This window comes from Montipora foliosa, chromosome 2 (genome assembly GCF_036669935.1).
Source record: "Montipora foliosa isolate CH-2021 chromosome 2, ASM3666993v2, whole genome shotgun sequence".
In the NCBI taxonomy this organism is placed as follows: Eukaryota; Metazoa; Cnidaria; class Anthozoa; order Scleractinia; family Acroporidae; genus Montipora; species Montipora foliosa.
In genome coordinates, this window is record NC_090870.1 from 8,426,948 (window position 1) to 8,499,036 (window position 72,089).

The 72,089-nt window shown below is 40.6% G+C and overlaps 3 protein-coding genes and 2 non-coding genes across 5 annotated transcripts in view; 1 reads left to right on the forward strand and 4 right to left on the reverse strand.

Moving 5' to 3' along the window:
- Positions 1 to 14,187: 14,187 nt before the first annotated feature.
- On the forward strand, positions 14,188 to 15,387 carry LOC137991141 (pyroglutamylated RF-amide peptide receptor-like). Its single transcript, XM_068836257.1, has one exon. It carries the CDS (start codon positions 14,188 to 14,190, stop codon positions 15,385 to 15,387), a length of 1,200 nt encoding a protein of 399 aa, XP_068692358.1.
- Positions 15,388 to 19,161: 3,774 nt separating this feature from the next.
- On the reverse strand, positions 19,162 to 51,456 carry LOC137992325 (uncharacterized). The gene is made up of 15 exons (XM_068837605.1): positions 50,742 to 51,456; positions 50,146 to 50,562; positions 47,816 to 48,004; positions 43,323 to 43,611; positions 42,484 to 42,602; positions 38,444 to 39,267; positions 35,272 to 36,038; positions 33,352 to 33,484; positions 31,370 to 31,485; positions 28,606 to 28,804; positions 27,727 to 27,971; positions 25,488 to 25,630; positions 25,227 to 25,345; positions 22,790 to 22,911; positions 19,162 to 21,281 (listed from the first exon to the last, which is right to left on the reverse strand). Exons 1-15 carry the CDS (start codon positions 51,172 to 51,174, stop codon positions 20,885 to 20,887), a joined length of 4,512 nt encoding a protein of 1,503 aa, XP_068693706.1. The 5' UTR covers positions 51,175 to 51,456; the 3' UTR covers positions 19,162 to 20,884.
- An 8,065-nt stretch (positions 51,457 to 59,521) lies between these two features.
- On the reverse strand, positions 59,522 to 59,605 carry Trnal-cag (transfer RNA leucine (anticodon CAG)). The gene has a single exon. It is a non-coding gene; the product is annotated as a tRNA-Leu (tRNA).
- Positions 59,606 to 66,636: 7,031 nt separating this feature from the next.
- Trnal-cag (transfer RNA leucine (anticodon CAG)) lies at positions 66,637 to 66,720 on the reverse strand. Its single transcript has one exon. It is a non-coding gene; the product is annotated as a tRNA-Leu (tRNA).
- Positions 66,721 to 69,361: 2,641 nt separating this feature from the next.
- The window catches only part of LOC137989133 (uncharacterized), an 8,114-nt gene continuing 5,386 nt past the window's right edge, over positions 69,362 to 72,089 (reverse strand). Inside the window, exon 5 of the mRNA XM_068835004.1 lies at positions 69,362 to 71,040. Coding sequence (XP_068691105.1) covers positions 70,733 to 71,040 — 308 coding nt within the window. The 3' untranslated portion in view covers positions 69,362 to 70,732. The remainder of the gene's footprint in view (positions 71,041 to 72,089) is intronic.

Here is a 72,089-nt window from a genome sequence, read left to right on the forward strand (position 1 = left end):
GCTGATAAACATTATTTAAGTCTAAGAACTCGTTTGGAAACAGCAAACAGTGGACCTAGTCTCAAAAACTTTGCTTTCATATCAGTGTTATGTTAAATTCTTTCTCTTGGTTTCGTCATCCATTTTGAATACCGCTGTAAACTAGTTCCCAGACTTCTGTTCCCCGTTCCCCGTTCCCCGTTCCCCGTTCCTCCTTTCAATATTTTCGTAGTTTTCCCGTTTTCCTATTTTTAACATTACTCTTGAAAAACTCTCTATAACATGTGAAGTTTTATTTGGAGGTACGGAGACGGGCTGCCTGATAAGACTCAAACATGGTAACTGAATTTGTCATTTTCTTTGTTCTCCTGTCTTTGTTCCTTCTGAGATATTTTCGAGGCACATATACTCTTGTTCAGAGGATTTGGCTGAATCTTACTAGACGTCATCCACATGCAGGGGATGGAAACGGCATTGTCGGTATGTAGCGTTAAGTCTAATGTGATAGAATTAGTTATAAAATTAATGGAGTGGATTGATTGCAGACATGAAAACCAAAAAAGTATTAACTTTTGGAGCTTTTTGGCACTTACGTGGCTTGTTTCAAAAATATAACTCTTTGACCGCAGTATGTGACTCGTACGGTTTTACAGACAAATGTGAGGCAAACTCGGTTCAATTAAAATAATGCTTTCCGTGAGTTTAACTTTAAAAAGCTTTAAATCTGTGAAATGTAGAGCTAAATATAATCCTGAAAAATTGGTTTAACAACTGCAACAGCACCACTATATAGATGCTAATTATTTTCTGACAATCTGTGATCTGTGACCTGGAAGTGTAATGTTTACATTTTGCGCCGCAGTATACACGCGAGTTGCCGCGCGTGGACTGTCATTGCGTTAGACGTCATTCAAACAAACAGCCATGGACAACAATCCTCTCCCCGTACGGTGAATCAACTGGCTTCAAGTGATCTTATCGGCGTAATTGCAAGTTAAAAAAACTAAATATTTTGAGCAAGAGCTGAAACAACGCAGATTTGATTTAGTTATGTACTATATTTCCGACCTTCGTCAGGCACAACATAATGAGAGTTTGCACTGGATCGCTTCTTGGCACATATATATACAACTACATGTAGGAGTAATCATCAATTATGAAGTGCGTTCGTTGGGACGACGAACAAATTACGACTTAATGTGTTCATACCCCACATAAACAGATAGCTGTAAGATAATCTAACGCATTTATAACGGAACACTATAGTAACCAATACTTTTGGTTGCAGCATTTAAATTTACCGGCCATTCGTCAAGTTGAAGTTGATGAGTGTGGTCACTAGTTGATCATACGAAACAGAGCTGTAGCAATAAAACGATGAATAAATTCTGAAGTCCTCAACTGGTTTGAATAGTAATCGCTCCTGAAGAGCTGAGCGCTGCGCTCTTTGAGAATCCGTTTGCCGCAAATTTGTATAGTTCCTTTAAACAAGAATGAATTTTCAAGTGAAGGACTTCGGCTGTTTAACCAAGAATATCCCGCCGGCAAGCAGAAACACGTTCCTGCAAATGCTAATTGACACTGAATTGAGAAAACTGAATCGCTAATAGACCTTTTAATTTCACGGTTTCTGACGCCATCTTGGTTGGGGGGCATACAGTGAATGTATGGGATTCTGGCCGAATTCAAACCTCTTATAACTCCGCTGCAAAAAGGCTAGGCAGATTTCAAAAGTTTTGAAATATTTTTAGTGATATTATTAATGTCATTTACTCAACAGAAAGTCATTGCACAAGGCACAACGTTTGAAAATTGGATATTAGAAATCTTCTCATGTCGTTTCAAATTTCCCGGGAATTTGCATAATTTTGTTTACAAGGGTTTACATGAAATTTACAAATGTAGTTTAAGGTCGTTTAGGCCCGGTTCAGACGCTGTACTTCCCTGCTAGCAGAGATCTCTCTTCGTCTTTGATCCAACCGCCGTCCACAACCTTGGACGCCACTCCTCATGATATGTTTGCTGATTGTTACTTGAGCCCGCTATGTCCCGCGCATTACTTTACAGTATTTCCGCAGTTGTTAAGTGAGCCCACACAACGTGAAGTACCACGTGAGGATTCGGTCGCTAAGTAACCACCGCGCATACTCAGCACAAGGAGTTATGGTAGAGGTCTCTTTTCCCGTACTCGTCAGCCCAGCGAAAGCGAAAAGAAAAAAGACCTCTGCTTACAGGGAAACGCAGTGCTTGATATGAGCCGAATCGAATTCATTGAATTAAGTTCATGTGAAGTGCGGCGTCTGAATGAATTCAGAACGACCGGTCTAATTCGGCTTAGCGAGGAATTACGGCTGTGGAGCGGCTTTGATCCAGACGCCGTACTTCAAATGAGCCGAATCAAATGCAGAAATTATTACAACTGTACAATTTTCTTAAGCCATGGTATGTTTCTGTGAATTATTTCGGCGCAATTAAGTGCGGCGTTTGAATCAATTCAGACGGGATTAACTAATTTGGGTCGGTCTAAATTCGAATTTGATTCGGCTCATGTGAAGTAAAGCGTCTAAACCGGGCCTTATAAAGCTTGATTCTGATCGTCATAATTCACGAAAATAATCTCAATAGAAGAGCTTTTTGAGAGGTATTCTCGCTATCCACAATCGTCTGACCTTAAAGATTTTAAAATGGTTCAAGTCGGCAAAATTCCCATACATTCACTGTAATTTAAGCTGTGTTTGCCCCCAACCAATATGGCGTCAGAAAGCGTGAAAATGTCTATTCAGTGTATGCTTTGAAAGGCTTAAACATCCAGGGCACGGATATCAGTTAATTCTGCTAAACAAACATATCGCTTCAAATCAAAGTGTTCACCATCTCACATCAACGAACTGCATGAATGACTTTGAGGACTGTATGCTGGACATGATACGAGATATCGAATTTTCAACCCATCAGCAACCTAACAACCTCAAAAAAAAAAAAAAAAACAAAGAAACAAAGAAACAAAAAAAAACTGGCAAATGAGATTCGACAAGACAAACACGTCTTCGTCAAAACACACAAATTAAACAACAAACCACTACAAGACCGAGCCAAAGGACTACTTGACCCTTGCACAAAGAGCCTGCAAACAGACAAATCAGAACTGATGTACCGAATATTATGCTCTTCGACAAATAAATCACCCAAACGCTAGCACCAGACGACAGAATCAAGGTTTGACCCGACCAGCAGAGGAAATCAGAGATTGGCATTATCAGCAAGAAGATCTTGGACAACATGAACATGAAGTCACACAAAGCACAAAAGTAAACCTCTGGACGAGTACATCAAACACCGTTGAAAGGTTTACATGTAGAAGCATAGAGAAGAAAAGGAAAGGAACTCTGTTTAAGTTTCTAGTCCCTCTTGCGCTGGAGCACTAATTGGGGACACTGTTAACAGAAATCAATTAACGCAAATCAAGTCAAATATTGGTTTTTGAGGACAGGGGAAAACCGCAGTACCCGGAGAAATACTCTCGGTACAGGGTAGAGAACCAACAAACTCGACCCACATATGACGCCGAGTCTGGGAATCGAGCCTGGGCCACATTGGTAAGAGAGAGATAGAAAAAACAAAACAAGAGATAAGCAATGCATTCAAATACAACGGCCTTAAAATCAGATTAGAAGAAACCAGAAACCGTAACTTTTGATCTCGCAAGTGGAGCCTTTATACTACAAACCCTTCATGAAACCCAACAACAAATTACTGTACGTCTACCGACAGAGCAACCAACCTCCATCACTCTTAAAGAACATTCTAGAGACTACCCAGCATCTCATCAAACCAGAAAGTTTTCGACGAAGCAACGCACCCTCCTTACTAAAAAGCACTTGGGGAAAGCGGATATAACCACAGGCTCACAAACAAACGCAACTGCCGCAATTAAGATAACCCTTACACCAAATCCAAACCCGCTACTTGCATTGTAGCTCGAGTTTCAACATTGTTTATAGTCACAAAAAACCACCTCCACCATCCACTGCGTCTTCACTTGCTTATGCAAAATGTAGGGGGATAAATTGTGGCCTATATACCTGAGATATTGCACTGGGAATTTAAAATTTAAAGTGAAGAAATTTCTTATGGGTAAATCATGATTTCACTGTACTGAATTAGTGTATTTTATTATTTTATTTAATTTTTGTATAATAAGTATCTCAATTGTATTTATATGTATTTGGTGGTCTGCTTTTACATGGGGTCTGGGACTCTTTTGTAGACTCTCCTTACGGCATTTTTTAAATCTCTTTTTATTATAGTACCTGTGTATACGTATTCCTGCCATTAAATTGCAATAAAATAAAAACAACAAACTCAACCCACGACGAGTGTGGGAATCGAACCCGGGCCACACAGGTGGACTGCGGGTGCTCTCACCACTACGCCAGCCCTGCACTCCGGAGGCGGAAAGATATTGGGAGATCAGACAATCGTTTTTTCTTGTGTTCATCAAGGGGTCATCGAGCAAACCAGTTCTCATCTGACAGGACTGAAGTGTAGGAACATCATCAAGCACTTTGTGAGACCAGTCCAATCCAAACAAGGTCAGAAACACCTGTCATTATGTCGAATGTTGAGCCCAGTGTATCTACAGCAAGAGTTGAATCTCCTCAAAATGGTCGGGGCCGAGCTTCTTAAAGGAACCATCAGAATTGTGGCCACCGACCACCGACCAACCATACGAATTGTGTGACGCCGACCACGTACGTTGAGGAGCTGATCAAGCATGCACCAATCATAACTCACTGGATAGCCCGGCTCTGCATCAGCAGCTCAAACCCATTTTGAGAATGTAGAAAGCACAGTGGACATCGAGCGGCACGGTTCAAGGTTATAACGTTGCTACGTGAAACCGGTTACGTTTTGAAGTTCATTCGTTTATTAAGGTGAGTAACTCGATGATGGAGGGTGAGAATCTGAAAGCAAAGGACTTGAAATTCGCAGACATTACATGGAACAAAATGTTCAAGCTCGTTCATTTGCTACAGAGCATCAGCCGCTAGTACGTGGTTGTGAAAGAAATCGACGCGTTAAGCAATTAAACCTGTTCATTGATGGAAGGCCGGGATCATTCGCTGTACGTTTGGGCCAGACAATGTGGACATCACTCAACAAAGCAAGAATCCTGTATTGCTGCCAGTCTGACATAGATACACGGAATTGTTGATCAGAGATAGTCATGAGCGCGTTTTCCACAATGGTGTTAGAGATACATTGAATTCATTTTGAGAAAGACACTGGGTGTTACGAGGAACAGAGACTGTCAAAAGCGCCGTCAGGAAATGTACCATAGGTAGCCGTTTACGTACATTCCTGTTGTTTATTAAAGAGAAAAGTTGTTCTGGAAGTGCAAATGAGATATTTGTCATTATGGCCCTCTAGTAATGAACTTTACCCTATCCTGTTAATACGGCCAATTTTTTTTAGGCCCGTTGATGACCGTATTAATAGGGTTTCACTGCATTTACAACCCATCAACTAGTCAACAAGAAGAGGCCAATTGGTGTTTTTTTCACTTAGGCGTCCACACGTGCCATTCATTTTGAGCTGAGTGAAAGTTTGACTGTGGCATCGTTCTTGCTAACATGATTTCTAAGATTTGCTGCCGTAGAGGACTTCCGTCGAAGTTGTTGACTGACAGCGCCAAAACTTTTAGGTCTGTCTGTGTTGCCAAATTAAGAAGATCATTCGTTGTACTGAAGTTCACCAGTGTTTGACGAACAAACAAGCCAAATGGGGATTCATCATTGAGGAGAGCCCTACAGTCAGGTGGGTTCTGAGAAAGGATGGTGAGAAGTGTAAAAGGGTGTTTCAAGAGGTCTATCGGCCACTCCTCCTTAAAATTTCAGGAGTTACGTACCAAAGTGGTGGAAAATGAAGTAACGCTTAACAATCGACCATTGTATTTGATGATGAGAGTGCAGTCTCTTACCAGGTTCAGTCTACCTAAAGGTTTCACTAATCAGTGGCATAAGGATTGCCTTCTGAGATTGCGTGAAACCCGCAGAATGAAGCATAAGAACCAACAGACAGTATACGAAACCATTGGAGACCTGTTGGTGGAAGCTATCAAACGTAAAAGACTCGGAATTGCTGAAGACTAGGAACAATGTTGTGAGAGCAGCAAGAATTCAAGTTCTCATATAACCCTGGGTCACAAGGGAGACCAGTCATCTTGAGACGTGCGAGTCATGAAGCATCTTATACCTCTGGAAGTTGGATGTTCTGAGGGATAATTGTAATCAGTGAACATTGTCACTAATGTTGTTCTCAGCCATCACAGTAACTACTTTTTCCCGAACCTGAGTTGCGTTACCGGTATACGGTTAAGTTATCAAGTAAAGGCTGCTGTGACATTGTCTTTTTTTATGTAAACATATTTCTCACTGTTTTCCCCAAAAGCACCTAGGCTTGACTAGGGGGATTACAATAATACAAAAATTTAATATTGTTTTTTTATATAGGCTAACATACACAAACACAAATTAATTTTTGTAACCACAAATTTATTTGTGAAAAAAAATAATCAAACACTTGCCAACGAGAAGCCATTAGTATTAATTATAAAATATTGGAATTCCCAAAAAAAAAAACACAATTAACAATGATAATTTACAGACTTAACAGCATACAATAAGTAATTAAGTTGCCTTGAATCGCTGCTCGATGACTATGTTTCGCCTGTTACCTGTTACCTATCTTCTGCGTGGCGCATAGGGCCTTTACAGAGGTCTCCCACTGTTCTCTGTCCGCTGCAATCATCCTCGTTTCCTCCCGTGGTCTCCACCCTGCCTCTTTACGTTCCTTTTCAACGGTTCGTCGCCATGTTGTCTTCGGCCTTCTCCTCTTTCTCTTCCCCTCCGGGGCCCAGCTCATTGCAATGTTAGAATCATTATTACGGTCTTGCCTCAAGATGTGACCAATGATATATTCCATCTACGATACTTCACTTCCTCTCTCAGTGGTTTTGTACTCGCTCTTTCCAACAGCTCTTTAGTACTGACATGATCTTCCCATTTAATGCGTAGGATCGTTCGTAAGCACTTATTGTGGAATACATCCAGGGCCGTAGCCAGAAAAAAAATATGACTGAGGCAATGTCCATGGTTAAATTATCTTCGGTAGTATTTTAAGTGTTTACGATGAGTAAATATATTAAAGAGTTGTCTGGAATCACGCTTTGTTTTAAAATTTCACGAAAAAATGACCAAGGCAAGTGCCTCGGTTTGCCTCATAATGCATGGCTACGACCCTGACATCTATAGCTTTGTCATGTCCTTTGTTCATGTTCCACGTCTCGCATCCATATAACAATACCGGCACCACCAGTGTCTTATACAGTCTCAACTTTGTCTTCCTTGAGATGCTATTGGAACGCCACATGTTCTTCAATCTGATGAATGCACCTCTTGCTTTGGATCGTCTGTTCTTCAGGTCTTTCATACCACCTCCTTCCTTACACACTTTTGCTCCTAAGTATGTGAACTCATCAGCTGATCCTCCATATCTATTTCATTGATTACAATCTTGTCTTGGTTTTTTGCGTTAATCCTCGTCGTTTTCGTCTTTTTTGTACTGACCTTGAGCCCCACTCGTCTGGCCTCTTCCTCCAGCCTTGTAGGTAGAGGAAGTTAGAGCTGTGTCATCTGCAAAGTCCAAATCATCAAGTTTGGATGTAAACCTCCATCTTATACCATTCTCACCATTTCCAACTGTTCATCTCGTTGCCCAATCCAGTATAATCCATTGTTTTTCCAAGTATGGAATATTGTAGCAGCAGGGGTAAAGAGGACGTTACGTTGAGCGGCATACCTTGGGCAAGACAGGAAAAACTTCAACAAAGGCTCAAAAAAATGTTTCACGGATTCAATGTCAAAACCACGTTCACAAAGAGGAGACGCACAACAATTTTTTAAATAAATAACCCTTAAGAAACCCCAAAACGAGTGTGATCAATCGATGCACGCCTTGAACAAGAAAAATCAAAAAGCATATTATAAGTTGGGGAAAAAAGAGTAAACCGAACTTTATCCTTAAAAGTAGGAAGAGATCGGAGTTCCGAACACCATCTTAAGAGTTCCAACCAGCTATTGCAGAAGGAAAAAAAGACTTTTGGAATTTAGAAATTCTACAAGGAAATTGTGTTAACTTTTTTCCTTGATCTAAGACGAAAATGTGTATGCTCACTAAAACATTAAGGCAGCAGTTCAAGATTTTTGGTTATTTTATAAAACCGACCGTCTGCTTAGCTTATGCAATTGTCTCCTGGTACGAAACTTATCTATAGATTTTCTCTAGAGTGTTTCCTGTTCAGAGATTCAATAGTTTTTCTTTTTAGAAATTGTGTATTTTGTTATTAGTTCAATCACCACCTTTTAGTTTGATTTTCTTTCATCAAGATTGAATTAGACTAATTCACTCTTGCTTTCATGCAATCGAACTCCTCCGGTAGTGTCACTTGATATTGTACTCATAAGTAACATCTTAACTTTGTACAAAATAAAACGTTGTCGTTGGTCCTAACACAAGTAAGGCCACGGTTCAATTTACTACCAAGTTTAGTCCAGCTTTTACCATGACTGCAAAGCAGCCGTGTCTTTTCGTTGGTTGTCTCGTCAAGCGAGGGGTGAAAACGAAGAGTGAAACTGGGTATAGTTGGTAGACTAACTATGAACTGAGGAATGAGGCTCTCGTGCGAGGTGCGCAAGAATACGTGTCTTGAAGAAACGAAAATAAAAAAAAACGTATTGTTTTTCAGTGTAGGCCATCATGGACTCATTCAATGTTGATCCTGACTTACTTAACCTTGGTAAAACTTCTTTTTATTATTTCAGATGGAATACCAGACGCACTTTGAATGGATTTTAGTTACAGAATTCTCGTACAGTTCTGAAAGTGGATTGATACTTTTGCCGAACCCCACGCGGAACCCAGCCCTTTATCACAAACTCCCAAACCTTAATTAAGATGGAAACCGACCAAGGACTACCTTTTTTCACATTCGTCAGGATTTATGGCATCATTTTGTTGACTTGAAATGGTTACAGTAAGAAACATTTAGAAGATTTGTTGTTTAAAATGAACCGAACAATATACAGAACGGAATGATGCAATCAGTGATGTCTTCTTCTTTCATAATAGCTTCCCAAGATTACTGCTGAGATACTGTACATACTAAGCGAAGGACAGCCGCACTTTATGGCACGTAGTATCCGCGACACAACATTCGAGAGTTGGAGAACAACCACGCCTACAAAGCCCATTTGTTTAGACAATCATAGAGCAGTTTGAATTTCATCGCATAAGAAAAATGTATAAATTATACTTAAGCTTATAACTAATTAAAAAGTTTAATAATTCTGTAACTTTTGTAACTGGATTAAATGTTTCCATCTATTACTTCATTCTGAGTTTTCCGTTGACCTAATCGACGTCAGCAAAACAAGCCGTCATTGTCTAAGCCTATTAAATTATTGTTCCTTGGTCAAACTTAGTTAATGTCGCAAACTGCATCGCAGTTTGGTTTCTTTTTGAGCTTTTGTTGTGATGTCATCGAAGTGCTATTTAAACCATTGCAGCTCACGGTAACTTTCTCATTATTTACACGGTTTTCTAGATTTCTTGACAAGCTTAAATTTGAAAAAGGTTTGTAAGGATCATATATATCCAATTTCTAGAAATAAAAATTATTGCCGGAATCAGACTTATAATTCTGACTGCGGAACCCCGTTAATACGGTCATCAAATGGCCTAAAAAATTTGGTCGTAATTGTTCATTTTGTAATTCGTTCAATCAGAACTTTTTAGTTTCATTTTCTTTCATCAAAGGTTAGTAAGGACTATGTATAATTCTGAGTATGCATTTAAGAGTGACTTTAAATCTTGTTTTCTTGACCCTATACCGTCTGCAGTTTTAAAAGTGTGTTGTGGACTGTTTCTTCCTGTTTACTGCCCGTAACCAATCACATGATGAATCATTATTTGCACGAGAGATTGCCGAATCTGCGCTGGTCTAAGTTCAAAATCCGTTATGATGCTTTTATTATAATGTTCTGTTGCCTTCGGCATAGTCATCGTTCAATGCTGATGTCAAGACTTCCGAAAACATTTGGTAAAGTTATCGCATGGATCCAATCTTATATTTATATACCATATTATTTTGCTCACTTAAGGGTTGATTGGCGCATCTCAGTTATGCTTTAAGGTGACTGTGCGATACAGGTATGAGCTATGATGGCAGTCGTTATTTGACTTTGTAATTGCATGATGCAGTTCTAGTCAAAGACCCACATTTCACCCTTGGTCACCATAGAGTCTTCAGTAGCTCAGTGGTTAGAGCATCCGACTAGATCACGGAGGGTCGTGGGTTCAAATCCTATCCGGAACTCCGATTTTTCCGAGTTTCTAATGGATGCAATTTCACAACATATATGTATAAATAGTTAATTTTGTCATCTGAGTGTCAATTAGCTACATGATGGGATGCTACTAGTAGGGGGTTAATACTCAGGTCGCGCCTTTTACACGTGTTTTACGATTTCCGACGATAGAGCGATTTCCCATCACGTTTGAGCTAAACGGTGAACGTAAGCCTTGGGAATAGCGTTTTAAAAAATGTACCACAGTTTGGCATTTCTCACTTGCCGATTGTACAGTGGCAGTGCATCGGAGAGACTTCTTGAAAAAGAGAGAAAAGTTAGACTCAGAGAATTATCATGCTTTTATAAAAAGTATCAGCGCCTGCTCTTGGCCGTTCACCGTCAAGAAGTCCCAAGGCTTAGGCCGCGAACCAACCGCTTGGCTTAGGGATCAAACTGGCTCCGGCCGGACCAACACTTAGGGTCTTTAAATAACTGAGGAGAAAGTGCTGCCTTTGTAATGACATCTGCAAATGATTAGACTCTCTAGTACCTAGACTCCCGGATCAGGAAAATAAACATTTGGCCTCGTCGCAAATGTTCATAACCCTATGGGACGCAAAAGAATCCCGATACTCTATATAATTACAATCCATTACCTTTAGGGTTACAAGTCTAAGGCATTACAATCCGATAATTTGTGAGTTACATCTCTCGATCCCTTGTTCATGTTCAATCCAATAATTTGGGCCTTGCATTTCTCCCTCCTTACATTCTATCAATTTGTCGCAAGAATCCATCCATGGTCTCTTGACGGTCTGTGGGTTACAAGTTTTTTGGAAGGATTTTTAAAGGAAAAAAATGGAATTTGCGGATACATACCCCCAAACAACTTAAACATCAATGAAAATCATAAGAAAGTGGCTCATTACTCCACGTGACCACGATAACGACGGACCGGACCTCCGACGTCCAATTTTAGATGTGGTCTGCTACAGGCATCTCACGTAACAAGTACTCTCACCGCTGTGCGAACACTATTGTTGACTTCATCAGTAATTAAAAGGGTTTCTTTCTTGTTACATTGCAAATGCCATCTTCCAATCTAACTCAAGTGCAAACCACTTGCCTTAAAAAAATCTGGGACAAAGGAATGACTACCACGGCCACAAAGAGAAGATCACAATAGTAATGGAGGCCACAGGCTTAAGCGAAAAAATGACTTATTTAAAGAATGACAATTTGCCTTCACTATTTCCAAGTTCTTTTTTCAAAGGCGTCTTATCCATTTTTGCGTATGCCAGTTACTTGTTGCAAGAGACCATGAATTGATATTCTCTTGCTTGTTGTCATGTTATTTATAAATTTAGTAATTAGGGGGCTACAACGTGGCGAAGCGCTGACCAAAAGAATCGCGGTCTTTCCACTGAGACGAGAAGATGCCAGCGGTCAGCGGCTCTCCACAATCAGACAGCTCTTGAAAATTTTATACCGAGTCAAATTTCCCACTTGGATCAAGAAATACCTTAATGAAACTGGTCGAAGACTGGCGGACACATTCAGAGAGCATTAACCTTGCAACACATACCAAAAGTCCATCACCCGAGAGTAAGATTTACCTAAGTTGGCCTTGTCTCCATCAGCGTCCGAAAAGTGTCTATATTTAAACCAAGTTTTGCGTCAAAGTAGATAAAATCAGCTAACTCAATGTTGTATCCAATTCAAACTCTTTGGGAATAAAACCGTCTGTTCCAGGTGTTTCCATATCATTCGAATGTGAATGCTACATTTTAATGCAAATACAATAAACAAAGAATCTTAACTCCAGGAGATTTGAATAAAAATTATTAGACTTGAGCCTGCAGGAACATTTTTTTTTGCTTAAACCTACATGCAAAAGAGGTTTAAGGGTCAATTCGATACAAAATGACCCCTTAGCCTCGTTTATGCGGCAAAACCGCTGATAACTCCGATGAGGGCTATTGGGTACAACATCGAGTTAGCCGATTTGGTATATTGTTTACTTTCCTGCGAAACTTGGTTTAATTAGAAATATACACTTATCTGACGCTGATGGGGACAAACCTGACGCCAGATTCTTACTCTTGGGTAATGGACTCTTGTGTAAACATAGATCTCCCTGTTGGCCGCCTTTTTTATCACACCCCTGAGGACATTTTAGCCTCTGTCTTCCGGTCTTAATTGAGGCCAAGCAGATTTTCAAACACCGAACTCTATACCCAATTTCAAATTCAAAGTCAGCGCACACCGTTACTTATTTTGCTTCGTTTTCATTTGAACGTTACGAAGTGCGTGTTCTTTTAATCGCCTTTTAAAACGATGAAATAGAGGAGCACCCTTAAAACTCCTGGTTTGCTTTTTAAAAGTGTTTTTCAACAAGATCTTAGCGGTATTCTTCCTTCTTTTCCCTCAGTTTTCACAAGGTGTCAATCAATCCTTATGGCAGCCAAATGCACAAAAATCTAATGCCTTGTTTCGCAATCGCCACAATTTTCGGTAGTAAAGAACCTAATTACATTTCTATTTTAGCTTTTTGGCACAAACATGGCGTCGATGACATAACACAAGAGTCAGGATACGGTTTTTACTTTCATTTAATTTCAGTGTTGGGGATGTCGCTCACTAATTACTCTTCCTTACAATTTGGAGATTTAATAGCGAGTAAAGTGCGCCATTGTCATTATCACTTAGCTTATCTGTTGAGTAAGGTGTGGTATTCTCAAGCAGCACTTCTTGCATATATGATCCACAGAAATCATACAACAAAAGGGGATCATGTGAATCAGATGGGTTTCTAGTCTGCATTTTTGTGTCCCAAACATTGAATTGTAGAATAATTTAACTCCATATACTAATAAAAGAAAGTCTAGTCATTGAATTGTTCAAGGAGTCAACTTCCCTTTCTTAATCCCAACTGTATTTGAAGTTCTGTCACGATTTTGTTGGCCTTTATATCTAATATTATCAGAAAGGTTATCTCAAACACATTAAAATAAATATCAGTAGTTCACAAATGGAAATATTATTCGTTAGTAAGACAATTAGATGCCAAACCAGCCAATCACTGAATGATCAGGCAAAAGTGGCGATACCTTTGTCAGCTCCTCGAGGCCATCTGTTCCATCTGCTAAAGCACTCTTAATGCAAACAGGCCGGAAACCACATAACTAATCCGATCGCAGACAAAATAGCAAGAGCTGTATTTCTTCGAGAAATCAGGGTTAGGAAGTTCATTCTTCGCCGAAACATCAACGTAAAATATATTAACCATGAACAAAGGGAAATGAAAGCCGGTGGATTAACTCGACACCTTTGGCGAAGGATAACATATATACAAGTACATACATCAACTTTAGTAAATCACAATGGGCGATATAACTATTAAAGCTAGAATTTGAAAAAGCTAGTCACAATCCAAACTTATTTCATACATTTTTCAATTCTAATAATAAGATACTAAAAATATATAAAGTCTTGGTTTTTACTGAAAACTTGTGGTTGTCGAGGCGGATGTCACATGGGATGCCCACAAGTTGTGCGCATTCCAGTCGCAATTTCCTTACTGATAAAAGAGAAATAGGTGTCACTGATGATATTCAGAATATCTGTATTTGCCTGAAAGCGTGTCGAGGTTCAGTCTTTCCATTGATTCGTTAACTGGAAAATTCAGGCTTTTGAAGTCATCTTCCGTAAAACATTTAGCTTCGTGCATCGTAACGGATAGGACATAAAAGTCGTGTTCATTCACAGCTAAGGCCTACACCGATTACGCAACCACTCAATGGCAAGTCCTCTTCATTCACCAAGGAATTTGCCCGTCACTGCCTCGTTCATTGCCACGAGAAATTATCCCAGTCAAGAACCCAATATTGGAAAAGCACTCGCCAGTTTTTCTGTGATCGCCTTCACGCTGTTGGGAAATATGATTATCATTATTTTCTACATCAGAAACTACAAAATGAGAACGGTGACGAACAGTTTGGTTGTCAACCACTGCCTCACAGACACACTACTTGCCTTGTCAGATATTGCACGGTTTGATTTCACGCACTCTTTTCGCGTGGAGGGGAGTGCTATATTTTGCTCAATGTATGCGTTTTTCGACAGCTCCTTCCTCGTGGCTTCATTTTTAAGCATGTCTTGCTTAGCGCTGGACAGACACATGGACCTCCTGCGGCATACTCGTTTTAGGAGAATAACCAAACGTAGCGTAGCTGTTCTTGTAAGTTTTGTTTGGCTGCAGTCCTTACTCGCAGCTGCTCCGTGGTTTAACTTTACAAAGTCTGGTGAAATGAAAAACTGCAGTTCATCACTTGGACAGTTCCCATTGCTCCTCGAGGCAGGATCCTCAATCAAAGCTCTTTCCATTCTGGTAAAAGTAACTTGTGTTATTCTTCCCTCCGTCGGCATCTTTTACGTTTCGTTCCGTATTTTTAGCTCGAGAAGGCAAGGACGGAGAGTAGACGTGCAACAGCAGCCAAAGATTCGACGCCGTCACTTTTCAACGAAGCATTTTGCGAGCAGGAAGTCCTCACCAGCTGAACTGACAGCGGTGATCTTGCTTGGAACGTATATTGTTTGTACAGCGCCATTTCTGGTCGCCGTTACTTGTACCATATTCAGTCCAGAGAGCCCTGCCTTTGCCCCAGAAGTCATATTCACTATCTATCTCGTGTTTCGCCTAAAAGGTTTTCTATTTCCAATCATCTACATCACAAGAAACCGAATTACTTTTCATTCCGTTAAGAAGCTCGCCTGCTTCAAGTTTTGCGGTCCAATGTCGACAGTAGCCTACTTTGTGGGCGACCTTCCAGGGAAAATCTTGCAAAGAAATTACAACCGACAAGAAAGGAGACCTCATTTCAACAGAGGGCAAGACAATGTGCTACAGCTGAAAATTTTCTCAAGGACTGTTAGAGTATCAACAAATGATCTTACGGATCTTGCGAAAACGAAAGAAAATCCTCACGAAACTCAGTAACGAAACAGCGATATAAATGCAAAACCGCTATCCGAGAGCATGGCTCAACTTGCTGTGCAGTGCGCAGATTGCAAAGAAAAACATTTGCTGAGTTTAAAGCAATTTGCAGTGAATTCAAAGCTAATTTACTAGCACTTTAAGTTCACTGTATTTCAGTGTTTTTTTTTTTGTATGTTACAATATCTTGGCCAATATCCAGTTACAAATTCGGTAGTCTGAAGTCCACAATCCACATTCCGTGACACAACAATAGGGTTCAGTGCGATCGTGGATATTTGTTTACATTTAAAACTGTTGTTAACGGCATTGATTCCAATCAAAACCAGAAAATAGATATTTTGGAAGTCTATGCGATGATATTTAAAAATATTTATATTTAACACTTTTTCTTAACAATACTGGGAGAATTATTGCGTGAAACGAAAACACAAAAACTCGTTTCTGGTCACGTCTTTTCGACATGAATCTGTCACGTGGTTTAGTGGTCATGGCGATTGCCTCTGATGGAGTGATACGGAGTTCGAATCCCACTTGAACTGCCTTCTACGCGAGAGAGAGAAATCATACGCATGCGCAGCCAGAGCGCGACCCGAAAAGAAAATTATAATCATCAAAAAGTCACAAGAACTAAATTTGTGAAAATCTGGAATTTGCTGAAATTGTCTGAGAGCTTATTACTAACAAATTTCCAAGTTAAATTTTGCTGAGATCATCGCAGTTATGAACGCTACTTAAGCAGTAACGAAAGGCGAACCTGAATTTCCTTTTCGTCACTACACTAAAGTAGCGTTCATAACTGCGAAGATCTCAAAACTTCCCGCAGTCCAAATGTCTTTAAATACATTGTTCCTTAAAAAATGTCCCTTGCCAAAAACAAGCTTTTTAGTGCACACAATCACGAGGTGCGCGATCGACAATTGCGCTTATGACGTGTCAAAACCGAGATGCGCATGCACGTATGACGTAATTCAAGATGGCACTGGAAAAACAGAAGAACGAAAGTTTACTAAAGCTCATCCTTTGCACAGCATACCAAAGATTAGAAATTGCGTTCGACGTTAGGAGAACGCAACGAGATATAGTACGTAATAATGAACTTCATCTAGTTCAAGTGTCTAGTCTTCCAGCCATGGGGCACTGTAAATTGAAATAAACTCAGGTTAACGCAAATCAAATCAAATGTTGGTTTTTGACAAGATGGGAAAACCGTAGTACCCGGAGAAAAAAAACCTCTCAGGGCAGAATAGTGAACCAACAACAAACTCAACCCACTCATGACGCCGAGTCTGGGAATCGAATCCGGGCCACATTGGTAGCAAGCGAGTGCTCTCACCACTGCGCAGTCCCTGTTTCTTTATGAACTGCTTATCAAACATCATATCAACGTACCTGGCAGCATAACTTATTCTTGGTTTTCACATGACGTCACGGTCGCCATGTTGGAGCCCCTAAAAAAAGAAACGGCGGCCATGTTGGAGCCCCGGCGAAATCTATATTATTAAGCAAGCGTTTTCTTTTGTTTTCGTTGAAGAACATGGCTGTTGATCACGTGAGTGAAAACCAACAATAAGCCCGGTGGTTTCTTGGGGTCTCCTCGCCACAATTATTGTAACATACATCCCTTTTTTAGATTAATGACTTTATCATCACTATTGATTGTCCTTGGAACACTATTAATTTTGTGCCAAATAAACATTCATTCAATAACAAAAATTCAAGGGTTCAGCAGGTCTTACAACACCGACAAGAGGGAAAGGCGGCACAGGGCGAGACTGGAAACCAAAATCGAGAAATTATGTTTCAGGGTTTGCAGTTTAGCAAGTGATCGGTGGATTGGAACAAAGCTTAACAGAACGTAGGTCACGAGGACATAATTGGGCGTTGTTCAGCAAACTTGGATTTACATTGCACTGCTAGATAATCAGAATTATTAAATTTTCAACCTCGGTTAATGGATTTCTCGTGCTCCGATTGGTTTCCTCAATCTCGGGTTACCAGCTCATATACCTTAGTTTGACCTTATATGGCAATTGATTGTGTTAAGCATTGCTAAGCCGGAAAGCGAAATTTCTCTCTGAATACAGAGAAAAAGAAAAACTTTTTGTGGAAAGTTTGGATCAATCCCGACGTTTAGAAGTACGCGAAAAGGCAAGAAATGTTTTTGTGATGAGCCTGCGTTTGTCTCACCACATCACATCTTCATCAAGTTCTTTCGATTTCCCTCGGATTTTTTCCCTTTTTTCGCTCGTATTTCTTACTTCCAAACTTTGGAGTTTAAGGAATTTAATTAAACAATTATTCTTGTTGAATATGAGACTGTTTATAGCCAACTCGGCACTACGCGCCTTGTTGGCTATTTACCATCTCATATCCATTATTGGTTCTCTACTCTGCTCCGAGAAGTTCTCCTCCGCGTACTTCGGTTTTCACCATCTCCTCAAAAACCAACCAACGAAATGATTTGAGTTGATTTGATTTCTGTACAGCGGTGTCCCCAATTAGTATCCCAGCAATAAATACAGTTGACAGTTAAATAAATTTCGTTAGTATATACTAAAACAGTGGATAGCGTTGAAGGCGCGCTCTGATTGGTTGCTTAAACTCCGAATATCCTTTGTTATTATTCAACACATTGTGACGATGTCCAAATATGGTCATAGCGCGCTCAATATTCGTCGTGCGTACCCGACAGATATCCTGCGATATACGTAAGATTGTGTGTCGCCAAGAAAAAAGAGTAGTTTTTCCGGCTTTTTTTCCAACAAACGTAGAAAATTGTGCTTTGTCGTCAATGTGTGGAATAATAAAACAATTATCTTGCTCAATCTTGCGGAATATTGCCTGATTTTAGCCAACTCGGCCTACGGCCTCGTCGGCTAAGTATCAGGCGATATTCCGCGCGATTCCGGAGGATAGTAGTTAACTATTTACCTCCGAGAAACTCGCACTGGAATTGCGCCCGAAAATATTGTCATCGTTGCAGGCATAAATGGGTTAACATCATCTTTTTGTGCTACGTTATCTAACTGTTTTAGTATATATTTACTAAAACAACTATTCACCTCAGTGTCGGTGGCTAGTGGTGGATATTTTGCGCGGTAAATATCCACTTCGGTCCAGAGTTGATTATTGCGCGAGTTGCTGTGTGGAATTTGCGCGACCAGGTTTTGAAAATACTTAATAACCATGACCTTTATTTAACGTGGTCAAATGTACTTAGCTATACTGAGCTACTTGCAGACATACCCCAAAAATAAAAGGAAAACATCTTTGAAATCAAATCCTTAAAATTCTTGTACAGTTGGCGGGCCGAATTTGGACAGAAAGAGCGGGTTTAGTAAGCGCTTTACAAAAGAAATTTTTAAATTACTCTTTAAAAAACTGATGTTTCTCTTGCTTTAAAGGATTGACGAAATGCACCAGGCCTTCTTTGTCCGTCCTCTCCGGCGTGGAAAACTTCCAAAAGACGTTGTAACACAGGCGCTGGCCATTTTTAGGTGCGTGGGTGACTGGATTGTGAGGGAAAGACTTTTTTTTTTTAATTTCAAAAGATTGAGCGTCGTCCCCTAAATTGTGCATCTATTTCAAGTATAGGTAGCCAATCAAACAATATGCGTTACCCTTCTTAAGTGGGCCGGCTACCAGTGCGAACGAAACAGAAGGCGGTCTGTGAGGAACTGATTCGAAGTATAAAAACAAGACGGGCAACTGCGCACGCGCAGAGAACAATTTGGTGATGTAATATTCTATTCCACTACCAAGACGATGCTTTTTCTAAACGCTTTGTTTAGATTTTTCGACGCGAGAAAATTTAATGTTACAACATTTTATGATTCTTTATTTGCTCGCGCGATTGCGAACATGTTTCCTCAATTTTCACAAATGCAATTGCTAAAAGACTATCGAGCCAGATTTCATCTGGCGAATCAAGTGAAAACTGTCACATGTGCAATTTTGTTTTCGTGGTTTTCGTGTACAGAAGGGACTGGTAATAAAATGGGGTGAACGGTTATCGGTTGCATTGATTTTAGAGCAAATTGGCTTGTGCGAAAAACTTCAACGAATAAGCGTAGCACAAAAAATTGTCACCTCCAGGGCTCTGATAAAACGCAGGGCAAATTGTCAGGCTTCGGCAAGGAAGAAAGTCGCCCGTTCCGACTCTTGGATTAATTATTTTTAGATGAAAAATAGAAACGGAAGAATCTTTCACGAATCCACAGAGGCGTTAGGCGCTCTGGAAAACATGAATTTCAAAACGTCGTTTTGTTTGAGGCGCTATGCCAAATCTCTCTTCTCTTGGACACTTCGAGGTTGCGCGGGTGCGTTGTTGAATTACATTGTGAGACTGTTTTGGGGGACTCATTTTCATCATTGCGTGCGCGGAGCAATAAATGAAGTAGCAAAACAGGAATATACCAAGAGCTGAGCTTTCTAAATCACCAGAGTATTGTACAATGGCAAGAGAAAACTCTTGACAATGGCAATTTTAAAACGATGGCTGGCTTGCCAAGGTGCAAAATTGTCCGAAAAACGAAAGGTCAGTGACATCGTGGTACATGCGCTGCTCTGACAACGAAAGTTATGAAGATTTAACCCGAAATTAATTGTCATCGTAATAGAATATACGACATACACAGTTGCTCGGGTCAAAACAGTCCCATAATGCAATTCAATAAGACTCTGGACCCTGGACCCTGTCGCTCGCGACGTCTATAACGTCTATGAGTTCGTGACGTGCGCCGGGCGTCAACCGAACTGACTTTAGATTTAAAAGATCATAAAGAACCAACATTTGCGAAACTCACAAATCCCTCCCAACGCCCCTACTTGACCCTCTTGTGTCTTCATATTTTCTTTTTACGACTATCATTCGATGATGCCTTGATTGTTTGAGGTGTTTTTAAATCTCAGAGAAAACGTCCAACACTTGTCCAAAAAGAACCCAACTAAACCATTAAACTAACGTAGACTTAAGGCCCATTTAAACGCTTTCAACATTTGCTTCAACTTGCATTTCAACATTGTTTAAAGGGTAAAAAATGTTGAAAACTTGTTGAAAGCGTGTTGAGTCAAATGTAAACTGACTTAAACTTTCATTCAACATGGATTCCCCTCTATCAACTATGATGGATTCAACATTTCGTTTGTTATGGAAAATGTTGGATGGAGGTGAAGCCATTAGAACAGTTCGTTCAACAATCGCAGAACACACTTGTGCTCACATCTGGCCGTAAATCTGGACAGGAGAGTCTGGTTTCTTGTTACTAGTTCCTCGTAATCAAAGTGTTGGCTCAATATTGTTGGCGCGATGTTGAAACCAATTGAACGGCCTCCACACAACTTTTGTTTTTGCTTCAAGATCTGCCCAACATCCGTTCAACTTTGTTCAATGCAAGTTAAAGCAAAAAATTGAAACCGTTTAAAATGGGCCTTTAAGAACGTTTGTAGCAGCTGGTCAATAATTAATGGCATCTTCAGTTTTCCACTCCATCCAGTACTAAAAGTACTCGGTTTCATCTAGAAACACGGGCAACAATCCTTGAGCGAACAATGTGGGCAAAATTGAACCACGAGGGAACAGTAATTCGCGTTCGAATGACGAACTCAGCTTCTCGTCATTTAAAACGCGATCCAGCAGCGTTTTAAGAAGAGGCTGCTCTGCCACCAATTCCTCTGTTAAGCTCTTAAAGGTGGCTCCGCTCGCGTCCGAGATAGTGAACGCTCTCTTGGCGACGACTAACACTTCTTGAAGTCGTGTGTTCATTAGCTTGCTTTGGGCAAATTCGGAGACAAAAGATGACGGACTCAGTGGGCGTCCGTATTTAAGTCTAACATCTTTGACCAAAGTCGACAATTTGGGACCAAGGAGAAGTTTTGAGAACGCATCCAAGTTCCTGGAATAAACCGACAGGGCGGAAAATTAAATAACTGCCAACAAGAGAGGATGACAGATAAATCGAAAACAATGAGTGGATTTGAGAAAGTAGAGAATAGTTTTTTTTCCAATCTATTTTAAGGTTCGCACCATGCTGTGAAAGTTATTTTGGTCTCGTTGGTCGCGCAGCCAATGATAATCAATCATGTATCTTCCATAAAAAGTCGCGCATGCATCATGACCACAGGCTAAATTTAGATTGTAGGGGGACGTGGGTTCAAATACCGCTCAGGGCAATTCTTCATGTTTTTCATTCGACATAATTAATCAGTTGATTTACAGGATGGGTTTCATTTCTTCATTCTACGGTCTATATAAATAAGCCTGCATCATTAACTTGATCCCTCTGATTAGCTGATGCCTAAGTTGGTGTTTGCCTGTGAATCGTTAGTCGATCCTTAGGTTTAAAGCTATGAAGGGGTTTAGGCTTTCCCATCTCACCCGTGATAGAATCCCGGGATACTCACGTTAGGCCAATTCACTATCTCGATAGCTGCGTTGCCAGCGTGGTTGTCCTGATAGTGTAGTGGTCATTACACCCTACCGGTGTTCAGGGGGACGTGGGTTCAAATCCCGCTCAGGGCAATTCTTCATGTTTTTCATTCGACATAATTAATCAGTTGATTTACAGGATGGGTTTCATTTCTTCATTCTACGGTATATATATATATATATATATACCTAATGTGGGAAGAGTCAATGCGCAAGGGTGGCGTCTCTTCCAAATACACGCTCGTTCATTCTTGTCATTTTTTCGCCAACCGTATCTGCGCAACATGATGAACGGTTTGAAGAGATCACTTAAATAACTTTCGAATGTTTCCGTTAGGTGTTGAAAAGCCCGCAATCATTCAGCATCGTTCCGCCAAAAATGGCCGTATTTGTTCCAAAAGAGGTCTATACGCAACGTTTAACTGTTGAGAGCGTCCTATCTGAGACGACAGCTACGGCATCAACACAACCACAAATCAAGAAGGTCATTGGTTAAAAAAAGGAAAAATACTTGTGCTGCACGTGCGGCACGAATTTCCGTGCATTTCTCTGCCGTGCTCCTTAAAGTAACAACGTGAAATCATCAAATTTTACGTTTTGACGACAAAGCGAGCAAAAAACAATGAACCATTAATTTCTAATTTTACTTAAAAATTGTTCGCCCCCATCCAGTTACAGGATAGGTCGCCCGTATTGTACACGGTGAACAAGACGGAATAGTCGCGAAATATTAGCGATAGTGCTAAGTTATATTTTGGAGTGACGCTATTGTTGACGTTGCCGTTGTCTTTGCTTGAACTTTAGACGTTTCCGCATTCTCTTGACGTTTCCTGCGTCGGCGTCATTTCCGGCATTTAATACCAGACGTATAAAAAGTACTCTAGTATAAATACGGCCAATATTAATGGTAGTGTCGTAAGAGATAAGCGTTGAAAACACAGACAAGATGAAATGAAAATAAGTATTTTGACTTACTTCTGCAGTAGAAGCTTCACTGGAGGGTAACTCTGACAGGCTTGATTTATCTGAGTGTTTTGTTTTTTCTGTCTTGAGGTGGGGCTACCACGCGGTGTGTCGGTAGATAGTTCCTCTCCTAACTAAAAAAAAAATAATAAAACTACTAGTTAGCCCGTTAGGCATCATTATAGCCACGAACTTGACTTACGGGGGTGCTTTTTAGACGCAAATCTCTCTCTTACAAGCTACTAGGGGGTTTAAGATACGAACGGCTACATCAAAGACATCGCCACAAAGAACGATTATTGGTTTAAAGACGCGGCTACACGAGCGATTTTTGTCGCGTCGCCTGCGCGCCAGGGAGATAACACTTAAGACAAATGTTGGCGACAAGTTGAAGGCCGCGCGAATCGCATACTTCAAGAGATCTGGGCACTATAAACATACACTCCTCCTTTAATTTCATTGGCTAGATACTCTTTACTCGCGTTGCAAGCGCGGACAAAAAGTTGCCGGGTGGCCATACTGGCAACTATCTCTGCGATTTTGTCGCGAAAGTTTCAACTCTGGCGACTTTTTTCTTGCGATTTTTTCACCTGTCGCGTCGCCAGTTCAAGGGTGGCTACACGTGTGATTTTCATCTCGCGCTGGCGACGCGACAAAGTTTGAAAAAAATCTTATCACTAGTGCCAGCAAAAAATCGCTCATGTAGCCGTGACTTAAAGACGAAAAATCGCCGTGCTGCACGTGTGGCAAGCATTTTAGTACATTTCGAGCTGTACTTCCCGGAATAAAAAAACAGAAACAAAAAATTATAAACGAGAAATAACCAAATTTGAGGTTTTCGACGACAACGCGAACATCCATAAGTGAATCTTTCATCCTCTATTTGTATTTTAAAATTTCTCGCGTCAGTAGAGCGTATTCTTCGCGCACATCGTTTCAGGTCAACAAGATGTAATAATCACAAGATTCCAACGATAGCGCGAAGTTACAGTTTGAAGTGACGTTTTCGTTGCCGTAGCCTCCGTCGTTTCTGAAACTCTCTAATATCACTTGCATGCAGGCACATTTTTAGCCAAAATAAAATAGATGAACACGTTAGAGAACGTGTCAAGCCTTTTCAAAAAAAAAAAAAAAAGGAAACGAATAAGTTGCTAGTGAAAGATTCGCTAGTGTTTGTTCACGTTGCTGTGAAAACCATTCATTTTGTAACTTTTTCTCTAAAATGTATGCCATTCGTTGAACTTTCATTCCAAAAGAATCTGGCAATTCAAAGACGACCCTTGATTCGAAAAGGTTTCCGAGTTTTAAGATTTCCAGCTGCTCCGAAATGCCATTAAAAAGAAAAGTTCTTGCTGATTGCCTTAGAGGGTTAGTTCGAAAAACTGAAGTGCTTAAGGCTCCTCAACTTGGCGCGCAACATTGTTTCGTTGCAAGTTTGGGTCGATGTTTCTCGTTTTTCACCTTGCATGATCAACTTGCCGCGCAACAAAAACATTTGTTACGGGTTGAAAAAAGTTGTTGCGAAAAGTAGAGCACGAGTCTACTTTGAGCAACAAATTTTGGCTTTGTTGCTCGTTTTTCATCTAGCTCACAACTTGTCACGCAACAAATGTGCTCGTGTACTAGCAAATCAACCAATCAGCGCCCTGCATTTCTTTAACCCGCAACAAATGTTTTTGTTGCGGGTCAAGTTGATCATGCAATGTGAAAAACGCGAAACATCGACCAAAACTTGCAACGAAACAATGTTGCGCGACAAGTTGAGGGATTTTGTATCTCGTATTTCGCCGCTTTTACGGAGCTAATGATGGGGAGTAGCAATCCTCGAATTCACCACTGGTGTCTGTTGCCAAACACACGAAAGAATGGGTTATTGCCCCAGCAGTTTCCTACTCGGGTTTTCGCCTCTGGAAAGAAACTGTTCTCTAGAGTAACATCAAGTGGTCTGAAATGGGAGCACAAAACGTACAACCTAAAGAGGTCAACTTGAGAACTTTCAAAACATCACGAGTGGCCATAAATCACGAAATGCGTGAGTAAGTTCATACGACTTTTTAAAATGTAGTATATACTGAAACCGTGAGATAATGTAGCAGAAAAACGTTATTTTAACTCATTTATTCCTGAAACGATTACAACATTTTCGGGCGCAAATTCCGCTCGAGTTGCTCGGAGATGAATAGCAAAGGATATTCGGGGTTTGGTTATTTACCGTCTCATATCCAACGCGCGATCATGGAATAATTGTTAATTATTCATTAAGCCATTGTTCCGTGATGTTTGTAGCTCACCAAGAAAATTGCGTTTCTTAGTTTATTGCTGGTCTTCTTTGAGTCTCTTCCAGATAGACAGCTTAAAAGCTTAAAATACCCTTGGCTGCTCCTGTGCAGGCGGTTTGAACAACAACATGGGGATCTCCTAATTAAAGGCTCATTCATGCGTAACATACCTCTTGCAGCACGTGGAATAACCACATTGGATTGTCAACACAGTTGATCAAGGATAAAACGAACTTGTGCAAGTAACAACTGTCTTGTGATACCTTGGAACAAGAGCTCTCGGAATCAGCTGCGAATAATACGGAAAAAAAATGTAAAGGAGGTCGCCGTTATGAAAGTGGTCTATACAGTAAGGTTCTAAAATGATTCCCCTTTAAGGACTTTTCTCATCCTCACTCCATTTAAACACCATGTAAGATACATGTTCTTACCATTATCTCCCCAGTGACTGCAGCCTGGTTTAGCAGAAGCTGCTTTTAAAGCAGCTTTGTTCTCCCTTTTCAGTGATTTCAGAACCGCCACTGCTTCTCCTTTGTCTGTTAGCCATTTCTTGTCTACCAGATAACACACAAGTCTTCGAAAAATAATACATTTGGTTAAGAAACCGCAAAAAGAGGAAAAGGGAAATTTAAAAAAACCAGCAACACCCAAGTTCTTGCTTGAACAATAGGGACTTAAAAGCCCCGTGCAAACAGACGTATATTAGGGAGCTTAAGCAACGACAACGGCGACGGCAACGAGAACGTCATCTCAAAATATAAATTTGCATTATTTTAATCGCTTCGTGACTATTTCAACTTTTTTAATATGACAAGGGTGTGGTAATTCCTCAAAGATGACACCAGTCGGAACGGCACTCCATTTTAGGAGAGAAAATAAAAATTTATCCTCAAGTGCTGACGTGCTTCATAAAACCAAAAACTTGGCTATTTCACGTTGTTGTTTTGCTGACGACGGCAACGAAATGGACAAAAGTGAAAAACGCACGCGCAGGGCGTGCAAAGCTATTGTTTTTACCCTCTAAATATGCAAATTTGTGACGTTCTCGTTGCCGTCGCCGTTGTCGTTGCTTAAGCTCCCTATTGTTGGGAGTCAGTTGTGTGCAAACGGACACAGCAACTCCAAACAATGGTTGCGGTTTGTGGGTCACACAACAGAGAAACACAATGTAACACTAGTGTTGACACTAGTGTTGACACTACTCTAGTGTCAACTCTCCAATGCGACCGCAGCCTCCTTGGTGTTTTAAATCCCGAGGGAAACTCTAAACACTAGAACCTGTTAACTCCCTAATGCGACCGCAACCAACGTAAGGACGTGCAGTGTATTATAAGAAGGATACGGTCTTTGAGAGAAGATAGCCGAAAAGGGAAGAAGACAAAGAATTCAGAGTTCATTATGAAGTCCTCCGTAAGAGTTTGTGTACACTGAATATCCAGTGAGTGGAAAGAATCCAGAGAATCAAGAAAGACAAGCATTGTTGTGTCTAGTCAGTGGAACTTGGAGTTCCTAGTTAATCAAGATCAATACCTGTATGGCCATGAAAGACAGTAAGCCTGCTTTACGAACTCCTTAATTAACCTTTAACCTAAGTAATTGTAACAGTGTATAACTACTTAAATAATATTTTAAAAGGGCAACTGCTCGTTGTCACACTTTAGTTGCTTGCCTAATATCGTACTAGGTAGGTCTTTTTACTTATGTCTCGTTCGCGGACATCTCTTGGTTATTCCAGTACGTAAGTATAGGAAATCGTGAGAACGCGAGTGCATTTGTGGGCACGAGTGATGTTTTGAAAGTTTTCAAAATTGCACGAGCCGTAGGCGAGTGACATTTGAAAACTTTCAAAACATCACGAGTGACCATAAATCACGAAATGCACGAGCAAGTTCATACGATTTGTTATTTATTATATACGCAACAAAATAACTCCATCGCTTTGTTTCCATAGCAACTTCCGTATTGCACTCGATAACCTCTTTTTGCACTCTATATCCTATATATGCATTCGTCATTGACCAATCAGAAACGCGATATTTTGTAGAGTATCGCAAAAATATGTGCTAAAATGCGTGCCGCACGTGCAGCACGATTAATTTTGCTCTTTTAACCAATGATATTCTTGTTTTGAGGAGTTCTCGTTGACAACCGTGTCGTGGATCTTAAGTCCCTAAAGTAACATCACCAGCCTTTCTGGTAACATCTTTAAGTTAATAGTGGCCGGACTTAAACCGCAATGTCTCTCCTTCTTAACTTTTAGAAAGTTGTTTTTGAATGACATTTCTTTTTTTGAATGAATGTAAACAAAAACTGATTATATCATCGTCATCGTCACAGTTGACGTCATCATTGTCATCGTAGTCGTCGTCATGTTCATTGTCGTTGGGCAGTCGTGGTCGCAAACGTAATCACTGCCTTTGTCGCTATCGTCGTCGTCGCTCGCCGTTGACGTCATCGTTACCGAGGGGTTTCCGTAAAAGCCGGTTACCGGCGGTCTTCCGTCGCCTTTGGGGCCTCTCACTACAGCTAACGTTTGTTTAGTCCACGAGCCGCCTGTCACAGCCGCCTGTTCGCCAGCCGCTTATGGAAATCCCTGGTTATCGTCACTGTCTTCGGTCGTATTCGTTCCCGCTTTCGCCATCGTGCCGTCCACTACCACCTTCACTGTACCTGCAAAATGCGCTCAAGTGTTCAAGACAGCTACGGCTGAAGCTGTAGCGATAGCTACGGTTTTCTTCCAGCTCATCCGTGTCCTGCTTGAGCCTTTCTATTCCTTTCGTTCCCAGATCAAACGCAGTTTCCAGGAAAGGGTGCACCTCACGAGTCCTGTAAGGATTGCTTTCGGCTGACCAGCTGTCATTGTCTTCAATGTCAGATTCATCCCCCGCAGTTGATCCTTCACTGAATAAACGCCTCTAAAGAGAAAACGAAGGGATTGACCGCATGTTTAAATGAGAAGAGACTGGAAAAAACACTAAAGAATAACTTTAAAGCGGAGGAAATCATGTTTGGAATCAAAATTGTCTGTAAATTTTAGAACCGAGTATTTTCATTTTTAAATTTCCCGGGCACCGCCATTTTGAACATTTTTGACGTCACGTAGGTTGCCCAAAGAGCTTTTGTATGAAAACAATAAGCCAACCAGGACATGTCAGAATTATTCAAGATGACGACCACCGGAAAATGTGAAAACACCAAAGGGCGATTCAAAAACCATTCATTACCAGCGCTGTCTTTGAAACATTTTCAAACATATTTGATTGCAGGCATAATTTTTGATGGAGTGGTAGTTCGCTGTAAGCTATCTACATGCATCTGGGAGAGACAACAAAAAGATCAGTGATTGGTTAGTGTTAGACGGGGAATCAATTCAAATGCAAGCCGCAAGTTTCGCTCCCAGGATCCCACTTGAACTGATCTGTTTCAATCCGGTATGGGGTTAGTCACCTTCCTTTCGGTAAAGCACTTATGCTACTATAAAAAAAATTTTTAAAAATTAATTTTAGTTCGACACTACTGAAAATCGCTTCAAGGGTCAACTAGTCTCACCAAATCCATTCCTTTGCGAGTCCATTCCCGCCGGTTGTCTCGCTCGGCAGATGCAAGCCTCTCCTTGTAGAGATCAAACATTCCATCGCTCGCTTTCATAACAACCTCAAATGGCAAGAAAGCCTCACTGACTTCTAAGGTTCGAAGTTCTTTACATATCAAAGGGAGAAGATCGCGATGCTTATCACGATGACGGTCTCTGGAAAGGAAAAAGAAGCGGCACATCAGTGGTGGAAACAGCTTGCTACAAAGCATTTATGCCAGAACCTCGAAAAAAGGCTAACCACACCCCTATTCACCATCTCGCCCAACAAACGACGACGGCAACAGCAGCGACAAAACCACAAAACAATAGGGAGCTTACGAAACGACGACGCCGACGGCATCGACGACGCTACAAAACAATAGGTTTAGTGAGCCAAAACAATGGCTCTGCACGCTCTGCACGTGCGTTTTACATTTTGGTACATTTCTTTGTCGTCATCTCCTAAATGACGACGTGAAATGACCAAATTCAAGGTTCTGTGGAGGACGTTAGCACATGACGATGAATTTTCAGTTCCCTCTCTACGCTTCCAACCCACTCATGCCAGTTTAATTCCTCGACAATTACTACACAATTTTAACGCGAAACGACATGAAATAGCTTCGTAGTGATATGAATAACGCGAACTTCTATTTTTAAATGAAGTCCTCGTAGCCGTCGTCGTCCTCGTTTCGTAAGTTCCCTAATATTAGGGAGCTTACGAAACGACGACGCCGACGGCAACGACGACGCTACAAAACAATAGGTTTAGTGAGCAAAAACAATGGTTCTGCACGCTCTGCACGTGCGTTTTACATTTTGGTACATTTCTTTGCCGTCATCTCCTAAATGACGACGTGAAATGACCAAATTCACGGTTTTGTGGAGGACGTTAGCACATGACGATGAATTTTCAGTTCTATCTCTACGCTTCCAACCCACTCGTACCAGTTTAATTCCTCACCAGTTACTACACATTTTTAACGCGAAACGACATGAAATAGTTTCGCAGTGATATAAATACTGTAAATAACGCGAACTCGTATTTTTAAGTGAAGTCCTCGTAGCCGTCGTCGTCCTCGTTTCGTAAGCTCCCTATTAAGGAGCAACGACGACGGTAAAAGTAACGGGAACGTCATCTCAAAATATAAATTCGCGTTATTGTAATCACTTCGTGACTATTTCAACCTTTTTAATATGAAAAGGGTGTAGTAGTTCCTCAAAAGTGACACTGGTCGGAACGGCGCTCAATTAGGAGAGAAAATGAAAATTTATCCACAAATGCTGACGTTCGTCATAAAAACTCAAACTTGGCTATTTCACGTTGTTGTTTTGTAGACGACGGCAAAGAAATAGACAAAAGTGAAAAACGCACGTGCAGGGCGTGCAAAGCTATTATTTTTGCTCACTAAATATGCAAACTTGCGACGTTCCCGTTGGTGTCGCCGCCGCCGTCGCCTAGTCCCTAAGATTAGAGAGCTTTAGATTCTAGGACGATAGAATCTAAACGTCTCTAATAGGACGATGACGTCGGCTACGAGAACGCTGTCTAAAAATATTATTTCCCGTTATTGTAGCTGATAATTTTCCGATTGCTCCAGTTTGCTCGGCATGGAAAGTGTGTGTCAACATTCCGGGAATAAATAGCTGAGAACGATGCGGATATTTAGAGAGAACATTGAAAATTTATCGTCAGGTGCTCACGTCCTCCAAATAACTCCAGATTTGATCAATTTACGTCGTTGCCAGAGCGAGAACGGCACAGAAATATACACAACGTACACATAATTTTTTTCGTTAGACCTACTGTTCCATCGCGTTCTCCAAGCCGGCGTCGTAGTACTTGCTTAAGTTCCCTATTGAGGACGTAAGACGCTTAAACAAATCAGCCAAGTATAAATATTGTTTCGAAGGAATTAAAAGGGAAGCCGTAAAAATAGAGAAACTTCATAAGAAAGCAACAGAGAAGGAAGTCAAAAATCTCTCAACACTGATCGGTTCTCAGTGTATGAGTAGCGTGGAAAAATTTGCATCCGCGCGCGGGAAAACATACCCTGCGAGCAGAGTCTCTTTCGATCTTCCTAGATAAGTCGGGAAGAGGAAAGTAGACTCTGCTCGCCGCTTCCACATTTTGTATTGAGCATGCGTTAAAAATTGAAAATTTATGTATCCGGTGTCAGTCACGCGTGACCAGTAGCCACAAAACGAAGAAGAAGAAGTCGGAATATTTTCGAACAACTCCGGCAAACACACGACAATCAAGGAATCATTTCATTGGAAACTCAAGATAGTCCATATATCTCAAAAATGCAATTTTATTTTTTTACTGAAAAATTTATAGGTTTCTGTCAGGCTAGTTTCTGTAACCGACACATAGGAAAAACTCATGGGAATTCTAACAGTTAAAATTGCCACGCTGTTGTAAATTTCAAAATATTGATGACGCGTGGCGACTGATCATGCGCAAAAATAAAAAAAAAACAGGTTTGACAAGTCGAAACTGGACTGACTCATCCAATTCTTTGGATGAGCGGAAAATCAAATAATGTGGAGGCGGCGAGCAGAGGCTACTTTCCTCTTCCCGACTTATCTAGGAAAATCGAAAGAGACTCTGCTCGCAGGGTAGGGAAAACACGGGCCGTACACTACAACCAGACCATCTTTTGACGACAAACACCTCCCACAGATCTCAGATTACTAGTTTTGTTTTTTTTTTAAATCAAAGTTAAGGTAACCTACGTGCAAAATGACACAATTTGCCTCATATCGTCTGCACTTTCGGCTCGACAGGACTCTTGCAACAAGGATGAAAGGATGTTTAGCACGACGACTTTGACTCGTGTTTCGGGCTCCCCCTGCAATGAATGGGAAGAACGTCAAGTTCGAAATGTTATTCAGTTCTTTCACCAAATCAAGATCTATGGCCAGCGATGATGAAGACGCTGGCAAAGTTAATGCGGATGTTTATAATAGAGAGAGCAGCTACGACAACGGCGACGGGAACGAGAACCTCACAAATTTGCATATTCACTGAGCAAAAACAAAAGCTTTGCACGTCCTGCACGTGCATTTTTCACTTTTGTCCATTTTTTGGCCGTCGTCTGCAAAACAACAACGTGAAATAGCCAAATTTGAGGTATTGTGAAAAACGTCAGCACTTGAGCATAAATTTTCATTTTTTCCCCCTAAACTAAGCGCCCTTCCGACCAGTGTCAATTTTGAGGAACTACCACACCCTTGTCACATTAAAAAGGTTGAAATAGTCACGAAGTGATTACAATAACGTGAATTTATATTTTGAGATGACGTTCTCGTTGCCGTCGCCGTTGTCGTTGCTGCTCAGTGCTGATGATTATAACGATGATGACGATCACGATGATGATAATGACGCTGACAATGAAACTTAAGCCAATAACAACAAACGAGTAAAATGAAATGAGTCTCACTGCGACCGGCGCCAAATGCGAAACACCACCCAGTAAAAGCAAGCAAGCGATTTTTCTGCGCTCGACGCCGTTTGGGTGCGCTTAGTGATTAATTCAATTCATTCAACTGAAAAGGCCTACAACATAAACACCCAGGAATTTGAAAGAGATTGTTGGTAAGCCAAGAATGGAGACATTAAATAAATGACTCACTTTCTACCGAACTCCCGAACAGACATCGTTCAACTTTAACATTTTAATATCAAGGCTCGCTTCATTTTTCTGATGGCGGACCCCATGGGCCTTGGTGTTTAGCTGCCCAAAAGAATCGTGCGGGTTTCAGTCAATTAACGTGGATGCTTTTATAACTCGTAGCTGCACAACTGCAGGTGAGCAATACTACTTATGAAGTAGTGATCGAAAATCCGGCAGCCATGTTTGTTATTCTAAATGATTAGTATCCAGTTCCTCAAGAAGAAAAGAAAAGAAAGTCTCAAAAGGAACACACTCGTCCCGTTCCATACTTTGATTGAGGAAATTTGTTCTGTTCCTTTAAGCAGAAAATTCTCCCCGGTTGTTCCATACAAAAAGAAAGCGCCCCCGAAGTACCCGGAGAAAAAGGTCCCGGTGCAGAGAAACTCAACCCGGCAGATATGACGCCGAGTATGAAATCGAACCCGGGCCACGTTCGTAGGAGGCGAGTGCTTTCACCGCTACACCATCCCTGCATTTCATTTACTTTTATGAACGAAATGATGTATAAAATAAATCATATACTGAACTGCGGATATGAAATGAATTAAACCTATGATCCTCGCAGTTATGGACGCAGTTTTAGCAATTGCGTAGAGAAGCCTAAAAAATTCAGGACTTCAACGGGGTTTGAACCCGTGACCTAGAGATACCGGTGCGACGCTCTAACCAACTGAGCTATGAAGCCACTGATGTTGGGAGCTGGTCATTTGTGGGTTCTAATTTTCGCGTGAGGAATGAATCAAAAACGAAATGATGTATGAAATAAGAGCGTCGCACCGGTATCGCGAAGTCATGGGTTCAAACCCCGTTGAGTCCTGAAGTTTTCAGGCTTCTCTACGCAATTGCCAAAAAAAGTGCGTCCATAACTGCGAGGATCATAGCTCTACTTCATTTACCTTTGTTAATACTACTCACAAAAACAAAAACAAAAAAACAAACAAACAGACGAGCAAAATAAAGACGTTCTTAACCGACTCTCAGCCTGGGTATGTTCTTAAAATTTTGGTTAATCTTAGCGTGAACGTACACCACGTAAAGTACCTTCACATTAAGAATCCTCTCACACAAATTCAACAAATCACTTTGTCCAAGAAAAGAACTGACATCTCCTCTACACTTGACAAGACACTCAAGACAATCTGCTCCGGAAGTGACCACAAACTCCGTTAGCCACCTAGAAATCAACAATGATGAACGGGACGCTGTCAGAGGTAGCCTTTTGGATTCAAAATACTTCTTTAGTTCGCTAAATAATTAAATAAAGTATACATACACCTTATTCCAAAATGGCCGCCATTTAGATATTCTTTTGTTTTCATTCAAATTAGACCTTGATGCCTCGTTCAAGGCAAAATATTTTTTTCAATTTTCAGCTCAAGAACGAGGCATCAAGGGCTAATTTGAATAAAAACAAAGGAATATTTAAATGACGGCCATTTTGGAATAAGGTCTATTCTTTTCTACTAAGATCGAGTATTAATTTGGAAATGCAAAAAATAGCGAAAAGGTACGACCTTTCCAACGCAACGTGACTTAATTTTCAAATCATCAAAATAAATAGCACCGTGACAAAGAGCATTTCATTACATGAATAGAAAACTAGCCCAACAGACAACCGTTTTCCATAAATTAGCGTTTTAGAGCCGAGCTAACGTACACGATTAAGGTTTTAGTACAAATTTGGGAACTGTTATCTTTCAGTTGTTGCGATAAGTACTGAATGAGGTGCGGGATTGCAGAAGATTAATTCAGTTTTTAAAAGGAACGAGAATACTGTGAGCTCCTTTGTTCTTTAATGAGATGCAAATGAGATGCACTTTCAGTGGTTTTCTGCAATCCCGCACATTGGTGTGACTTTGTGCCTCTTCTTAATAGGCCATTTTCGAGTTCATACCTGCGTTTTCTTCAAAGAGAGTCCAAGTGCGAAGTTTTTCTTATGAAAATTAGTTGACATTCATATGCAAAGTAGAACTAATTACCATCACAAAAACTTCGCACTTAGACTCACTTTGAAGAGGAGGTAGACACGAACTCGGAAATAGCCTATTCTGAAGTTGCTGATACGTCTTTTAAGTTAACTTACGATACTATACGATACCATACGATACGCTTTTGACACTTCATTGACACTGCCCTGCTGGGGCTTTTCAGGGACTATAATGGGCCCTTAATTTGCATGAAACTGTCACATGGTATAAAATCTGCCCTGCTGGATGGCAAGCTACGCACTGGGACATCCAAAACAAAGAAACGTCACGCTTGGCTGTTTGAAATCGCTTTGTTTTGGAGGCTGTTGCATACCTTTTGCCATCCACCTGGAGTGTGGCGGATTTTGTACCATGTGACAGTATCAAGCAAAGAATCCATTTATAGCAATATCTCTCGTTACGTCACCCATTGTTATCAATATGCAAAGCAGAAGATAATCGGCTGTTGAAACAATAACTTCTTTTGTGCCGCGCTTGGCAAATTTCATGTTTAATGTTTAGTTTAGTTTATTGTAGAATTTCATTATATAATACATTTTTCAATCTGCACTGCTCGCAGGTAGCAATAGCTAGTCGAGGCGAGCAGTGATTAGATGTATATACAAGAGAGAACAAGTAGAGAAAGCTATGGTAATCAATTGTGTTTTACAAAGGAACAGGTATACGAATACCTAGTGTACAGAGTATACAGTCAACTAAAATAAGAAAATATCATCTAAAATCAAACCAATACAAAGTGTCAATATGAAAAGCCAAAGTACTAATATATTTTTGTTATTAAGACAGATAAATCAATATAGTCATTTTCTTCTGAAAGTCTTTGGAGTAGGATATTGTGGATTTTAATTTTAAAATAGAAATGTGACGTCAACGTTTGTAAACAAGAAATATCGCTATATTAAAAGAACAAGGAAGATTGAGCGATGGAAACGAGACCTAGCCATTGTAAACAAAATACACAGAATTCACCAACCTTACAATATCAGAGCGTGTATGATCTCTGTGGCAAAGCTTCTGTAGCCACAGGCTGTGAGCACAAATCTCAATGGCACAGAGCTTCAACGCCCTGTCTACTCCGGACTTCATTATTTTTCGCGGCATCTCCACTTCAAAAGACTCTCGCCTGTCCCGGTGACGTCCAATTTCTGTCTTGTATTTGGTCTGTCTGATTGAGTTTCCGTTTCTCTCGCTGAGAGCTCGCGCAAGACAGTACGCAACGCGGGATTTCCCCTTCAAGAACGCTATGTTCTGCACGTAAGACAGCGTATCCGTTGGCCTCGAGTCCGGGGAGATGTTTTCGTAGTTTTGGGCGCCAAGCATTCCCTCAGTTTTTAGGATATAGCCCACGGCATCCCTTAACATTTCGGATGAATCGGAAAGAGAGCGGAGAACCACTTCAGTGAGTTTGGCCCAAAGCCTGCAATTAGAGTACTGAAACAGCATCCAGGTCATAGAGCTTTCTCTCACAGTGTTTTCGTCCTTGTGAGCTAGCACACTTAAAGCAGCTTGAAGGCCTATGTTTTGATGTTCTGTCAAGGAGTTGCTAAGAGTAGCAGAGGCTCCCTTGAAAAGATGATGAAATATCACACGACATGGAGAGGAAGGAGGAACAAGGGTTGGTAAGGCCATACACTGGGGCACGTGTTGTGCAACCTGGGCTAAGAAGCGCAAATCACTCTCTCCTGGGGAACAGCAGATGAGTTTGTAGGTGAGCCAACATTCATAGTTGTATTCCTCAACCTGGCGAGGGAAAGTGACAGAACTGAGTACCAGTCATTCCATAACGCGTCGAAAAACAGTAATAACGAAATGATTTGAGGAGGCAGTGTGGCCCAGTGGTTCGGGCGGGGGGGTGTCCCGGGTTCAAGACACGTTCTGGCCACTGGTTGAATTTGTTCCTGGTTGTCCCTGGTTCAACTTCTCAGCTGCACCTGCAAATAGCCAACTAACTTGCTGCCGGCCAGTTGGGATTCTTAACAGACCTTTTTGCAGATACGATTTCTATTGTTTCAAATAGCTATTATGGGATGCCCCGGGGGCAAATACATATTAATTTGCCCCCTGAGCATCCCATAATGTCTTTCGAACAGTAGAAATCAAAATGGCCGCCGTATATGGGGAGTGGTCAATTAAGTATGTATTTATGTATGTATGAAAGCCTGCAAAGAACGGATTACTGGAAAAAACATTTAATTAAGGCGAAAATCTCAAGCATGAGAAAAATGATGCCCGCAGTCCGTTGGGATTCTAACCCACGGGCTACACAGGAAGGATGGAGGTTACTATTTTTTTAATGGAGCTCACATGTCCATGTGAAAGGGCGTGATGACATCATAGTGAAATAAATGGAAATGTCTCAAACATGTACGCGCTTTTCTTTTACGAGAACATATCGGGACAACAAATCATTGACCTGCTTATAGATGATGTGCCTCTAAGGTGGTTGAAACCAAGGAATGACATACCTGCATGGAGTATGACTTATATTTTTGTATTTTAAGTCTTTAAGAGGAAACTTTTTGGCGACCGAAATTATCTTCAATGTCAAGTGAAAGTGAGTTGTATGTTGATCTACTAATCATCTGGCCCCAGTTGTCCAAACGATGGATAGCGCTATCCGCCGGATAAATCACTGTCCAGTGGATAAGTAATAGCGAAATCAATTGCACTATCCAACAAATAGTGATTTATCCGGTGGATAGCGTTATGAACCTTTTGAACAACTGCGGCCTGGTCTGTGAGCTCACAGGCCAGCAGTTTAAAAGTGATGTTCTTCGCTGTCTGTACCGTGCGCCCTGTTGTTATTGGCTGTGAAAGCTGTGAACACTGACTGATGCGGCTTCCTTGATCTGTCGGTTGAGCATGTGGAACCCATGAATTTTCTTAAACTTTTTTCAACGATAATATAACTTAAAGGGGCTATGTCACGGAAAATGATATAATTTCATGACACCCAAAATGCCCAAAAAGTAGAATGAAACATTGCAAGAACCACTTAAAAACTGTTGAACAACATAAAAGAAGTACAGCAAAAGAAAAGAGAAGCATGGATGGACTCAAATGGACAAGATTGAAACGGATTGCATTTGGGTAATCTTGAAAAGAGTTGGCCCGACGTTTTTCAAGTTTACAGCAAATTGCGTGGATAAAGGTTGTTCTTACTCAGAATCATCGTGTTTGTTATGTAACGATAATTTTATCAGTAAAGGCATTCCACCTTACCATTTTCGAGTTTTTACCTCGTGCATAACTAAGGTGGTGTGCACCACCCCGCACCCCTCGGGAGAGCTTGCTCGCAGGCTACTGAATGGTTAGTGTAAGTGGTTAGCAGTACTTCTATTTAATACATGTATGTTACAAGTTATTGTTATTTTAATAATAATGATGATATATATCACCCTTGTACTCTTTCACGTTTATTAAAGTGCCCCTCTGATCAAAAAAATCACTTCCTTTTTTCCTTCAGATTTTGAATGTGTGTTCGCTTAACACCTGACTGGCAACATTTTGAGCTTTGATTTTCATCCAAAGGCCGTTTACTTTGAGCGTAAGTTTAGGATTTCACGGTCCGCCATTACTCAAGTTCAAAACAGACCGATTGGACCTCACAGGGTTGGATCCAGGGACATGTAACGTGAAAGGTTCACGGGCTTAAAATATCAGCGTGTGAGTGCAGCTTATCATATATGCAAAACGCGAGTTTAAAAGTCTGAAATCCCAAAACGCCCGTACTGCATACTAATTCTGCGGCGTACACAGGCATTACATTCTTAACCTAGTGAGCCTTTGACGTCATTTTCTCCTCGAACCAACTCTCTCAAGAACTTAAAGTTAGTAATGGCGGACCATTAAATAGGAAAATTCCAGTTAAAATAAACAAGGGTCTTTTTGAAATCAAGGCTTAACACTTTGGTCGCTTAGTGTTTGGTTAACATAGTTTTGAAATCCACAGAAAAATAATAATTGATTTTTTGGTCACAGGGGCACTTTAAAATAAACGTGAAAGATTACAAGGGCGATATATAGCAAACAATAAACAATACATACGTGACAGTTGGTTTTTAGAATCAAATTGCAAATAGTCTGTGTAATCTTTGGTAAAATGAAAGTTATTGTCAATGATCCGAATCGCATACCGTACATACCTCTAGGTGGGGTGAGGGAGCAGGGAAGCGCTGTAAATACAGTCCAACAACACCAAGTTGGAATCCAAGAGATACTGAAGTCCTAAGACAGTCAAGCGCATAAGCACTCGAACCTTCAAATGTCAATCTGGACTTCATTTCGGCAATGCATGTGTCGGCCAGGTGAAACTTTTTTGATAACAGGTCGTACAGAAAAGCAAACGTGGATAGCGACAAAATAGTGTCCTCGGGCCAGATGTGACGGTTGGTTGACGGTTTGGCAGACACCTCGACTTCCATTGGAGAATCAGATTGGCTGCTTTGTTCAATTTTGACTTCAGTCTTACGAGATGCTATGCCCAGGGAGCATCTCGCAGAGACTGGAAACGAGGAAGCAACATCCATTCCAAACAGAACGTTCTTGTAGGTTGACACGATTGCATAAGATACTGCAACTGTAAGACGCATGGCAGCTTCATGTTGGCCCTTGAGATTCAGAGCTTCGATCATGGAACAAACCGAGTGTATATCAACACCAAACAGGGGACCCAATGCGATGCAATGGGGGTGATAGAATGTCAGTGATGTGACCGCGTCATCCTGCGCAAGGTTTCTTTTTATGTTGCTGTCAACCCGATCTAACTCAATCCACTCCGACACATACTTGCGTTTCGATTGACAGGTTAATTCGATGGCCATCCAGCTGCTCACAGTGGGAACGAATGTCCATTCTCCTTTCAGCACTCGCTGGAAATCAGGAGAATCCCAGTTGATGGTAGCAAGTCGGATGGCAACCTCCAGGCCATGCCATGGACGCAAAGGGCCACTTACCAGCACAGCTGAAACTACAAGAAAATACTACACATTGAAGAAAAAAAAAGATGAAAGAAAGATGCTGATGTTTTGAGCGTTTACACTTCGTCGGAGCGTATTATGAACGTTCGGCCTGCAGCGAGTTCGACCCCACCAAGTTCGCCCCCCACATTTCGAGTTCGACCCCCAGTCCTAACCGCATTCGCCCTCTCCATTCATTGAGGAATAAACGCCAGGGCCCGGTTGTTCGAAAGCCGATTAACGTAATCCAGGATTAGCGTAAACTTTTGTTTCATGTTTTCAACTTTTTGGTGAAAGTTTCTTTTCCTTATTTTTGTTTTTCAAGATTTACTTCTTCTAATGTAAAGTTTTGCCGAATATCAGCGTTGAACAGCATTTTGGAATAGAGAAATAAACTCCTTGGTTAATTTTTAATCTGGGATTAGCGTTAATCGGCTTTTGAACAACCGGGCCCAGATCATTTTCTTGAAGGATAATAAGTAAGATATCCCGCCACATAAACAAGAGATCTATCCTCTGTGGTCTATGATTGATTCTTTATATCTTCTTTTCATAAGGGGCGAAACCAGTTAGGTAAAGGGGTCGAACTGGAAATGTATGGGGCGAAATTGGAAGGATCGAGCTCGCTAGGGGGTGAAACGTTCTGTTAATGTCTATTCGCTGTGAAGAAGAGCAAACGCGCAAAACGACTCAGTTTTACTTCAAATAAAGCACTATTGACTCGTGCACTATTGTGCACTAATCAGGAGAATCCCAGTTGATGATTGTTTCATTAGCAGAGTATGCAGAGTATGCACTGAGAGCACGGAAACCTAATCCCATCAAACGAGTCACTAAAATACCATAGAACCAAGAGACCCTCTCACTTAACTGGACAGTCTAAGGCACCTTTGTAGGAGGTGCGGTGGCCTCATGGTTAGGGTGCTCGACTCCGGATCGCGTGGTCCGGGTTCGAGTCCTGGCCGGAGACATTGTAATGTGTTCTTGGGCAAGACACTTCACTCTCCACCAAGGTGTATAAATGGGTACCACAGAAATGCTGGGGGTAACCCTGTGATGGACTAGCACCCCATCCAGGGGGGAGAAGAAATACTCCTAGTCGCTTCATGCTACAGAAACCGGAGATAAGCGCTGGCTCGTAAGCCTAGAGCTGCGATGCCGGTGCAATGCTCTACCAACTGAGCAGGTCAATTTGCTTGGCTCATAATGTTCCCGCGAAAGAACTTGATGAATGAAATACATGGATATTTGTAGTGCGGGTATAAACGAAGGACAGAAGTGATACTACACTTATCCCAACAATTTACCGTAAAGACTCGCAGATAAGCCGCACTCGCAGATAAGCCGCAGCCCAAGTTTAGCAACTCAAATTTTGGGAAAAAAGTTTTTCATGAAAAAAAACTCGAAAGAAATCCAAAGTCGAGACTATGAAGTGTTCTGTCTTCATCCAAGGCAAACTCGCCAACACTGGATCGAAAAATACTTCAAAGTCTTACCCGTAATTTTAGCTCTTTAGTAGAATGAACATCATTTCACTTAGGACATATGATTGATATTATTCTGGTATTTGTTCACAGGTATTTCTCCATTCAAGGCAGTTTTTCCATAGAATTTTGCGCGTAAATTTGTTGTTTTCTTGCATGCACTGTGCGAAGCTGTGTAACCAGGCATAATATCGGACGATGGAAGACTGGACACCGAAATTCACAGCACCTTTCCCAAATGGTCTCGCAGATAAGCCGCACCTACGATTTTGATCGCACATTTTTGGAAAAAAAGGTGCGGCTTATCTGCGAGTCTTTACGGTAAGCAATCGTCTCTTATAGACACCTGACAAATTTAGGTGAATTCAATGGGATGGAAATCCATGACCTCTGATGTTCACCTCAGATTACAATTTCATTTTTCCTCGAGCTGATACATGTACAATATCACTCACCCATTCGCAGCGTGAGACACTGTCAGCACTCGAAGTTAATTTTAATTCGTATTCATGTGCAGTCATGTAATAATTATCCTTTACATTCCACTGGCGCATGATGTATCATAAGATTGGCTATAACCTTACCAACTCGTATCCAATGCACGCTCATGAAATAAATAAATTTTTTTTTTGCTAAAATTAATACATGTACATGTAACCCTGGGATGTTACGCACACGAGTTTTCTCCAACTATACTCGAATGTGGAGTTGCTAGTTTTTCCAATTCAATTTATTGCCTTCAATATTGAACTTAAAATTTCCGTCCTTCACTCGCCCATTGGCAAGCACCACAACTTCTTCAGAAACCAACCCTGTTAATTATAATTATGTTCTGCAAGAGCAGGGTATTGAATGAAAAAATATTAATATCAATAAAGTTGGATTAACCTGATAAGTATACCCCAAAGACTAAGGTCGTTTTCTATTGGGATCAACCGTTTTTAGTTAGTTGGGTTGGTTGGGTTTTTTAGTGTTCTACTCGGAAAAAACGTTTTCGGTTGGTTTGGTAGATCAACTTTTTCAACCGGCATCAAAAAAGGTTGAAACCGTTAAAAAAGCATTGGCAGTGACCGCTGTCGTTTACGCGGGCCATTAAAAGTCAGCCGCGGGCTCCTGCAGTGTTGCTTTCTCTCAACTTGTAAATGCTGAGAAGTCTGGTAATAACTAATCCCAGGAGTTACCGCGTTTCAACCGAAACGGTTGGAAAAGTGTTCTATTGGGAAACCTCAACCACTTCAACCTAAACGGGTTGCGGTTGAAACAGTTGATCCCAATAGAACACGACCTAAAAGAGATTCCAAAAGCCAAATTCAGATGATAAAACTTTGAATATGAAATGAATGACCCGGTCAAGAACAGCTGTAGAATAATTTGGAAGATTGTTCTTTTCTCTAGCCACTCCCACCTGGTGATAAATAATCAAGTGAGCAAATGATCCTCGCAATTACCCTGTATGAATGCAATTTTAGCAATTGCGTAGAGAAGCCTGAAAAAATCAGGACTTCAACAGGGTTTGAACCCGAGACCTCTCATTGCCAGTGTGACACTCTAAGCAACTGAGCTATGAAGCCACTGATATTGGTTGCTGGTCATTTGTGGGTTCACATGTTTCATTCATTGGTGATAAATAAATTAAAAAATATAATAATAATAATAATAATAATAAAATTAATAATTAATTACTTCACTTCCCTACACAACGAAAAACACTCTCCACGTCCTCAAACTAACGAGAAAATGCACCTGCTTCATTCAATGTCCTCAGCTGATCAACAACTCCTTGGCGTTGCTTTGCAGAAATGCCAGGAATAAGGGCTGCCAGTCTCCAAAGGCGTGAAACTTCGTCACTCAATCTCCTACAACTGGAATGGAAGGGAAAATATTGCCACTCACTTGAGAGTTCGAGAGAATACTTTATATGAGCTTTTGTATAATCATTTCGACTGTGGATTAACATAAATAATTCGTGTCATCCACAGTTATTGATTTCGTATGAGAATGATCATCCCGGAGTAAAGACGCAACTTCAACAGCTACAAAGAAGGCTCAAATAAGGGCAAAGATATTACATGTATAATTTATACTGTACTGGTCTTATAATAATAACAACAACAACGACAATGATAATGATAATGATAATGATAATGATAATTTATTTAGTGAGGTTGAACACATTACAGTCATTGTCTGTAATGGTTAATGCCTGCACATGTAATGTACATTGTATGTTCTTACATTGTGGTCAGCTTAGTTCAATTTCCAAGTAAAATCCCCTAGAAAACGTATTAGAGGTTTGTTGATTACATTTTTTTGTTACATGGCAATAATTGATTTATTTGAAAAAAAAAAATTGTTCCAGTGCATTATAATGGACCATTTCCGAGTTGCTGTTTGTCTAGGTTTCCAAGTGAGTCTTGGTGCTCAACTATTGTAAGGGAAATGAGTTTGATTTGCATACAAATTATACGCAACTCATTTCCATTTGAATGGTGCACCAGGACTGAGGCAAGTAGCAACTCGGAAATGGGCTATTGTTTTCAACCAAATTACATTCCAAAATGATTACATGTATCTATACTTACTCTGACATTCTTGGAGTGAACCCTACAGCTAGAGATCCACACAACTTAATTTTATCTTTTGACTGTGACTTGGGCAGACGGCGTCTGCGTATATCCCTGCCATCCCTGACCCTGGTGAGTCGTTCTATTAGTTGTTCAGTGCACATTGTCAGCGCTGAGACAGCACTCAAGAAGTCGTCCACAAGAAGGTCAGATATAGTCTTAAGAACTTGGAGAACTGTTTGGCACTTAGAGGAGGGATAACCACCATGATAACTACGCTCATTGTCGAGCTGGATATCCATTTCATCTGATTAGAGACAAAAACAATTGAGGTTACCACTCATGCAGGAAAGAATAAGACAACTTTCTTCTGCAGTGTAAAGTTAGCACATGAAAGCGGTAACATTGCGGATTACATTTTTCTCATTTTACATTACTTGTATGGTGTACTGCTTTGTAAGTTTCTTCGTTAGACAGTAGAGGCAATTTTTCTGCACAGTGAGGGAAGAAATCCACAATAATAACAAGTTTTCAGTGGATGCCAAAGTGTATTTCTGTATTTCTGTGTCCAGAAATGCAGATAACACAGAGTCTGTACGCAATGCAACTACCTTAAGTTTTATTCACAACGATACTGTGGCACAAGGCTTAGGTTTTTAATAGGTAAAGGTAAAGTCTGCTACGAGCCTAGAAGGCCCATCAGGCCGGCGCTTATCTCCGGTTTCTGTAGCATGAAGCGACTAGGAGTATTATCCTAGGAGTATTATCCTATGTTTATATCTAAATGATATATAAGAAATAATAATAATAATAATAATAATTCTAATAATACTACTAATAATTTTATGGTGACAATAACTTAAATCATCGAGTCCCAAGGTGAGACTACGACTATATGTATGTTCATCAACTCAAAGCAAGAAAATTGATGGTGGCTTTGAACAAGAGAGGAAATTGGAGAACATGTAGAGAAACCTCTCTGAGTACAGAACAAAAGACAGAACTAAAAACATACATGTATGTAGTGTCGAGTCTCGAAATGAGTGAATAGAAAGTAATGCTGTAACCACTGCACCAACTCGACCTCTCCACTAAAGGAGGAAAGTTGAGCGACATTTATTGCCTGTATTTCCCAACACATGAGACCCTGAATTTGAGAAGAAAGGAAAGAGGATATTTCCCACCATTCATCAAAATCAGGGTGCATCTTGTTTTAGCTGCATTATGGTCAAAAAGGTGATGCCTTAACAATGAGAAGTGAGAATGTGCACAGACCAGATATCAGTAACAATTTTGGATCACAGCGACTGCATTGATATCAGAGGTTTCACTTAGAAGCCGGCAACTGGCGAATCCCACCGCCTACTCCTTAAGTTTTTGCTCCCTACTTTTTCGATAAAATTAACTACAAGATTCTCACAGTTTCAGTTTGATCCATTTTAATTTATTTTAATTCAATAAAACAAGTAGAACATCAAGGAATCTTTTGCTGTATGTTCTGCCCCTTAGCCACACGCCAACGCGATTCTTTGCACTATTCAGCATGTTGGATGAATAGAGGAGAACAACCAGTGCCAAATGTTGCCTCAATCACATTGGTAAAGGGGGAAGGGAAAAAGAGAAAGAGAAAAGCAAGCCTGCAAATAAGCAGCGGTCATCGGACATTTGCCCCGTAAATTTGAGGTTTTGACTGGCAAACGATTAGTCTGACCGGACAGCCAGGTTGGGGGTCTTCTGTTACTATGCAAAATAAAAATTAAATATTTTCACTCAAGAAAGCCGAATGCATGCCTTGTAAATATATGGCTGTAATGCATAATGGCTAAGTTTCATTTTGATCTGTTTTCATTTGCAGCTTGTGCTTCATGTTGTCTTACTAGTAACGCAACGCTGAAAATGTAAACCCTTCCGCCCATATTCATACAGTTTGGATTTCAAACTTCATGCGAGGCATTTTCCAAAAACTCACTTACATTGATTTAAATTACATGTAAATAACACTGCAATGTACTGTGGAAACAACAACTTGAAATGTTGTAAAGACAAATACATAATAAAACCACCTCTCCAATTCTCAGGTCTGTCTGAGTTACTGTAAAATTCCAGTTACAAGCCCTGGGCTTATACAACTTGGTAAGGGGTTTTGGGTGGGCAGGAACACAACAAACCCGAAGCTCAGAGTTCAACTTTGCCGTCATTGTTAATAAATTTTAATGTCTAGGTGTAGTTCACAACAGCGAGGTTTCCTGCACTTAATTCTCTCAGTTACCGGTACGTGTATTATTGTTCTGTAATCTTTCCTAAGTTTGTGTTTGAAGTAGTACAGGGTTCTGCAAGAGTTCTTTACATGCATATTACTTGAGAAAACATAGAAAACTAGAGGGGGGCTAATATCTGGGGGGGGGGGGGGGGGAAGGGGGTGGGGTTATAACCTGATGATTTTTTTGTTTCCAAGTAGATAGGCCTATCACCAGGGGGGCTTATAACCCCAATTTTACAGTATCACACATGACGGCGCCATGTTGTAGTAGTAGTAGTAGTAGTAGTAGTAGTAGTAGTAGTAGTAGTAGTTTTGTTTATTGAAACCTCTAGCAGAAAAATCTGAATTACAGGTCTGGTGAGATATAACTAAACGAATAAATGGGTACTTATATAAAATAATGCTGAATACGATAGATATACATAAATAATCTAAACTACACTAATAAACACATTACGTCGAGTCAGTAGCGTATTTGTTTGTGACAAAGTCACCAAACCTATTTGTGGCAGTTGTCTTAGTTCTTACTCTATCTCTCGATCTGAGTGAGTAGTGAGCAGAAGCACTCGTAGATTCTAATCTACTAGCTACACCACTGTACTAGCTTGTAAACCGGGTTATCCGGATTAAGCTGCACAATGAATTCATGACAAGCCGCTGATCTACGATCTTGAAGGGTTGATATACTGGCTAAATTTAAGGCCTTGCTATAGGTGGAGCCAGGAAAGATAATTGCGAGCACACGTTTCTGTACTCTTTCTAGCGAATCAGATAGACAATCCCTGGTCCACCAATATGGAGGCTGGTATTTCACTGCTTGCACAATCCCATAATACACCTCTATTACCCCCCAAGACTTTTGCATAACCATTGTTTGCAATTTCTCCTGCAACATGAAAATGTCCCAAGAGAAGTCGAAAACAATGCCTATGCAGATTTTTGAGGGGTAAAAGAGGTGTATTATGGGATTTGTGCAAGTAGTGAATCAACAAAAACACCACAATTTAAGCGCTTACATGTAATTTCACTCAGGAGATAAAATACATGTACAATTCATGTGTACGAACACATCTCGTAATGTTTCATGTCCTATTTAATTTATTTCCATGCTCCAGTGATTAAATTCTGTCTGTGATTCACTGTGCAGGAAAATACATGTGTACATGAATGCTTTAAACAGAACATTTAAAACACTACACTTTAAATGCAATTTGGTCTGAAGAAACTTCTAAAAACTCATGGCTTGTATTAGCTTCGATTGGTCACCAAGAAATATCAGAGTACCATTGGGTTCAATGAGTAGCGTATCATGTAAATCTGGTGAATGTTCCAAGGAAGTTTTTGTTTTTGACGAAGAGTTCAGATTTGCCTGAACCATGCAACACGTGACCATCACCTGCAGCTACTTCGTTTCTTTATCGATGCTTCGTCTTGCGGAGAAGAGCAGTTATTTCCTCGTCGAAATTCAGACATTTGAATGGAATCTTGAAAGATTTTCTTAAAATTCCCCCAAAAAAGAAGAGGAATAATTTGAATAGCAACACTGGTGTCTTCTCACATGAATCTTGACTTAAGTGATTTTACTTCGTAAGACCTTGCAGCTGATTCTGATAATGCTAGAGTAGAAATACAGCTGTACTTTAAGGTCTGACTTGATTTCACCAAACGCAAAGACTTTCCAGTCAATCAAACAGCAGGATACAATGTTTTGGCTGCTAATGGACATGGACAATGTAAAAGACTTGAACCATTGGAAAAACAAGACAATGAAAATGAGATACTGGGCAATTTATAAAGTGGTCTGCCACAGGCATCCCACTTAATGAGTATGGAAAAAAAATTTGCGCGACCAGGGTGGCTGCATGTCAGGTCAAACCTTGCCCCCTGGCCTGACATACGTGTACATGTATGACAGGCTTACAGCAAAAAAAAATTATTTGCAGGCTTGCCGCACAACCGCCTACATGTACTTCACAAAACCAGCGGTTTACTGAAAAAATTATGGAAACCCCTGCTTGACATCACAGTGTACCAACAGGTAAATTTCTGGATCGGTCTATTCTACAGTGTGAAGGACCCTGTCTTCCTTTTGACTTCTGAATTCTGTCTTGGATGAGAATGTAATATTCTCAAATCAAGTTTCCAGGTTTGGTCAGGCTCTGATCTGGGCCTTTCCAAACATGACGTGATACCTTTATGCATACAAAAGTTATATTATGTTACCAGTAATTTTTTGCCACCGTTCATGTACCTCTGATAAGGGGTTGCTGAAGAATATTTCTTTCCCACACATCTTTGACATCACTGCCATTCCCACAATCTGGGTCATGCTCATGATACATCTCAAAGCCAAGATCCTGAATATTTTCATACATTAAGCTTTCCAGCCTGGCTTTGAATCCATTTTTACAGACAAACCAGTGGGCCTCTTCATCAAGACCTGAAAACATTAAAAATTGTATTGATATAGAGCCTGAGAGGTATGTAAACACTCACTGACAGGTGTAAGCTGCACCTTTTTTAATTCAATTGTCACATTCAATTTGGGAGGGGGGGAGGGGGGGAGGGGTGGGACAGTGTTGCTTTAATCCATGAGATCATCTCTTTCAGGGGTATGCATGTTTGGGGTCAAAAATAGAACTTAAAGCCGACACCCTTAAAGATTAATAATTCAATCGTTGGTTTTCTGTTTAGCTGCACACGAAACACAACCCAATAACAATTTGACCTTTAATTGCATGCACATATTTCACACATGACATTAAAACAATTAGATATGCCCAGGATTGAAGATGTATGCTGATTTTGGAGAGTGTGACAATGGCAAAGTACAACTCAATAGTTCTCCACGTGCAACTTGTACGAAATTAGCTGTTGTTTACATAAGAAACATACATTATCGCTCCTTTTCCTGCGATCGCATGCCATTAAAAGAGAACACCCACTTTCCGAGAATTCAATTCTAAGCAAATTTAAAATTGTTATACATGTAGAGAGGTACATTTTCATAGAGGTCCACTTGTACCATTACTTATTGCTTTTGTGTTACTCTGCTTCCAGAGATGGGATTGCTAACACTTAGTAGCAAGTCCTCTACATGTAAGTGACCTGTCTGGTACAGGCTAATTGCAACATTTGCGACATTTGTTTGACAATGAGATACCAAACTGAACAAATTTGTTCCAGCTATACGGTCTATCACAGCTTTTCACTGAGAAAATACAGTGTAATATTGATATCATATTTCTTGCTGTTGCAATGGTAGACTGTTTGGAAATTGAATAGACAATATGCACAGGATTTTTAACTGTGTGAACTTTATTAGGACCCATCTGGTAATGTATTGGATTGAGTAGAAAAGAAAGCACATGTAGTTGCCAGAATTGTGCTGTTTCCTGGAAGAGAAGATTTTCAACTGCAACGCCATCATTGCAGTTGATGTCATCTACATGTAGGAACACAATAAATGGTATTGTGTTACATAATACAAGCCACGTGTAACTTTCGGAGCATCAGATTTGCAGGGGAAAATACTTTGCTTACTTTATTAGTTATTCGGTACAGCGTCTTGTGCTAGGGATGATAAGTCCAAACACTTGAACATTGATACCACCGTATGTCAATGATATCCTTTCGTGTTGAGTATAATGTGCGTTTCACTTGGTGTGCAAAACTTCTGAAACATTTCAGAGCTTATACGATATCTAATGGTTGTTTCTTTACTTCCTGCTCTACTACATTGCAAATAATTATTCTCTATACATGTAGGATTTAAATCTGGACTGGCAAAATTATTGGAAGCAACCAGACAACAAATTGCAAAAATAGAGGAGACACTATCTTCTTCAGGTGTTATAAATTCACCTAAAAATATCTTACACACTGCAGCCCCCCTCCTTATAAATGCTGCTAGCAACACAAAAAAGTGCTGAAACAGTCGACATTGGAAGGGGGAAAGGGAGGGGGGAGGTGGGAAATGTTGGAATTCTAGATCTGGCAGGTATTGAAAGCTAGTCTAAGAAAAGGCTCCAGCGCTAGAACGGCTACACACTTAAATAAAGTTCCTTTCCTTTCCTTTCCTTTCCTTTTCTAATGGGAGTGTCTCACCAATTTTGCAACCCGTTGTAGCGCTGGAGCACTAACTGGGACACTGTAAACTAAAATCAACAATAACACAAATGAAGTCAAAATTAATATTGGTTTTTGAGGAAAGGAGAAAGCCAGAGTACCCAGAGAAAAACCTCTCGGTGCAGAGTAGAGAACCAACAAACTCAACCCACATTGGCAGGAGGCAAGTGCTCTCACCACTGCGCCATCCCTGCACCCTGAAATAGGAAGCTAAGGGGTTTCCCCTGACAAGTAAGAGTGTCTGGTGTTAGAAAGAGTAAAATCTGCAAGCATCCTCCTTTTAAGGGGTAAAAGGTTTAAGGCAAGACGAAGTGAGATGCCAGGAAAGTTCTATCTTCTTAGAACTCTCCTACAGCTTTCTTGTACGCAGAAATCAAAATAAAAGCCTGAGGACTGCAAAGGAATTTTTTCATCATTAGTTTTATCGAAAATCATCACCAAATGCAATCTTACCTGGGCCTGCAGTAGGATCAGGTGCTCCAGCAATCTTGTTTATGTCCTCCTCCTCCTCCCCTTGCTCTTGATTTTGCCGTGACAACAGCTTATCCAACAATTTTTGAGCTGTCTCTACAACTGGCTCATTCTGGTGTTCACTCAAAAGGTACTGGGAAAACTTCAACAGCTGCTCTCTATCCAGTATGTTGAGAGAGTCGGACACTGGCATGTGAACAGTCATAGAGTTTTTGTTTTTTATTCTAGCAAGACACGTTGCTACAACATGTGAACACCAGTTTGTTGTAAAATCGCATGAGCAGTGAGCAGAAGTTATTTTGCCACGATCAAAGAGAATAGTCACATAATTCTTATCACCGCCACTGTTTCTGCCATGCCCATATTTTCTGTCTTCAACAGAGGCACTTAAGCGAAAACCTGCAAAAGCATGCATGAAACTTTTTCAAGACATTTTGTTACAATATTTGTAACAAGCATTTTTCCTGATAGCCTAAAACTTTCTGTTTCTCCATTTTTATTCTATACATCGCCACCAGTGAGGGTTTAACGTTAGCTGTAAACAGAAAATCGAATCTCCAATGACAATTCTCACCCACCTATCTGATTCAAATCTTTCACATTCCCACTGTCAAGCATTGTTTTGGCTGAATGGAAGTCCACACTACTGCGGCTGAACTCTGCATATTTCCTTATCATATCTTCGTCATCCGGAAAGGAAAATTCGATGATTTTAAGTTGCAGTTCGTCCGGGATCGGAGGAGAACGATGCTCAACGAAAGCGAACGGAAACTTCAGAGCAATGAACCGACAACACAGGTCTTGAAGAGATGGCACTTCGTAGATTTGGGGAGCAACTTCCACACTTGGTGTCGACCCACCAATAGTTTCGTGTCGACTTGCATCACGCAGAGCTGTCATATACAGGTCTTCTCCACTGCTGTACCCACAATACACATCATCGCTGTCGTCCGTATCTGAGCCGAAATAGTAAGGTGAATAGGAAAAATAATCGTCGTCGTCCGACCACATTTTCCTTCAATCACCAAAAATGCTTGCAAAGTTCTTCCTATTTCCAAGAAATCGAGGACAGTAATATAATCGCTCTCACCGGTTCATTGAGGACTGGTCACGTGCGAATAAATAATTTTCTACTTCCTGATTCTCTCATGATTGGACGATAGGAAGTCGGTCAAAATAAATGTCTATGGATTTGTGACCTTTTCCCCACAAAGCTTTGAAAGTATCGCTTGGAAAAACAGGTCCAGAGAGTTCCGAACTCAGCTTCTACGCGTAGCTGCTCAGGGCAGCGGTGTTTGTCCACTGTGATAAAGGCGTCATGTGATAGCAAATAAAGTACTCCAGCCAATATCATGCATTATATAATAACTCAAGTTATTAAATTCTCAACCTCGGATAATGCATTTCGCGTGCTCTGATTGGTTCACTCAATCTCGGTTATCAGCTCATGATTGATGATTGCGTTAAGCGTGAAATTAAAAATGTTTTCGCCGGAATGCGAAATTACTCTTTGAATAAAGCCAAAAAGGAGAAAAAAGACTTTTTTGTGGAAAGTTTGGATCAATTCCGACGTTTAGAAGTACGCGAAAAGACAAGAAATGTTTTTGTGATGAGCCTGCGTCTGTCTGACAACAAGGTATTACACAACATCGCATCAGTTCTCATCAAGTTTTTTCGATTTCGCTCGGATTTGCTCGCTTTTTCCGCTCGTATTGCGTACTTCCAAATTTTTGGAGTTTAAGGAATTTAATAAAACAATTATTCCATTCGCGCTTGTTGGATATGAGACTGGTTATAGCCAACTCGGCGCTACGCGCCTCGTTGGCTATTTACCATCTCATATCCAACGCGCGCTCATGGAATAATTGTTAATTATTCTCGGATTTTGATTGGTTCTTGCCTATGATCTATTAGAGGACAGACGCACGATTGACTTCACCATCAGCTTTTATGCGAATAAAGTTTAATTCTTTATTATATAAAACAAATAGATTCCATGTTGCCGTGCGTCTGTTCAGTAATAGATCACAGAAGACGTCAAAATGTGGTAGCACTGACATGAGCTGCGCATGCTCGAGTTTGTTTGCTCTTGAGCCCAAGGAAACTTCTAGCCGCCATCATGGATTCACGGTTACCACTTCTTTCCATCCCTCAAACTGACATTTCCCTTTTTATTCAACTTATATGAAGTACAGTCTACTTTAGACTTCAAATCTACTTCAATGAAACAAAGATTTTAAACAAGCTGAGAAGATTCACAATAGGCGAGGCAAAGAGTTGAACCCGGATCGATGGCTTCACCTTGCAGTTTCCGATATCCATTACACTAACGAGACAACCTACCGGAAAATCGAATTTTTAGAGTTTTGAAATAGTAGTACCCAGCAAAACAATTGAAAGTTAACCGTCTTCAACGGGGTTTTTAGACCTAGATACTGTAGATCAGCGCAGCAGGTTAGCTTAGAAACGCTATTTCTTGTTGATGACCAGTTGACCGGATTCACAGTTGACTGGATTCACTCCTGACTCGTGAGTCACGTAAATTCGCCGGAGTTTCTCCTTTGTCCACCATGGCCCTCCCCAGAGGACGCCATTTTGAATTTGTCGATTTAACTTGAAAAAAGTTAACCTAACACTTTTCAAGTTTTCATAAGACGGGACAGTATCCCTTTAAGGGCGGTGCATCCTCATTCAAAGATATTTTTGCCCTGGTTTATGATTATGCAGGAAATGTAGATTTTAACAAGTATTATCAAAATCCAACAAGAAGATCGGGGGTAACCACACGCAATTTTCAAAGATAATTTACTAAATAATATTTGTAAAGAGCTTTAAAATACAAAGCAATGTATGGCGTTCTTTCTCGAATTGAAGCTTAAATATCTATAAAAAATGCATGGTAACCCCCAATTTCCTTTTTGGATACGAGGAGTACTTACTAAGATCTCCTTTCTCCGGACAGTTTTAAACTAGGCAAAAATATCCCTGTATTTTGAAGCTTCACCGATAGGAAACCCGAGTATTTCGAGAATGTATGCGCAACAACAATAGTAGGCACCGTCCTTAAGTAAATCTCTCCCCAAAAAAAAAGTGACATGGTGACATATAACTTTTTCCACAATTGATCTCGATCACTCAGCACAAAAAGGGGACGTAATGATTAAGAAATAGTTTTACTTACATACAATTTAGATGAATATAGTTAACAACTATTCACCGAAGTGGAGGTGGCTAGCGGTGGATATTTACCGAGCCGCAAAGCGTCTCGGTAAATATCCAACGCTAGCCACCGACACTGAGGTGAATAGTTGTTTTAGTATATACTAAAACAGTGAAATAATATACAGCACAAAAGATTAATTTGGGTGTTTTCTTCACTTGTCACGGATGCAAATCGGTACGCCATTTTTTCCCGAGTTGCTCGGAGGTGAATTGCTTGTTTTCACTCACGTGTTTTCAACGAAAACAAAAGGAAGCGTTTGCATAATAATAGAGTTAAATTCCCGGAGGATTTGGTCGGGGCACCAACATGGCCGCCTTTTCTTTGTTTAGGGCACCAACATGGCGGTCGTGACGTCATGTGAAAACCAAGAATAGCACAGGATATTCGGAGTTTGACGAGCCAATCAGCGCCCGCGTTCAACGCTATCCACTGTTTTAGTATATACTAATCGTTGTTAGCCTATCTGCAAGGGAGGCTGAAAGGTGAACAAATTTGTATCACCTCACCCTACCACCTACGGTCCCCTACCAAAAGACGTGTTTTTTTTAATGTAAAGACGTTCAGCTAAAAGAGATGTCGCATTACGCAAAGTAAGCCAAATTACGTCAAGTGGGTTCGGCGTTCAATGAAGAAGCTGTAAGACTTTAATTTCGTTGAGTGCTCACTGTAAATTCTGTAACTAATCAAGCTAAAAACAAGTCCTTTCACCAATGATATAAGTCATCAGCGCGGTCTATTGTGCCCTTCGGCGCAAGTCACCCTCTGATCGTGTGGGACGCAGATTTTCCCGCCATTTTCGCTTTGTTTTTCCAAAGTTACTACAGAGAGTTGTTTCGCAAAAAGCGACTTTTCGCTGAATAGATAAGTTCTTTTGTACCAGAGCGTGAAGTTGCGATCTTGTTTCCCTGTTGAGAGATGAGTTTAAAAGAAAGATAATTTCCAGGCATCACAGCATGTAAAATTGAACTCTCTTGGCATGGAGGAATCATAATAATATTCCACAAGAGGACACGCGATTTTAAGGGGTTCTGACGTTGTAGCCCATTATGGGAATATGTCCTCTTTCAAATTTCAGGCTCCTGCTAAACTTCTTTCGATACTCAATCGAAAATCTCTACCGTAAATAAGCTTCATTTCCTGGAAAGTCTGCACCATGTGAAATCGAGTATAGCGGTGGGCCAACCGCGTTTCCAAGGCTTTTCACCGCCGAGAGCCAACATATCCTCTACGTCTGAAATGACGATTATCGACAATTCGTAATTTGCCCTGGGAACGAGGTTGCGGTAGGCATGGTACCTTTTGGAGCGCTAAAGATTTACGATGGCTTAAATAACGGACAAATACTATTCCATTTCCTTTTGACTGCTTACATTTGCTTTCGCAGTATCTCAATCCTCTTTACTAATAGATTTTGCTTCTCTCTTTCCAATTGTATTGACTTCCGCGACAATTTTATCCAGTCTTTAATCATCTTGCGTTGCCGTTCTTTAGCCCTTATCTCCGACTGCAACTTCTGCTCCTTCTTGTCCCTGCCGACGAATAGTCATTTTTAAAAATCGTTTCATTTTTAGCAAGCGATTTTTAATAATTGGTCAGATGCATGACCGATGATTGATAAAGTTTTAACTAATATCAGAAACGGACTAATAATAAAGTTATTTGACTTAGTCAGAATGCCGACTTTCAGATAAAAACCACTTAAGGTTGACATTTCATGGCCGTTTGAAATCCTGCAGTCTTATAAGTGCGCGAACCATTTGTCCTACAGTGTAGTGCTGATATATAGATTTAGCCAAGCCTAAAAAGCCCCGGATTATATAATCGCTTGAGCCTGTGATCCAATCGAAACCCAGTCAGCGGGAAACCTGAAAAAAAAGCCGACCTCGATGAGCTCTAAACTTGAGCCCGCGATATGGTCACGTGAGCACATTGGGCACATTGGCACATTGGCACATTGCACATTGGCATCACGTGGCATCACATTGGCATCACGTGGCATGTACATTGGCATCACGTGGGCACATTAGCTTTCATGGAGGGGTGGACGTACGTACGGTCGTACAGTCGTACGGTACCATATTTGTACCCATGGTGTTCCGCGAACGCGCTTTCGGGGCGATGTGCGATTTTGGATGGAAGCCATTTCAGTGTCCATTTAGCAACAATGCTTTGTAAATCGAACGAATCAGCTTAACGAATGCACTCACATTATAAGACGGCCATTTTAGTGCCTAAACAGTAGAAAAGTAAAGCTCATGTTTTGCACAATACAATAGTCCATAATAGCGTCAAATTGCCCAAAGCTTTTTGACTATAAAGAACTAATAAAACTTTATTACAAAATTGACAATGTCCACCTTCCTTGCATTAACAATAAAGTCATCAAAAAAGTCTGCTTTCCTGGGGAAAGGAAAAGGTAAAGTTTGCATTCTTTCCCCATTCCTCTGTTCGTGCCAAAAACTAAGGGGGTAGACGATCCCATTTCCACGTCAATAACTTTTTGTTGGTACTTCTTTTTCTTCTCTTTTTTTATAATTCCTAGAAGATCGATTCTGTAGCTTTATTATGGTTACACGTTCAGTTCACACCGAAGAATGCTGCAACTCCACGTGACCAGAAAACTTCCTGTCTTTATGTAAAGCCTCTCCTCAGGGCTTGTGACCATGGATCTTTGGTCGAATACCTCATTGTCGATCGGTAGGAAGTGGGGCTCTACCTCGACATTCTTGCAGATTTTGCTGAGCAGAGACGTGAGAAGGTCCCGTATGCCACCGTGTCTTTGTGTGACAACGTCTAGCCCCCTTCCCCCCCCCCCCCCTCCCCCGTCCTTCTTACATGACAGGAAATGGTTGACTGTGAATCGATCTCCATACGCGAAATGATTCGGCAAATAGTCCAGTTGCAGATTGTAACGCAAGAGCATCGAGTCCCTGAATTGTTGCTTATTCAAAGACAGGCCCTGCTTTTCAAGGGGTACGGCGTTGAGCCACGAACTTGCACCCTTGTCCCTTGCTTGCATTGTTGACTTTAGCAAGTCTGGGGAGAGAGAAGCATCAACAGCCGCTCTCTTCTCGATTTCGCTGCCATCAATTTGGGTGACCGGTGTTGTCGTTTCAGGTCTTCCACAATTTGATCACCCTCTGGCATGAAGGTGCTCTGCGTTCGTATAGCTGCTACATATGGTTTTGTTATTAACTTTGAGGCAGCGTATTGCTGTGGGGCTTCAGCTTTCAGGCCTGGTATACCCATACCCCCTTGTGCTGGAAGTAGGGTGAATAGTTCTCGTAACTCATCAGGGAGGGGTTCCATCTGGCCAAAGAGAGCTGGAAGGAAATTATCGTTGATCGCTTCATCAGTCGGTTCCACACATACTTCAAAAGAGTCAATTGTTCGAATAAAATATGCAAATTTCGCTTTGTTGCCCAGGGAGGTTTAAATGGGTACAACAGTGAGTTAGCCGATTCGGTCTATTGTTTATTTTCCGCAAAATGTGGTTTTAAAAGCAAACGTTTTTCTGACGCTGATAGGGACAATTGGCGGTTCCGAAATTCAGCAGGGAACTGGGGCAAGTTTCAAATTTTAACTAATCGATAAACTGACACTACCACATGAAAGATCATGTTGAGATTGGTTATTTGGCCAAGTATGGTGCTTTTAGAGTGAACAGAGACCAAGTTATGGACCTTGAAACATAGTTCAAAATCCATATAGGCGTCTCTAATTTTGATACAGCGTCCCCCAAAACCATATAAACTCTTAAAATTTTTATGATTTCCATGATACTCTTTAAAATGGGCAAACAGAGCGATTTTCATCGCAGCTTCTTTCAAATTGTAGGTACATGACGGGATTTTACAGTTGTCCCTAAACTGATAAAAAAAAAATTTGAGTTTATATGGTTTTGGGGGACGCTTTGTCAAAATTAGAGACGTTTGTATAGATTTTGAACCGTATTTCAAGGTTCATAACTTGGTCTCCGTTCACCCATAAAGCATCATACTTGGTCAAATGACCAATCTTAACATGATCTTTCATGTGGTGGTGTCAGTTCATCGATTAGTTAAAATTTGAAACTCGCCCCAGTTCCCTGCTGAATTTCGGAACGGCCAATAGACCATTTTACAGTTGTAGCTAGTTACCTGGCCTAAGAATGGAAGCGAGGCTGCCGGTGACCCTGTTTATATAAACCTTTGTGCTTTTCTCATGTTAATTAAGACTAATTAGCATTACAACAACACAATTTACATGACAAAAGCAGTGAGGTCTGTATCAAGACAAGGCCACCGGCAGCCTCGAAGCCATTCATAGGCTAGGTCACCGAGCAAACAACTGTAAAATAGCTTATTCTGATACCAGATTCTTACTCTTGAGTATTGGAGTTTTTCCCAAACTTTGCTCGCACTGAAGTGAACCGAATCATAGCAGTGCAAGACACCCTAGAGAAATTGCTGTCGGTCGGACACATGGACATAGCAGCCAAAAATATGTTTGTTAATATTATGCACTGAGCTCCATTAGGAAAGAATATAAATACACTAATTCGTTTTCTCACCAGAGTTCAAGCACCCTTTCCTGATGTTCATCTAGTATTCTTAGTCTTCTGTTAAACTCCTTTTCGAGATCTTCTCTGTGATAGTCAAAGTAGATATAAAATTGATAAGTAAGAGAGGATTCGAGAGGTGACAGTGAGAAAAATTTCTCAGTCTCTCGTAGCTCACTGCATGTCAGAGCGTTTGAGACGGTAATCGATAGATAACAACAACAAAACAACAAAAATTCTGCCTCAAACTGCTCTAGGCATATCAGTTTTAATTTAAGCACTTACGTTTTCATTCTCGATAAATTTAAACTTCTTCCTCTAAAAGGTGCAAAGAAACTTAGTAAACTCATGGATTACCAGGTAGACCGTGAACTACTCTGTAGCACCAAACGATTGTTTTCAGCTTTCTTGAAAACTAACCGACTATTGTGACGCAATCCTCGCGCACGAAGCCACAAGTTCTCGCGCTTCATTTATCTTCAACTCCATGGATACGCAACGCCAGTTGCGTCGGCAACTGGCTTTCGCTGCCGCCACCAGCATAATTTAAGCAAAGCATCGCGCATGCAAACACATTCAAGGCGCTGTTACACCGAGCAACTTTTGGTGCGACTTGTCTCGCTAAGCCGTGGCGAGACAAGATGCTCGGGACATATCCCAGTGTAACATACCTTGCAGCGGCCAAAACGATATATGCGAGACAAGTTTCAGAAGCCGTAGCGTAAAATAGAATTTAATTCTACTTTTCGCAACGTTTCACGAAACGTTGCAAAGAATTCTTCAAGCATTGCACAGTGTAAAATTTGTCTTGCAACTCGTATCGCGACGGTTTGCGTCAACAGTCAATGAAAATGTTCCTTTAACCTCATGTGATCATCGAAAACGAGTTGCGTGAAACGTTGCCTTACGTAACTCCCGTCTAACATCTTGTTTCGCAATGTAAGAACTTTTGTCGCAACAAATTGCGAGACAAGTTACACTAAATTTGCATAGTATAACAGCAACTTAATTAACTCGTTGTTCATATATGCAATTTGCGAAAAGAAGCAATTTTAATGATCAACACGTTCCTTCTTCAGTATACTTGTGGCGCAAGTAAAACCAGCACTAAAGCGAACGTCTCAGTGCCTCTAAGCGCAAAAAAAGCAAGAAAAGTAAGAAAATACCCAGTTGACGATTGTTTGAGGAGCTTCTGAAGGGATTATAAAACAAAGGGCACAAATGAACACGGCATGAATTCATCGAAGGACATGGGCTAGTTCTCTATTTTGAATAGCAGGCATAGTTTTTGACTACGCGTACCTGCTTCTTTCACAAAGTTCGCAAGCGGGTACTTTGAAATTAATGTATGCACCAGAATTAACTGGCCGAATGCCGTAAAGAGGGGTACTAAATCTTTATTGGCGACATTCCGCGGGCGTCTGCTGTAAGGACCACACTGCGCAGATAGTACGAACAACAAATTCCGAAGATGCAGAGGCAGACGCTGATAAAATCGTGGGTAGGTGCTGTGAGACAGTAAAATAATAGACTACGAGCACTCCTCTGTCAGAAATTCAGGAATTTTGTTGCTTGATTAATTTTAAAAATTTACCTGTCAGGAGTGGGATTCGAACCCACGCCTACTACTGTAGACTGCAACCTGAACGCAGCGCCTTGGACCGCTCGGCCATCCTGACATTTGCGAAAAACTGCAAATGTTTAACGACTTTAAAATTTTCATAAAGTTATAGTTTCCTGGTCTTAATTGGGTCTCCTTTATTGACAAAAGTCACCCTTGCAAAAGCTTAACCCTACTGTGTTTGTCAAACACGAACGTAGGACTTCTGATTGGCAAGATTAGAGGATACAACTCGATCCTTCATTTTTTGAGGTCTAAATAAATCTTTGTCCAAACTGACAATAGAGTCCAAACAGATCCAACAAAAACGATCAATTGCTTAACGCGCATTCAGCGAGGTGCCATCCCCATGGAGACCAACTTGAATTCACCCAACTTGCTGCATGGAACTTTAACTTTTAAAATCAAAGGTGGAATGGAGAATGCCCCTAGTTTGTGTATAGAGCACGCGAAAACTAAGCACCCCTGGTCAATTAACCTGCCACAAGTCGTTGGTATGCTAAGATGGAGATTATAACAGAAGCCTCAATTTTAATGAATGACGATTTCTCAATTCCACACACGACGTCATTTATTGTTTAAAGACAAACTTCAGACCTGTTGCTACGGATAGTGTGTGCTTCTGTTTTCTTTGCAGAAAAAAATTAATGTAAACATCATTGAGCAAAGGTTAGAATTATAATTACCTTTTCTTAATGATGGTCTGATAGTTACAAATTAATTTTGAGGAGTCCAATTCCAATACCTCACAATGCAACTGACGATGACGGTTGAAAAATTAAAAGTGGCTTCTTCTTCTGAATTCCTCAAACATTTTCAACTTGAGAAGCCTTACGCCCATGCTAAAATGGCCATCTTCATGGAGGAACAAGTGTCCATATACACACGGGTAATTCAGAAATATATAGCAACCTCTGGATAGGTGCGTACATGTTTTACCACGACTGTGGGTTTTTTATTTTGGCAAGGGCATAAAGTTTGAAGTCGAAACTTACGTGGCATTTTATATTAGAGAGCTTTACATTGGAGTGTGACTGAGTAGCGCCCTCACGGGGGGTACCCGAACAAACCTTTTGTCCTTTCTACGTCATGAGCATGCGCTCTTGCGCTCCGCTACAAAGAGATAAGCTAGAAGAAATACAATAATTGTGTGCAAGTTGGGGACACCTAAAATAGTAGAGACTAATCGAGTAGGTGCCCCAAATCATAGTTAGTAGATGAGACTGCTTTTGAGGCTCGGCAAACATCAAAGGTGAAAACAAAGATACCGTAAGATTTAGGTTGGAAAAACCACGACCGTGCACAATCTTTTGTTTCATGCTCATACATTATGCATGAATTACGTGACTGACACGTTTCTGTTGGTCAGTTCCTTAGTACGAAGTAATCAACTATTGTGTTTTGTGCACGATCAAGGCCAAAAAAGAGAACAAAACCTGCAATAAATAAATTTGTCGGGTTTCATAACCATTCCGCTCTATTAACTATGCCCAAATTGAAAATACGAATAATAAAGAAAAAAAAATTAAAAATAATTATAATTATCAGTTAGGTTAAAAGTATTGCGCCAAAGAATAAATATTAGAGAAAAAGGGAAAAAATTAATAAATCAAAACAATGAAGGTGGAAAACTAATATAATATCCATCGTTACAATCTAACATACTTACGAAATCTTTAGTCCGAATGCAAAAAAGGGGGCCAAAATGCATTCTTTTGTTTATATGGCAATTAGACTCACTAGCCTCGCTCTCAAGCAACATTTCTTTTGTATTTTGTCCATGCAAGCGAGGCTAGTGAGTCTAATTGGCACATGAACAAAAGATTATATTTTGACCGCCATTTATACATTTGGTCTATAGACCTTTTAGATTTCTATTGTTTCTGTTGTTGCAAAAGACATTATGTGATGCTCAGGGGGTAAATTAATATGTATTTGCCCCCTACGCATCCAATAATAGCTATTTGAAACAATATAAATCAAAATGGCCGCCACATCTGCAAAAAGGTCTACTGCAAGGATGTAATTTGTTTAGTAGTTACAAGCAGTGCATTCGAGAGACGCGCGCTAGTAAAATGAAGAGACAAACTTGATTCATCCTAACTTGATTCATCACAGGTGCCCCAAGGTCATAATGCGATTTTGCAATGCATAACTATTATGTAGTAAGAGAGTTTAATGGTGAAAAGAGTTACAAATTAAGTTAAGTACTCGTTTATACACTATAAACGAGTACTGATTTCACTATATCAGCTAATGAATCGACTCAAAACAAAAGTGGACAACATATTTGAGGTAGGGAAAGTTTATATTGCTAGAGAAAGACGTTCAATTTTTCAACTTGACTTATTTTTTAACTCTTTTAACCATTAAACTCTCTTACTACATAATAGTTATGCATTGCAAAATCGCGTTATGAGCTTGGGGCGCCTGTGGATTCATAAACAAATTTAGGTTTAGAGGCCGACGATTAGGGTAAGAATGAACAGAAGATATTAAATTGAAATATTTATTAAAGCAAGAGGGAGTCACTCGACGAAACCACTCATAAACAAAGACAAGAATTTCAATCGCAAATCTTGAGTCTTTCTGCATGTACCGGAAAGCATTGTATTTTTGGTCACTAGGGACTAGTCTTTATTTGGAGTTGTTTTGTTTTCTGTTTTTTGTTTCTTTTATTTTACGTAATCTGTGCTCCGGTACCTGCAGAAGGAACCCAAGTTATTTGACTTAGTCAGAATGCCGACTTTCAGATAAAAACCACTTAAGGTTGACATTTCATGGCCGTTTGAAATCCTGCAGTTTTATAAGTGCGCGAACCATTTGTCCTACAGTGTAGTGCTGATATATAGATTTAGCCAAGCCTAAAAAGCCCCGGATTATATAATCGCTTGAGCCTGTGATCCAATCGAAACCCAGTCAGCGGGAAACCTGAAAAAAAAGCCGACCTCGATGAGCTCTAAACTTGAGCCCGCGATATGGTCACGTGAGCACATTGGGCACATTGGCACATTGGCACATTGCACATTGGCATCACGTGGCATCACATTGGCATCACGTGGCATGCACATTGGCATCACGTGGGCACATTAGCAATCATGGAGGGGTGGACGTACGTACTGTACGGTCGTACGGTCGTACGGTACCATATTCGTACCCATGGTGCTCCGCGAACGCGCTTTCGGGGCGATGCGCGATTTTGGATGGAAGCCATTTCAGTGTCCATTTAGCAACAATGCTTTGTAAATCGAACGAATCAGCTGAACGAATGCACTCACATTATAAGACGGCCATTTTAGTGCCAAAACAGTAGAAAAATAAAGCTCATGTTTTGCACAATACAATAGTCCATAATAGCGTCAAATTGCCCAAAGCTTTTTGACTATAAAGAACTAATAAAACTTTATTACAAAATTGAAAAAACTCTACAGAACTAAATAAAATACACGGTCTACTACAAAACTAAAAACTACCCAAAAATCATTGTAAAAACTAAATTAAAAAATGTCCACCTTCCTTGCATTAACAATAAAGTCATCAAAAAAGTCTGCATTCTTGGGGAAAGGAAAAGGAAAAGGAAAAGTTAGCATTCTTTCCCCTCATGGCTTGTGACCATGGATCTTTGGTCGAATACCTCATTGTCGATCGGTAGGAAGTGGGGCTCTACCTCGACATTCTTGCAGGTTTTGCTGAGCAGAGACGTGAGAAGGTTCCGTATGTCACCGTGTCTTTGTGCGACAACGTCTAACCCCCTTCCCCCCCCCCCCCCCTTCCCCCGTCCTTCTTACATGACAGGGAATGGTTGACTGTGAATCGATCTCCATACGCGCAATGGTTCGGCAAATAGTCCAGTTGCAGATTGTAACGCAAGAGCATCGAGTGCCTGAATTGTTGCTTATTCAAAGACAGGCCCTGCTTTTCAAGGGGTACGGCGTTGAGGCACGAACTTGCACCCTTGTCCCTTGCTTGCATTGTTGACTTTAGCAAGTCTGGTGAGAGAGATGCATCAACGGCCGCTCTCTTCTCGATTCCGCTGCCATCAATTTGAGTGACCGGTGTTGTCGTTTCAGGTCTTCCACAATTTGCTCACCCTCTGGCATGAAGGTGCTCTGCGTTCGTATAGCTGCTACATATGGTTTGTTATTAACGTTGAGGCAGCGTATTGCTGTGGGGCTTCAGCTTTCAGGCCTGGTATACCCATACCCCCTTGTGCTGGAAGTAGGGTGAATAGTTCTCGTAACTCATCAGGGAGGGGTTCCATCTGGCCAAAGAGAACTGGAAGGAAATTATCGTTGATCGCTTCATCAGTCGGTTCCACATATACTTCAAAAGAGTCAATTGTTCGAATAAAATATGCAAATTTCGCTTTGTTGCCCAGGGAGGTTTAAATGGGTACAACAGTGAGTTAGCCGATTCGGTCTATTGTTTATTTTCCGCAAAATGTGGTTTTAAAAGCAAACGTTTTTCTGACGCTGATAGGGACAATTGGCCGTTCCGAAATTCAGCAGGGAACTGGGGCAAGTTTCAAATTTTAACTAATCGATAAACTGACACTACCACATGAAAGATCATGTTGAGATTGGTTATTTGGCCAAGTATGGTGCTTTTAGAGTGAACAGAGACCAAGTTATGGACCTTGAAACATAGTTCAAAATCCATACAGGCGTCTCTAATTTTGATACAGCGTCCCCAAAAACCATATAAACTCTTAAAATTCTTATGATTTCCATGATACTCTTTAAAATGGGCAAACATAGCGATTTTCATCGCAGCTTCTTTCAAATTGTAGGCACATGACGGGATTTTACAGTTGTCACTAAACTGATGAGTTTATATGGTTTTGGGGGACGCTTTGTCAAGAGACGCCTGTATGGATTTTGAACCGTATTTCAAGGTTCATAACTTGGTCTCCGTTCACCCATAAAGCATCATACTTGGTCAAATGACCAATCTTAACATGATCTTTCATGTGGTGGTATCAGTTCATCGATTAGTTAAAATTTGAAACTCGCCCCAGTTCCCTGCTGAATTTCGGAACGGCCAATAGACCATTTTACAGTTGTAGCTAGTTACCTGGCCTAAAAATGGAAGCGAGGCTGCCGGTGACCCTGTTTGTATAAACCTTTGTGCTTTTCTCATGTTAATTAAGACTAATTAGCATTACAACAACACAATTTACATGATAAAAGCAGTGAGGTCTGTATCAAGACAAGGCCACCGGCAGCCTCGAAGCCATTCACAGGCTAGGTCACCGAGCAAACAACTGTAAAATGGCTTATTCTGATAACAGATTCTTACTCTTGAGTAATGGAGTTTTTCCCATACTTTGCTCGCACTGAAGTGAACCGAACCATAGCAGTGCAAGACAAGAGAAATTGCTGTCGGTCGGACACATGGACATAGCAGCCAAAAATATACTTGTTAATATTATGTACTGAGCTCCATTAGGAAAGAATATAAATACACTAATTCGTTTTCTCACCAGAGTTCAAGCACTCTTTCCTGATGTTCATCTAGTATTCTTAGTCTTCTATTAAACTCCTTTTCGAGATCTTCTCTGTGATAGTCAAAGTAGATATAAAATTGATAAGTAAGAGAGGATTCGAGAGGTGACAGTGAGAAAAATTTCTCAGTCTCTCGTAGCTCACTGCATGTCAGAGCGTTCGATACGGTAATCGATAGATAACAACAACAAAACAACAAAAATAGTAGATCATTTCAAAAAGTAGTTTTTTTCTTTCCTTTCATTCAAGTTAACCCTGCCGGCATTGTTGGCAGATGGATTCGCTATTTCATCGCCTTTTTTGTCACCAGTATTGAGCTCTCAAAAGCATGCACAGCAAGAAGTAACCGTTCTTGTCTTTTATACGCCAAAGTGCTATGTGGTTCGGATCGATGATAATATTGCCTCAAATTGCTCTAGGCATATCAGTTTTAATTTAAGCACTTACGTTTTCGTTCTCGCTAAATTTAAACTTCTTCTTCTAAAAGGTGCAAAGAAACTTAGTAAACTCATGGATTACCAGGTAGACCATGAACTACTCTTTCAGCTTCCTTGAAAACTAACCGACTATTGTGACGCAATCCTCGCGCACGAATCCACAAGTTGTCGCGCTTTGTTATCTTCAACTCCATGGATACGCAACGCCATTACGCCAGTTGCCTCGACAACTGGCTTTCGCTGCCGCCACAAGCAAAGCATCGCGCATGCGAACACATTCAAGGCGCTGTTACACCGAGCAACTTTTGGTGCGACTTGTCTCGCTATGCCGTGGCGAGACAAGACGCTCGAAACATATCCCAGTGTAACATACCTTGCAGCGGCCAAAAAAGTATATGCGAGACAAGTTTCAGAAGCCTTAGCGTAAAGTAGAATTTAGTGTTCCCTTACGTAACTCCCGTCAAACATCTTGTTTCGCGATGTAAGAACTTTTGTCCCAACCATTTGCGAGACAATTAAGTTACACTAAATTTGCATAGTATAACAGCGCCTTAATTAACTCGTTGTTCATATATGCCATTTGCGAAAAGAAGGGATTTTGATGATCAACACGTTCCTTCTTCAGTATACTTGTGGCGCAAGTAAAAACCAGCACTAAAGCAAACGCCTCAGTGCCTCTAAGCGCGCAAAAAAACAAGAAAAGTAAGAAAATGCCCAGTTGACGATTGTTTGAGGAGCTTCTGAAGGGATTATAAAACAAAGGGCACAAATGAACATGGCATGAATTCATCGAAGGACGTGGGCTAGTTCGCTATTTTGAATAGCAGGCATAGTTTTTGACTACGCGTACCTGCCTCTTTCACAAAGTTCGCAAGCGGGTACTTTGAAATTAATGTAGGCACCCGAATTAACTGGCCGAATGCCGTAAAGGGGGGTACTAAATCTTTATTGGCGACATTCCGCGGGCGTCTGCTGTAAGGACCACACTGCGCAGATAGTACGGAACTATCAAACAATTCCGAAGATGCAGAGGCAGACGCTGATAAAATCGAGGAAAGGTGCTGTGAGACAGTAAAATAATAGACTACGAGCACTCCTCTGTCAGAAATTCAGGAATTTTGTTGCTTAATTAATTTTAAAAATTTACCTGTCAGGAGTGGGATTCGAACCCACGCCTACTACTGTAGACTGCGACCTGAACGCAGCGCCTTGGACCGCTCGGCCATCCTGACATTCGCGACGTACGGCGAATGTTTAATGCCCTTAAAAATTTTCATAAAGTTATAGTTTCCTGGTCTTAATTGGGTCCCCGTTATTGACAAAAGTCACCCTTGCACAAGCTTAACCCTACTGTGTTTGTCAAACACGAACGTAGGACTTCTGGTTGAAAAGATTAGAGGATACAACTCGATCCTTCATTTTTTGAGGTCTAAATAAATCTTTGTCCAAACTGACAATAGAGTCCAAACAGATCCAACAAAAATGATCAATTGCTTGACGCGTTTTCAGAGAGGTGCCATCCCCATTGAGACCAACTTGAATTCACCCAACTCGCTGCATGGAACTTTAACTTTTAAAATCAAAGGTGGAATGGAGAGTGCCCCTAGTTTGTTTATAGAGCACGCAAAAACTAAGCACCCCTGGTCAATTAACCTGCCACAAGTCGTTGGTATGCCAAGATGGAGATTATAACAGAAGCCTCAATTTTAATGAATGACGATTTCTCAATTCCACACACGACGTCATTTATTGTTTAAAGACAAACTTCAGACCTGTTGCTATGGATAGTGTGTGCTCCTGTTTTCTTTGTAGAAAAATATAAATGTAAACTTCATTGTGCAAAGGTTACAATTATATATAATTACCTTTTCTTTAATGATGGTCTGATAGTTACAAATATCCTAATTTTGAGGAGTCCAATTCCAATTCCTCACAATGCAACTGATGACGATGACAGTTGAAAAATTAAAAGTGGCGTCTTCTTCTGAATATTAATTCCTCAAACATTTTCAACTTGAGAAGCCTTACGTCCACGCTAAAATGGCCATCTTCATGGAGGAACAAGTGTCCATATACACACGGGTAATTCAGAAATAAATAGCAACCTCTAGATAGGTGCGTACATGTTTTACCACGACTTTCGGTTTTTTATTTTGTCAAGGGCATAAAGTTTGAAGTCGAAACTTACGTCGCATTTTATATTAGAGAGCTTTACATTGGAGTGCGACTGAGTAGCGCCCTCACTCGAACAAACCTTTTGTCCTTTCTACGTCATGAGCATGCGCTCTTGCGCTCCGCTACAAAGAGATAAGCTAGAAATACAATAATTGTGTGCAAGTTGGGGACACCTAAAATAGTAGAGACTAATCGAGTAGGTGCCCCAAATCATAGTTAGTAGATGGGACTGGTTTTGAGGATCGGCAAACATCAAAGGAGCAAACAAAGATACCAAGATTTAGGTTGGAAAAACCCCGACCGTGCACAATCTTTTGTTTTATGCTCATACACTATGCATAAATTACGTGACTGACACGTTTCTGTTGGTTAGTTCCTTAGTACGAAGTAATCAACTATTGTGTTTTGTGCACGATCAAGGCCAAAAAAGAGAACTTAACCTGCAACAAATAAATTTGTCGGGTTTCATAACCATTCCGCTCTATTAACTATGCCCAAATTGAAAATATGAATAATAAAGGAAAAAAAAAATTAAAAATAATAGGCCATTTCCGAGTTCATGTCTGCCTCCTCTTCAAAGCGAGTCTAAGTGCGAAGTTTTTGTGATGGTAATTAGTTCTACTTTACATATGAATGAAAACTAATTTTCATAACAAAAACTTCGCACTTAGACTCGCTTTGAAGAGGAGGCAGACATAAACTCGGAAATGGCCTATTATAATTATCAATTAGGTTACTAAAGAATAAATAGTAGAGAAAAAGGGAAAAACTTAACAATCAAGGTGGAAAACTAATATAATATCCATCATTACAATCTTAACATACTTACGAAATCTTTAGTCCGAATGCAAAAAAGGCGGCCAAAATGCATTCTTTTGTTTGTATGGCAATTAGACTCACTAGCCTCGCTCTCAAGCAACATCTCTTTTGTATTTTGTCCATGCAAGCGAGGCTAGTGAGTCTAATTGGCACATGAACAAAAGAATATATATTTGACCGCCATTTATACATTCGGTCTATAGACCTCTTAGATTTCTATTGTTTCTGTTGTTGCAAAAGACATTATGTGATGCTCAGGGGGTAAATTAATAAGTATTTGCCCCCTACGCATCCAATAATAGCTATTTGAAACAATATAAATCAAAATGGCCGCCACATCTGCATAAAGGTCTACTGCAAGGATGTAATTTGTTTAGTAGTTACGAGCAGTGCATTCGAGAGACGCGCGCTAGTAAAATGAAGAGACTAACTTGATTCATCCTAACTTGATTCATCACAGGTGCCCCAAGGTCATATATAATGCGATTTTGCAATGCATAACTATTATGTAGTAAGAGAGTTTAATGGCGAAAAGAGTTAAAAATTAAGTTAAGTACTCGTTTATACACTATAAACGAGTACTGATTTCACTATATCAGCTAATGAATCGACTCAAAACAAAAGTGGACAACATATTTGAGGTAGGGAAAGTTTATATTGCTACAGAAAGACGTTCCGTTTTTCAACTTGACTTATTTTTTAACTCTTTTCACCATTAAACTCTCTTACTACATAATAGTTATGCATTGCAAAATCGCGTTATGAGCTTGGGGCGCCTGTGGATTCATAAACAAATTTAGGTTTAGAGGCTGACGATTAGGGTAAGAATGAACAGAAGATATTAAATTGAAATATCTATTAAAGCAAGAGGGAGTCACTCGATGAAACCACTCATAAACAAAGACAAGAATTTCAATCGCAAATCTTGGGTCTTTCTGCATGTACCGGAAAGCATTGTATTTTTGGTCACTAGGGACTAGTCTTTATTTGGAGTAATTTTGTTTTCTGTTTTTTGTTTCTTTTATTTTACGTAATCTGTGCTCCGGTACCTGCAGAAGGAACCCAAATCTTAAGGGTTGTTTGCTTTGATTACAGGAATGAGTCTGTTAAACCTCTTTGCGTGCAACCAGTTTTTGATGTGCGAGTTTTATTACGGTCAGGCCTGGCAAAAGAAGATAAGCAAGAATGACGGTTTTTACCCTGAAGACCCATTATCTACCTGGCAAGAATTTGTGCAATGATCTTTAGTGCGTCTGTTTACTGAGCTCGTCAAGAATCAAGACGAGTACAAAACGTATTCTAGATGAACTTTCTTATTTGGTGCGTTTACCAAGACGACTAAGCGGATAATTCGTCTCGATGTATATCGCGTCATGTTCCAGTCTTTATGCTAAACGAACTGAAGGCCCACGTTTACCCCACAGGCAATGTGCGCCGTGCTGAAATTCATCCAATGAGATCGCTACGATAAGCAACTCGAATTTCCATGACAAAACAAACGGTTGAAACAAGAGCGAATTAGATAAGAGTGTTATCTATCACTTTGCGGTCTTTCCCCAGCACAGTCACAAATGGAGCTATTTTTAGACACACTTTGCGTGCGAAACAAACAAAGGGCCGCCAATTTTAATCAATCATAAGAAGCTATGTCATACGTGATTTTCGCGGGAACGGGTATTCTAAAAATAGACTCATTTGTGACTGTCCTGGGGAGCCCTCAACAACAATCTTTGTCCAAAAGCCAGGCGGTTGAAGGCGGGCTTTTAAGTAACACAATTGTAGGTAACTAAATGACACGCAAAGCGCTCAAAAAGTAAAATTGGACGCAGCATACTCACTAAAAACTGTTGAACAACACCAAAGAAATAGATGATATGTCGATATTTTTCACATTCATTCCAAAGCGTTTCTACTGTTTTTCTTTTCTGCCTCGCTATCAAGCTGAATATATTGATATTTCGAAAATGGCCAATTCTCTACTTGCACAAATCCCATAACACACCTCTTTTACCCAGCCCCCGCCCCCAAAAATGACATTGGGGGAGGGGGGAGAGTTGTACATGTATTGGGATATGTCCAAGTAGAGAATTTTAACTGTTAACTTAACAATGAAGCCAAGTAGCCAAGGAAATTTTTTCTATAAAATGTTTAGTCATTTTAAAACATTAAATCCATTCGACAAAAATAGTCGCCTTTTGCTCTTCAGTGTCAGGCTGAAATAGTGTGAAATCCTCCTCTCCCTTCTGCATTTTACTTGTCACAAATACCGCTAAGAGATCGATATTTGGTACGCATATTGGAGTCCCATAACCTCACAAATGGTCGTGGCGGAATCATTAAACGAACTTCAGTTCTTGAAATTCTCTCGGCAGTCCCCATTATAACGTATAGCTGGCCACGTAAAAGGTACGGGCAGTGACAATCATCGTTTTGTACATGTATTTCTTGTCGCTTCCTGATCTTAACTAGGCTCCTGTAGACAGTTATTATCTTGACTACGTACGTCCTTTCCCTCGATATGCTGTCAAAGGATGATGCTATTACTCTCGCTTTGATTACTGATGAAGAAAAAAATAAGGGTTAAATCACATTTCAAAACTCATAAACAATTCAAGTACCTAACGGCCTGTCAAAACACCGATAAAACGTCACGTGCGTGAGCCTTAAACCCGATAAAGCACTCCTCATTAGAATTCTTTGTATAAAGAATAGTAACGAGGCCCGGCCTGTTTTTCTTGAATGCTACGCTAATATCATCCCCTCACATTTTGCGCCATTGTCTGGACTCCAGAGGGACACGCATTTTGTGGAATGCCTTTGAAGCCGTTTAATAAACTTACATGTCGAGTTTTATTGGGTCTAATTTGCCTCGCGGTTTGAAACCCGGTAAAACACTCCTGGTCGTTTGTTAAACAGTACTTAAAGTACAAGTGGTCGAGTAGATCTGTAATGTTAGCTGCTTCTCACAGGTTTGAATTCTGAAACTAACGTTTAACTGGTCACGACTAAGTGACCAGTTATGCATGCTCGTTATTGTTGCTCTTTTAGGTAACTAAAACCGAAATTTGCAAAATTCTAAACTTGTTAACCAAGTGTTGCCCTTATGCCATGATCTGAGAAGGTACCGCTATCTTTCGTCGCTATTGCCATCGCCTTTGCTTTCGCCATTGGTGTCCTTGACGGTTTTAAAAAGGGTTTCTAAAACGGTCATGGCCATTTTTGTCACCCTTTCATAGCCATTTACAACACATGAGAACATGTCTAACCAGCTTCGTATTTTACGCTTTACACTTTATAGGTGCACGCGCACAAACTTTAATTGGATTGGTAAATTTCGCTCATTGATTGATTTAAGAGAAATTGACTCTTAAACGCGGTATTTTCACAGCCTGAGATTAAAGAGGGTTGCTACAAAGCCGCTAACGGTCTTGTCGTATTTTCCGGATTGCTTTGGGACTTACGAAATTTTGAGGCATTTCATCGGTATGATCAGTCCTCTTGGTTATGGTGACCGTGATTGCAATAGCGATTGTGATCGTGATTGTGATTGCAATCGTGATTGTGATGGTCATTGCATTAATGATCTCGATTGTGACCGTCACGGCGA

Bases quoted from the DNA above. Each gene is read 5' to 3' on its own strand.
- LOC137991141 (XM_068836257.1), top strand. From the start codon at position 14,188: ATGGCAAGTCCTCTTCATTCACCAAGGAATTTGCCCGTCACTGCCTCG.
- LOC137992325 (XM_068837605.1), bottom strand. From the start codon at position 51,174: ATGTGGTCGGACGACGACGATTATTTTTCCTATTCACCTTACTATTTC. The intron at 36,039-38,443 runs GTATGTACGGTA...TTCCCTCGCCAG, and splicing joins CTCCCTCACCCCACCTAGAG to GTTGAGGAATACAACTATGA. The intron at 25,631-27,726 runs GTACAGTGAAGG...TATTTTTCGAAG, and splicing joins CACTTGAGCGCATTTTGCAG to ACTTGTGTGTTATCTGGTAG.